At 33.0% G+C, this 72,089-nt stretch overlaps 2 protein-coding genes across 3 annotated transcripts; one reads left to right on the top strand and one right to left on the bottom strand.

The window, feature by feature from the left end:
* Window positions 1–21,754: 21,754 nt before the first annotated feature.
* LOC139529721 (mucin-19-like) lies at window positions 21,755–31,993 on the top strand. Of its 2 annotated transcripts, XM_071325578.1 has the most exons (5): window positions 21,755–21,859; window positions 23,768–24,114; window positions 24,561–24,686; window positions 29,195–29,234; window positions 30,030–31,993. In XM_071325578.1, exons 2-5 carry the CDS (start codon window positions 23,769–23,771, stop codon window positions 30,253–30,255), a joined length of 738 nt encoding a protein of 245 aa, XP_071181679.1. In that variant the 5' UTR covers window positions 21,755–21,859; window position 23,768; the 3' UTR covers window positions 30,256–31,993. The 2 variants fall into 2 exon arrangements, with proteins under 2 accessions (XP_071181679.1, XP_071181680.1); XM_071325579.1 differs by lacking the exon at window positions 24,561–24,686 and having other exon boundaries at window positions 30,030–30,367.
* Window positions 31,994–32,184: 191 nt separating this feature from the next.
* Window positions 32,185–55,343, bottom strand: LOC139529720 (uncharacterized). Its single transcript, XM_071325577.1, has 7 exons — window positions 55,020–55,343; window positions 51,850–52,128; window positions 51,152–51,445; window positions 49,766–50,074; window positions 48,765–48,875; window positions 35,441–35,471; window positions 32,185–32,531 (listed from the first exon to the last, which is right to left on the bottom strand). Exons 2-7 carry the CDS (start codon window positions 52,103–52,105, stop codon window positions 32,264–32,266), a joined length of 1,269 nt encoding a protein of 422 aa, XP_071181678.1. The 5' UTR covers window positions 52,106–52,128; window positions 55,020–55,343; the 3' UTR covers window positions 32,185–32,263.
* Window positions 55,344–72,089: the final 16,746 nt, after the last annotated feature.

The raw sequence follows: 72,089 nt of genomic DNA, 5'->3' as shown, positions 1-72,089 counted from the left end.
ATAAGAAGGAATACCCCGCTACGTCTCAAGTTAAAAAAATAGATATAAGCATTAGTCATTACGTGCTAATGTTTTCATTTTACATAATTTCTGGGAATATTTGTATTTTTTATAACGGGAGTGATTAAAGGGACCTACTACAGGAATGATGATTTGTGCTATTTTGCCAATTAATACGTTAAATTACAGTATAATTATACATCCTCGTCTATTACTACATTGTATAACGCACTCGGTGACTATCTGATAGCATTATGTACTATCAAGGTCAAGGTTTATTTGTTTGATTCTCGCCCACTCCCGATATATTTCGATATTTAAGTAGCTCTATAATTAATTCGAGAACATGGAATTTGACATAATAAATTGGTACAAATCCCATAGGAACCTAGTTATTCGGCCGTCGATATATAAAGGACCCTTTCTAACATGTACATTGTATATCTGGTGAAAGGGTGGTAACTGAAATACATTAATGCACGAAAACTGTAAGCAATAACAATACACGATCCTTTTGTGAATGACTTTAATAACAACTTGCATTAAAATTATATTTATAAATGAATAGTACTTTTATTTTTGTTTTATGACGTATAAATCCAAGGATTTTAAGGTACATGTACACATCAAGACTTCAATGTTATGTTGTAACATTTATTTCTAAGAATAATCATATAGAATATATAAAATGTTATTTGATTTTATTTTCCAAGGACTAGGTCGTAAATAAATTTTGTTATGAAATCGATGTTAAAACCACAATTTTTCATAGAAAAATAAATTTCAATCGGAAGGGCATGATGCCTTTTGTAAATTAACAGTTCGTACGAATGTACTAATCTGTCCAGTAAGCAGTGTCCGGCAGATTTTGAACTAAGTTGTCAAATGTAAATCTAGTTTAGATTTATAAAATAATGTAATTCAATTTTAAGTTAGATTTATAAATAGTGCAATTTGATTTTAAAGTAAGATTTATAAATTATTATAGTGCAATTTCGTTTCAAGTTAGATTTATAAATAGTGACAGTAACTCAAAAAAGTTTTTTTACAGCAGAAATATAAAATACAAGGAAAGCTTAAAAAAAAAAAGTTTTACAAAACAAGCATAGAGCCGAATTTGTTTATTAAAGGTAGATTCTGGACACATTTTCTCTATAAAACTAGACACATTTATCAACCACATGGCTTATAAACCCTTCATACTAGCAGAAAACTGAAGCGCCACAATGCCTTTCAACATAAAAATGGTAGCATACGCTATACATTTATTACTTTGGGATTTCATAAGGCATATTTCGTTAATAGTGACAAACAAAAAGGTAAAACCTGCTACACAAAAGAACAAGTGGTCAGTATGCTGGAGTTTCTTATCGACAACATATTTGTTGAGTTTGGAGGTAGACTTTTTCAACAAACTGTCGGCATTCCTATGGGAACGAACTACGCGCCTCTCCTTGCTGACCTCTTCTTGTTTTCATATGAATCGGAGTTCCTTCAGACACTTGTCAAAAACAAGAAGATCAAAGAAGCCAGGTTATTTAATTTCACTTTCAGATATATTGATTGGGTTCCATTAATATATCCACCAGAACTAGAAATTAAAGAGACAACCGACACGGCTTCATCCGCCTCATTTTTAGACTTATACCTCGAATTTGACATACACAGTCATCTTAGTACCAGAATCTATGACAAACGAGACGATTTTGATTTTGAAATTATCAATTTCCCCCACCTTAGTAGCAACATACCAACTTCACCTGCATATGGAATATACATTTCCCAACTTATTCGGTATTCAAGAGCTTGCAGCTCCTACTCAGACTTTGTAAAACGTCACCAGTGTCTGAGCAGAAAGTTGATGAACCAGGGGTATGTCAAAGAACGTCTCGTCCTTTTTCTAAAAAAGTTCATCGGAAGGTACCCAGAACTTGTTGATAAATATTCCGTATCAACTTCACAAATAATACACGATGGTCTTGAAGTATAGATTTTGCGTACTGACGTTGTTTATCATCTTAATTACGTGTTATATTATTCCTTTTTTTTGTCTTTATTAATATTACTTTTACTGTTGTCTGTTTTTTTTTAGATATCCTTTTGACGTAACTCTGTGCTTATGTATCCCATCATACTTTGAACGACAAAATTATTTTATGATGTGACTCTGTACCTATGTATCTTGTCATACTTTGAATGACAAAATTATTTTATTCATTAATATTACTATTACTGTTAACCAACTTTTTTTGTGATATACATTTTACGTGACTCTGTACTTATGTATCACGTCATACTTTGAACCACACTATTATTTTATATTTATTATTATTACTTTAACTGCTAAGTCAATGTTTGTTATATCTATTTTGCGTGACTGTATTTATGCATCCCGCCATACTTTGAACGACAAAATTATTTCATGTCTACCTGTGCGAATTTCAAACGCGCAATTTTACACCAGTACCCATACCCTCCTTCCTTGATGGGTGCATTTTACATAGACAAATATAATCGTATAATATAATCAAAATGAGCATGTTAATTTGATGTATGCCTTTTTATTGCTTCTTCGTTACATTTGTTGTTTTTATAGTGATTAAGATGATAACACAATGTTGACTGCTGTACCCCTATTTTTGACATTTTTACCTATTATGTCTGTTTGTTTTGTTCACGCATCGGTGACAATATAATGGAATTTGCGACTGTCATACAAGTGAGAGGTTTAGTTAGCTATAAAACCAGGTTCAATCCACCATTTTCTACATTTGAAAATGCCTGTACCAAGTCAGGAATATGACAGTTTTTGTCCATTCGTTTTTGATGCGTTTTGTTATTTGATTTTGCCATGTGATTATGGACTTTCCCAATTGATCTTCCTCTAAGTTCAGTATTTTTGTGATTTTACTTTTTACAACAGAATAGAATTAGTGGTTTTGACAATAACTTAAAGCCAAAAATTGAATGAACAGAAGAAAAAAAAAAACCAGCATTTTGAATAAAAGTTGAATATTACAATAAGAAATTGACAATTCTATGTTCGCCATTTTGGATATTACCGGAAGTAAGGGTTTGAAAGACATATGTCTTATACATTGTATTAATGTGAGAAGCTCCAACGAAAGGTTCCTGCACAATGTAATGATAGTAGCAGTACGTAAAAACACATGTATTAATCTCCCTAAAAAATAAGCTTATTTAGGACAATGTCCGCCATGTTGGATTTTATCAGAAGTATGGTTATAAAAGACATCTTATCTATTTAATTTATTTAAAAGTAGTAAAAAACAAAGTTTGTACCAAATATAATGATAGTAGCATGATAATAACACCTTTTTACACACTAGCCTTCGATATTGGGCTGATTTAAGTATGATGTCCGCCATTTTGGATTTTACGGGAAGTGAGACATTTTTTTTCAAATGCCCCCCTATCTGAAATAAAAGAGTAATAGTTGAGGAAGGTCTATGCCAAATTTCATGCTTGTAGCAGGATGTGCACAATTTTTCACAAAGCCGCCGTACTATTTAGCAAAGGGACACATGTGACCATCTCACTTCAACGAAGGGACACGTGTGACCATCTCACTTCAGCGAAGGGACACGTGTGACCATCTCACTTTAGCGTCAATTCGCATTCCCGAGTCCTACACATATACATCGGTGCGGGAATTTCTCGCTACATTGAAGACCTGTTGGTGACCTTCTGCTGTTGGTTTTTCTATGGTCGGGTTGTTGTCTTTTTGACACATTCCTCATTTCCATTCTCAATTTTATGTATTATAACTGCGTTATTAAAACTTCAAATATAAACACACACAGACTGATTCGTGATTTCCCACCAGACAGAGTTTACGTTAGTACATGTATACACAAAATAATCTTAATTGTTTTACATTAGATTATTGAGTCATGAAAGAACGAAAAAAGATGAAGACAAAAAAGGACAAAATATTTGAATAATTGTGTATGTTTTCCAATCAACACAAATTGAACGATATACATGTACGATATGACAAGATATATAGCTTCCCTTTCTTCAGCTTATAGGAAATAAATATATATACAACAAACAAACAACGAAAACATGCACTCGCTTCCATAAAAAGTAAGAAATGTGATGGTACTGGACAACAAAAATCACAGGTCGAGGAAAGAAAGACAAAATCAGGGCCAAAAATAAAAATAAAACAAAACAAACCGAGGTGAACAGGAACTCTTCGTCCATATATATATATATATATATATATATATATATATATATATGGATATTCTATAGACCATTGACTTATCACATGAACATTTATCATTTCATGAAATAAAACTGGTCTATTAATACAAGTAGAACAAATATATCCGTTTATAGTAACATCATATAACACTATATAACACTATTATTATGCCGTTATCTTGTGGAGATAATGTCTTTATAAATTATTTTAAATCAGAAATTGATCTCTTTAATTTTGAACTCAATCTATCGCCAAACTGTAATAAATAAAGTCGACAAGTTCAGAGATTATAGGAGGAAAATACCCAACTGAATTGAAAGTGTCACAGTAAAGACGTCGAACTATTTGCATATTGAATCACATTGGTACAAAACATTCGATAGTCTGATTCAATTTGTTCAAAAGTGTATTTGTGTTTAAAACAAAAAGCTACAAAAGTATTTTCATTTCAACAAAAAGGAATAACAGATTAAATGTTTCAGATCTGCTCTGCAATGAGATACATCTTTAAACATTTCTGAAACTTTTCAGCACAGAACATTACTTTAAAAACTTAAAAGAACCTTTAAACAACAGTAATGCAATCAAAGAAAACTAGATGCATAGTTTTTTCATTAGTTGTTAGAGTGGGGGTCCATGTTTGCCACATTAAACAGCTGTTTTATAAGCCCAGTTAATATTCAGTAGTAAAACACTTGCAAACATGTGAGAAAAACCGGTGCTTTGCTTTTGCGCCAATTGGCATTTCATTTGCGCCAAAAAAAATCCTTCATTTGCTCCACAAACGATATTTCATTTGCGCCAAAATAAAACCTTTCAATTTCGCCAATATTACAGGTAAATACAGGTAAATAGTATAAAACATATATTTAAAAAAAGACTTTTGATACTAAAAGTTTGTGCTTGAAAAATTAAATATATTCCTCAGAAATCAGTCGACATTAAACCACACAAGTAAAACCTTAATGAAACACAGTTCTGTTATAAATAAGCGTGATCATAACACATGGCGCAAATATTTTTCTTATTTTTTGGTGCAAATGAAATATAACCGTGTGGCGCAAATGAAAGATTGTAATTTTCAAAAATTGGCGCAAACGCAATGCGCCCGAGGAAAATAGTGGGTTTATTTGGCGAGGGTTACCCATTTTCGCCACTTTGCCATAGAGCTAAATAGTGTGTATAAAAGTTTTTTCTGGGCCATGTATATATTTTTCGTCCCTGATAATATACAGTCATTTCGTGGCGTTCATGAAATGACTTGCAAGGCCAAAGTAGCCTTAGTTTTTGGTATTTTTTCGTGATTATATTTGTATCGTAATTGTCAATGGTGTCTTATCTTATGATTCTTATCATACTTTTATTATACAATTGCAAAATTAACTTTAAACAATTTGTCAGTAACTGCGAGTATTCTCAGATCTGGACTTGGTGTTTTTGTTGTTGGGATGTACAAGTACCCGGCCACGTCCACGTGTGTTTGTAATATGTATATTTATATGTATCCATCTGATGAGTGAAGTTTTTTTTCAAACTTTTTTTTAAAATTACGTTGCTTTTTTGTCTTTCAGGAAAAAGTTGTAAAACAGAAATATAAAATATAGGGAAAGATTAGAAACAAAAGGGATCTACTAAACAAGCGTGAGGTCAAATTTGTTTATTGAAAGTAGACAATATTACACTACAAAATCCGAAACATCGATCATCCACGGAATTTGAAATATGCATAAGATTAATCGCGCCAATTCCAACCCAAAGGCATTTAAATGAATTTCTGATACATCTTGTTTTAATCGTAATCCATGCCGTATTACGAACACCAGTACCAATTCGTATAGTTTTACGATCACACTCCACTGTATAAAATATTGAAGAAGGTAAATATGCTAAATGATGCGTTTGTTACATGTACTTGTGTGTCGTTAAGTTATTGTTCATTAACGTTAACCCCATGCCCCCTCTTCTTTTATTCATTAACAAATTAGAAATACAAGCAAAACAAACAAAAATGCCAAACACATCATTCAAATAAACGACATTTAATCAGTAGAAGAACGACAACTCTAAAAATGTTGGTTTAATTTAAATATACATATATCTATAATACTAAAATTACGAGGTCCAATTTGTCAGCCGTCATCGGGTAAAAACGACAAATCAAAGAATTCAACTCTATATATAACTAATATAGGACAATGGTGTAGATTAAAAATTACACCACTCCAGACCCTTTTGTTTTCCACATAATTAATATTGCCAATAATTAACAAGTTCCGGGTCTAATCCGAAACCGATACAAATGGTATATTCACCTGTTAGCTATAATTACCTTATCTGTACGTTCCGCATTTGACAGGCGCACCACCAAACGGTGTATTTAGGATTTTGCTATACACGGGTCATAATCAAAGGGCTGACACTACTAAATTCAATCATTGTCAAATTGTTCCCTATTGTAGCTTTATTCAGCAATCAGCAAGACTTTCTAAGATAACTAATATATAGGACAATGCTGTTGATTAAAAAATACCCCATTCCTGGGTAGCCTGGACCTTTTGTTTTCCAAATAATTAATATTTCCAATAATTAATAAGTTCCAGGTCGACGGGTTCAAACAGAAAGATTTGAAAGCAGAGAAAACTGAGTATCTTATAATCGACATGACTTTATCAGATGACAATACCAATTACTAAAATAAGGCTTAGGCATAGTTATATATACTTTAATTCAGTCACTGACCCGCGATATCACGGGTGTGTACTTGTACTATATAACTGTAAGAAGACGCGGTATGATTGCCAATGAGACAACTCTACACCAGAAACCAAATGACGTAGTGGTTAACAACTATATGGCACGATACGGCATTTTAAAATAATTGACACAACTGTAAAAGGGGGACGAAAGATACCAGAGGGGCAGTCAAACTCATAAATCGAAAATAACTGACAACGCCTGGCTAAAAATGAAAAAGACAAACAGACAAACAATAGAACACATGACACAACATAGAAAACTAAAAAATAAGCAACACGAACCCCACCAAAAACTAGGGGTGATCTAAAGTGCTCCGGAAAGGTAAGCAGATCCTGATCCACATGTGGCACTCGTCGTGTAAACTTTCCATGTTCTAATATTAACCAAGTAGCCTTCTATAACCTCTGGATGTTACTCATATTTAAAGGTCAATAGGTGATCTTTAGTTTTTATTTGTATTTGTTTTGCTGGATTGCTGTCCCATTTGTAAATTTACAACAACTTTATCTTCATACAAAACTTATTGACGTCAGATAAGAGCCTTGTTTCAAACATAATAAATTATACTGTTTAGCTATTTTATAATTACAAATACCTCTATTTAGTAAGTTTGAAAAACACATTTGTATTCTAATGTCAAGACATCGATTTGGATCAAGATATTCCACAACAAAATATATTTACAAGTGAAAAGAGTATTCAAAAAAGAATGTTATATTTATTCATATTTCCTGTTGTTCCACTATTCAATTGACAAAACGTTTAGTTAATTAAGTCGGTAAATGACATGGGTTTGTTTCCGATAAGTAATTTTTACGTTTCTTGTTTATTATATTGATAAAATATATACATATAAACATTTCGTAGTGAAGAAATATCGTTAAATGTAAGTTTTATTTATCATACCAACTTTCAATGCAACACAAAAAAAAAACTCTATGTCAACACGAAATATCTCTTTGGCAAAACAACACATTTTTATGGAAAAACTTAACATCTTAATCGCAAAAGAGACCACTCTATGGCAAAAGAAAACACTCTATGGCATAACAAAACACTCTAGAGCAAAACGAAAACACTCTAGGGCATAAGAAAACACTCTAGGGCAAAACAAATATCTCTATGGCAAAACAACACATCTTTATGGAAAGACAAAACATCTTAAGGATGTACTTAGGTGAGGTTAGGTGAAAATTAATAAATCAAGAATTTAAAATTGATACTGTAAGCTTGTAGAGCATTCTTTAAGGATAAAAATAAGCCAAAAATATTGATAGGTCATGGACCTCCTTTTCGAGATATTTGAGATTTAAAATATGGCGGGAAAAGGCTGACTCGGACTTTCACCTTATGTTTGCATTGGTATCATTTGGGTCCCAAAACAAAAGAAAGAAAATTAAGAATCTTCTAAAATTTTGGTAAATGACCTTTTATGAGCTATTTAGTCTTATATGAAAAAATAAATGGGTGTTATGGGGCGAAATATTTTACCTTGTTTTGTATGGAAAAACACCAAGGAGTCCGAAAATTTGACACAAATTCCAAAACCTCACCTAAGTACATCCTTAATGGAATAGGAAATCACTCTAGGGCAAAACAAAATACTCTAGGGCAATAGAAAATACTCTAGGGCAAAAGAAAATACTCTAAGGCATAAGAAAACACCCTAGGGCAAAAGAAAACACTCTAGGCCAAAATGAAATACTCTAGAGCAAAACAAAATATCTCTATGGAAAAACAAAGTATCTTTATGGAAAAACAAAACATTTTAATGACAAAAGAGAACACTCTAGGGCATAAGAAATCACTCTAAGGCATAAGAAAACACCCTAGAGCAAACGAAAACACTCTAAGGCATAAGAAATCACTCTAGGGCAAACGAAAACACTCTAAGGCATAAGAAAACACCCTAGAGCAAACGAAAACACTCTAAGGCATAAGAAAACACCCTAGAGCAAACGAAAACACTCTAAGGCATAAGAAATCACTCTAGGGCAAACGAAAACACTCTAAGGCATAAGAAAACACCCTAGAGCAAACGAAAACACTCTAAGGCATAAGAAAACACTCTAGGGCAAACGAAAACACTCTAAGGCATAAGAAATCACCCTAGAGCAAACGAAAACACTCTAAGGCATAAGAAAACACTCTAGGGCAAACGAAAACACTCTAAGGCATAAGAAAACACCCTAGAGCAAACGAAAACACTCTAAGGCATAAGAAAACACTCTAGGGCAAACGAAAACACTCTAAGGCATAAGAAATCACCCTAGAGCAAACGAAAACACTCTAAGGCATAAGAAAACACTCTAGGGCAAACGAAAACACTCTAAGGCATAAGAAAACACCCTAGAGCAAACGAAAACACTCTAAGGCATAAGAAAACACTCTAGGGCAAACGAAAACACTCTAAGGCATAAGAAATCACCCTAGAGCAAACGAAAACACTCTAAGGCATAAGAAAACACTCTAGGGCAAACGAAAACACTCTAAGGCATAAGAAATCACCCTAGAGCAAACGAAAACACTCTAAGGCATAAGAAAACACTCTAGGGCAAACGAAAACACTCTAAGGCATAAGAAATCACCCTAGAGCAAACGAAAACACTCTAAGGCATAAGAAAACACTCTAGGGCAAACGAAAACACTCTAAGGCATAAGAAAACACCCTAGGGCAAACGAAAACACTCTAAGGCATAAGAAAACACTCTAGGGCAAACGAAAACACTCTAAGGCATAAGAAATCACCCTAGAGCAAACGAAAACACTCTAAGGCATAAGAAAACACTCTAGGGCAAACGAAAACACTCTAAGGCATAAGAAATCACCCTAGAGCAAACGAAAACACTCTAAGGCATAAGAAAACACTCTAGGGCAAACGAAAACACTCTAAGGCATAAGAAATCACCCTAGAGCAAACGAAAACACTCTAAGGCATAAGAAAACACTCTAGGGCAAACGAAAACACTCTAAGGCATAAGAAATCACCCTAGAGCAAACGAAAACACTCTAAGGCATAAGAAAACACTCTAGGGCAAACGAAAACACTCTAAGGCATAAGAAATCACCCTAGAGCAAACGAAAACACTCTAGGACATAAGAAAACACTCTAGGGCAAAACAAAATATCTCTATGGCAAAACAATATATCTCTATGGCAAAACAACACATCTATATTGAAAAACAAAAAATCTTAATGGCATAGGAAATCACTCTAGGGCAAAACAAAATACTCTAGGGCAAAAGAAAACACTCTAGGGCAAAACAAAACACTCTAGGGCAAAACAAAACACTCTAGGGCAAAATAAAACACTCTAGGACAAAACAAAATACTCTAGGGCAAACGAAAACACTTCAGGGCAAAACAAAACACTCTAGGGCAAAACAAAACACTCTAGGGCAAAATAAAACACTCTAGGACAAAACAAAATACTCTAGGGCAAACGAAAACACTCAAGGGCAAAAGAAAAAACTTTAGGGCAAACTCGGTGACTGATAACATTCTGTACTAGCTAGGTCAAGGTTTACTTGTCCGATTCTCGCCCACTCCTGGGAATAAGTACAATTATACTATTTCGATAGTACAGTAGCCCTATAATTAATCCGAGAACATGGAATTTGAATTTGACATAATTAATAGGTGCAAAACCTATAGAGATCTAGCTATTCGGCCGTCAATATATAGATATAGGATATTTTCTAACAATCATATCTGGTGAAAGGGGGTAACTGAAAAACATTTACGAAACACAAATATACAGAGAAAATATAAGTCATCTGTTTTTAGGCGTGATCAGTTTGGCGCGTATTTCTTATTGTTCGCTGGTTGATACACCTTATTGTTCGCTAGCATGAGTCTGGTAAGAAAAAATAACTGTGTTTAATGTAAGCAATAAAAATACACGACCTCTTCGTTAACAACTTAAAAAAAAAAAAAACTTGTATTTGGTTCAAACTAATAACATGAGTACTATTGAATAATATGCATATGATTCGTTTTATTAATTGTTTTATAATGGTCATTTTTTGTTTGATGACTTCATAAATCCGAGGATTTTAAGGTACAAGTAAACATTTAAATGTTATTTTGTAACATATATTTCTAAGAATAATCTAATAGAATTATATAATACATTACTTTTCAAACATTTTTCCTGGATGAGGTCGTAAATAAATTTTGTGATGTAATATGTTAATATTCTGTGATAAAATTAAATCATATGTTAAATCCGAGGATTTTAAGGTACAAGTAAACATTTCAATGTTTTTATTTTGTAACATATATTTCTTAGAATAATCTAATAGAATTATATAATACATTACTTTTCAAACATTTTTCCTAGATAAGGTCGTAAATAAATTTTGTGATGTAATATGTTGATATTCTGTGATAAAATTAAATCCTATGTTAAAAACAAAATTTTTCATAGAATAATAAATTTCCATCAGAAGGATACACCTGCTTGTGAATTATCAGTCCGCAAGAACCGGCCCAGTAAGTCGTGTTCGGTACCGGCATGATTTAAACTAGAATTTTTAAAGTAACTTTAATTTAGATTTATTAATAGTGTAATATTATAAAACCAATATTTAAAAATTCTGCCGCCCATAAACTCATCACAGATACCAGAATTAAAATTGTGTAGGCAAGACGTGCGTCTCGTGTACAAAATACTCAGTGATACTCGAATAAAAAAAGTTGAAAAGGTCAAATAATAAAGTATACTATAACCCTCCACAGGTTGGGTAGAATTGAGCGCTCACAAACATGTTAAGCCCCGCCACATTCTTTATGTGCCTGTCCCAAGTCAGGAGCCTGTAGTTCAGCGGTTGTCGTTGATTCATGTCTGGCATATTTGTTTTTCGTAAATTATTTTGTTAGTTTTCTCAATTGAATTGTTTCAATTTTTCATGTCGTGGTCTTTTATAGTCGACTATACGGTATGGGGAACTTTGGTGGATAGTTGTCTCATTGGCAATCATACCACACCTCCTCGTTTTTATACAAAGTTGAAGATCATTGAGGACATAAAATTCCTAGAGGTTTTGCCAAATACAGCCAAGGTAATCTATTCCTGGGCAGAATTGCCTTAGGGGAGGGACTACCATTTGATATTCTGGTGGGGGAGGAGGATTTTGAAAATAAATAGCTCAGCCTTGGTAAACACAAAAATCACAAAAATAAATGGTTTGTTCTGTGGTAGTTTGAAAATAAATTACCTGACTTGCAATGTATTGAAAATAAATAACTCAGCAGGTCTAATCGAAAGTATTGAGATGGCACGAGATTCTTCATAAATTCATCTTTTTTCCAAAAAAAAATAAAAAATAGGGAATCACTTCCCAAATCTTTTAATAATAAAAGTATAACTATTATTTAAATATACTTGAAATGTCTGCAAATTGGTTTCATTTAACTTTTCATCCAATTGCATTTGCCTCATGTAGGACATTTAAAAACCAAACGCTTGTCTCCATATCAAACTGTGTTCACGGCGAGTGCCTTGCAAGAAGCAAATTCGATTCTCCATCAGACGTAGCCCCTGATTTTTCGGGATCAATGTTTCTTATTTATTTGTCTTTTGTTCATTGATTGCCCTTCTGTATTCTGTGAGTGTTGCTTTTGTAATTTAGTAATTTTGTTATTAACTTGATTATGAGTTTAAAAAAAAAACAGAAGCCACAGACTTAACTATGTGAATTAAATTTTTGCTTTATCATGCATATTGGTCTTTTGATGTTGTTCCTAGAAACTTAAGTCTTAATATGAATCTAATTTGTAACACTGATATACTTTTATATTTCGATTTTATTAAATAAATTTGGACTTTACCAATTTGTATATGTTTATTGTATTGAACTGCCGACTTGTGTGTGAATAAAGAGCTAGTACCCCACAAATTGTGAATCGTTCCCAAAGACGGAATCCCACTGGAAAGATACAAAAATTTTCTTCACATATAATGGGAATATAGAAGATTCATTTCTGCAAAGGATGATGATTAATTCTGATTAAATGGTACATAATGACTTGACTATACATGTATTATTTATAATAAACAAATAATTTAAAAATTGTATGTTTTCTAATATTATAAATATAGTTGTGAAAATAAATAATCAGTCCCTTGCATGAATAAAAATGAAAAATCTTGCTTCAATAGTGCAGAGAATAGATAACCTGTCCTCCTAGTTTACAAAAATAATAACCGATCTACAACAAATCCTCCTAGCCCCCCCCCCCCCCCCCCCCCCCCCGGGAATATGAAATGGTCATCCCCTTAGTATTTCGTAAAAATTCTAAGTTATCAAGTTGACTTTAGACGTGTTTGTCTGCTCTGTTTAGATTCTTTTGATGTTTTTGCTCTTAAAGATGCCTCTCGGGAAAAAAAATGTTGTAAGGTTTTTATTTTTACAGATAGAGATTCTGGCATGCTCTACCACATGTAATTTATTCAATATCCTTTATCAGAGCGGATGTGACTTCGATTGTCATTTATACATACCACACAGTCAACGCCCGTTCCCGTTGGTTTTGATTGAAGTAGGTTTTAGGACTTAATACTACTAGATATGAGCTATATCTGACGCAATTTTCGGGGATTTATTGTTTATCAGAATGTGAAGTACATGTATCTGAGTTACCATGCACCCCTAAAAGTAATAACCTAGGTTTTCTATGTACATTAAACAAACAACGAATATTTCCTCTCTTTTCCAAGAAAAGTAGGAAGATACCTTCTGGTGGAAATGAAAAAAAAAAACAAGTTGAGGAAAGATAGCCAAAGTCATGGCCAAAATACAGGAGAACAAAACAAACCGAGAGTGAACTCGTATGTAACATTGAAAGTATTTATAAACCTAGTCCACATACATGTATAACATAGACCATCAACTTATCATATGATCATTTATCATTTTGTAAAATAAAACTTCTATTGATCTATAAATAAAACTTATGTATCCGTTTATAGTAACATCATCAAAACACTATACTGATGTCGATATCTTGGGAAGATAATTTCTTAATAAATTATTTTCATTCGGAGATTAATCAGTTTAATTTTGGACTCAATATATCACTAAATTGTATTGAAATAAGTCGGAGAAATTCAGAGATTATAATAAAAATACCCTACTGAGTTGAAGGTTTCGTAGCACAAGACGTCGAACTATTTAAACATTGAACCACAGGGAAAGAAGACGCTGTTCGGAACATCACGCAGTTTTCATATCACCCCTAGTTTTTGGTGGGGTTCGTGTTGTTTATTCTTTAGTTTTCTATGTTGTGTCGTGTGTACTATTGTTTTTCTGTTTGTCTTTTTTATTTTTAGCCATGGCGTTGTCAGTTTGTTTTAGATTTATGAGTTTGACCGTCCCTTTGGTATCTTTCGTCCCTCTTTCATAGCATTCGGTAGGCTGGTTCAATTTGTAAAAAAAAAAGTAAAAAAGACGCTGTTAGGAACATCACGCAATTTTCACAGCATTCAACAGGCTGGTTCAATATGTACAAAAGGGAAATCATTTGCACATGTAGTGTTGATACAATAATGCTATATAATTAGCTATCACTTCCACAGAGAAAAACTAAATAAAATATTTCTGATCATTTCTGCAAGCGAGATAGTAGCAAAACATTAAATATGCCACGTTTGAAGCTGTCGATATGTATTTTGTCAAACAAAGCTTCAATGTCTCGCAAACTTTTCAGATCCAGAAACTAATTTTAATAACTTGAAAGAACCTAAAACGACAAAATATTAAATCGGTTATGCAATCAGTGAAGACTAGACCCAATTCTTGATATTCTGTTAACGTTAAACATAAACATTGAAACAACTTTCAGTAAAGAAAATCTATTTCAATTTCTAGTTCCAATGTCACATTCATTCCTAATTGATGTATTTACATTGTATGCAAATTTTACTGCCGTTACTTTGGGGGAACTTGTCTGCACAATATTGTATCACAAAACACACCAATTGACGTCAGAATTATAAAATTGACTGACCCCAGAAGGTTTTTCGTAGCTTGATCATTGGTCATTCGGAGTACATTCAGCTAAATACCAAAAAGTGTAATAAAGTCTATGTGGAAAACATTTTTCAAACTACTGTTAGAGTGTCTATTTGTTACATTTTCCAGAAATTGTACACAATCAACTTTTCAATAAGATAACGGAGACAATTTAATAGAAAAGTGATGCTTGATGTACACATAGATACTTGATGTACACATAGATACTTGATGTACACATAGATACTTGATGTACACATAGATACTTGATGTACACATAGATACCTTTTTCTTATAACATTAAAACTACCAATGTTAATGCACCTGATGCGACAAATAATGTCTCTCCGGAAATTCACGAAGCCGTAATTTATTTTTACCTTACTTGGGTATAATAAACAAAACTACGTATGGCAATTTTTATTTGAGCTTGGTACCCCCAAACAAATACCCCCCCCAATAACATACATATCCCCATCATATAACAAGCAAGTACATGTAACAAAAAAGTCCAAATACTAGTAATACATGTGTAACAAAAGTCTATAATATGGCTAAAAATAGCAAACACAACACCCTTAGTAATGCTACTGGGAGGGTGGGTGGAAAAGCTAGTATATACCGAGAAAAACAGTCACTTGACCAGTATCCTAATAACTTGATGTCATTATCCGAGAGTCCTACTTTACTACAGCAATGTAGCTGCCCCTCGACGAAAAGATAGCCGCCATAACTTGACACATTTTCATATGTTGCATTAATTTTGATTTTCCATAAATATGTGATAACGATTTGATTGCGATTCTGTAACAACCTGGGGGGGGGGGGGGCACTTCCTATATACAAGGTGATAGGACGTGCCGCTGTAATAGGTCACCTTTTCAAGCTTGAAAATATGTGAATAAGTCGGGAAAACTATCAGAAATATATGATAAGGCCAATAAAGTTCCAATAACTGCATCGTCTGTCATCTTTCTTGATGTTTCCGGCTGTTTTTATCAACCAATTTTTGTCTTTTGACACTTTGGTATTCTACTCTTACATTACACAACACATGAAATCCAAACAATATGGGAAAAGGTTACATATTTACCTACGCAATATATGAAAAGGTATACATTTTTAAAATCTAAATTATATGAAAAGGGTGGGGCAACAGAACCCCAGCGGCACACCCTCAAAGCTCAAGAGAAGCTACAACAGAACAGACTAAAGACGTCTAAGAATGTGTATTGTATATACGTGTGTTTAATACTTTCAAAATCTAGAAACCGAAAGTAAGATGGAGTGCATATGTAATTTTATCCTACTATCACAATTCTTGTTGTTGTTATGAAAATGAACAGAAGACAGCATGTTGATATCTTCCTTTGGTTGTTTTTATGTTGTTTTGGTGTTGTTTGGGTGCTGTTTTAGTATCGCATTTTAACATCCCTTAAAACATATCTTACATCAATTTGAAAGTGAGCAGAAGACAGCAATGTTATCTTTGAATCTGCTTAGTTTTTATCTTGTTTGGTTGCTTTTTTATAACGGGAGTGATTAAAGGGACCTACCACATGAGTAATTATTTCTGCTATTTTGCCAATTAATTAGTTTATTATACGTTAAAGTACAGTATAATACATCCTCGTCTGTTACTATAACGCACTCGGTGACTGATAACATTATGTACTAGCTAAGTCAAGGTTTATTTGTCTGATTCTCGCCCACTCACGAGATATTTCGATAGTTTAGTAGCTCTATAATTAATTCGAGAACATGGAATTTGACATAATAAATAGGTACAAATCCTATAGACACATAGTTATTCGGCCGTCGATATATAAAGGACCCTTTCTAACATTCACATCTGGTGAAAGGGGGGTAACTGAAAAACATAAATGCACGAAAAATTGTAAGCAATAACAATACACGACCCTTTTGTAAATGACTTCAAAAACAACTGGTATTAAATTTATATTAATAAATGAATAGTATTTTTGTTTTTGTTTTATGACATCAAAATACAAGGATTTTAAGGTACACATCAACATTTCAATGTTATTTTGTAACATATATTTCTAAGAATAATCAAATAGAATTATATAAAATGTTATTTGATCTTATTTTTCATATTTCCAGGATTAGGTCTTAAATAAATTTTGTGATAAAATCGATGTTAAAAACTCAATTTTTCATAGAAAAAAAATTTCCATCGGAAAGGTTAGCCTTTTGTAAATTATCAGTTCGTGAGAATGTACTAACCTGTCCAGTAAGCAATGTCCGGCATGATGTGAACTAAGTTGTCAAATGTAAATTATAAGTTAGATTTATAAAATAATGTAATTCAGTTTTAAGTTAGATTTATATATAGTGCAATTTGATTTTAAGTAAGATTTATAAATTATTATAGTGCAATTTAGTTTTAAGTTAGATTTATAAATAGTGACACTAACTCAAAAGAGTTTTTAACAGCAGAAATATAAAATATTAGGGAAGCTTAAAAACATAAAAAAGGTTTACAAAATATAGGCTCGCTTCTATAAAAAGTAAGAAATGTGATGGTACTGGACAAAAAAAAATCACAGGTCGAAGAAAGAAAGACAAAATCAAGGCCAACAAGAATGTGTCCAAAGTACACGGATGCCCCACTCGCATTATCATTTTCCATGTTCAATGGACCGTGAAATTGGGTAAAAAATCTAATTTGGCCTTAAAAGTAAAAAGATCAACCAAAAGGGAACATGTGTACTAAGTTTCAAGTTGATTGGACTTCAGCTTCATCAAAAACTACCTTGACCAAAAACTTTAACCTGAAACTCGCACTTTTAATTTCTATGTTCAGTGGACCATGAAAATGGGGTCAAAAGTTTAATTTTGTTTTAAAATAAGAAAGATCATATCATAAGGAACATGTGTACTAAGTTTCAAGTTGATTGGACTTCAGCTTCATCAAAAACTACCTTGACCAAAAACTTTAACCTGAAGTGGGACGAACGGACGGACGGACGCACAGACGGACGCACAGACGAAAGGAGGCACAGACCAGAAAACATAATGCCCCTCTACTATCGTAGGTGGGACATAAAAATAAAAATAAAACAAAACAAACCGAGGTGAACAGTTACTCTTCGTCCACATATATATAACATAGACCATTGACTTATCACATGAACATTTATCATTTCTTTAAATAAAATTCTATTGATCTACAAATAGAACAAATTTATCCGTTTATAGTAACATCATATAACAGTATTATGATGTCGTTATCTTGTGAAGATAATGTCTTTGTAAATTATTTTAATTCAGAAATTAATCAGTTTAATTTTGAACTCAATCTATCCCCAAACTGTAATAAATTAAGTCGACAAGTTCAGAGATTATAGGGGAAAAATACCCAACTGAATTGAAAGTGTCACAGTAAAGACATCGAAATATTTGCATATTGCACCACATTTTGGTACAAAGCATTCGATAGTCTGATTCAATTTGTTCAAAAGTGTATTTGTGTTTAAAACAAAAAGCTACAAAAGTAGTTTCATTTCAACCAGGAATAACAGATTAAATGTTTCAGATCTGCTCTGCAATGAGATACATCTTTAAACATTTCTGAAACTTTTCAGCACAGAACATTACTTTAAAAACTTAAAAGAACCTTTAAACAACAGTTATGCAATCAAAGATAACTAGATGCATGGTTTATTTCATTAGTTTTTAGAGTGGGGGCCCATGTTTGCCACATTAAACAGCTGTTTTATAAGCCCAGTTAATATTCAGTAGTAAAACACTTGCAAACATGTGAGGAAAACCGGTGCTTTGTTTTTGCGCCAATTGGCATTTCATTTGCGCCACAAACAAAATTTCATTTGCGCCAAAATAAAACCTTTCAATTGCGCCAATATTACAGGTAAATACAGGTAAATAGTATAAAACATATATTTAAAAAAAAACTTTTGATACTAAAAGTTTGTGTTTGAAAAATTAAATATATTCCTCAGAAATCAGTCGACATTAAACCACACAAGTAATGTTAAAACCTTAATGAAACACAGTTCTGTTATAAATAAGCGTGATCATAACACATGGCGCAAATATTTTTTTTATTTTTTGGCGCAAATGAAATATAACCGTGTGGCGCAAATGAAAGATTGTAATTTTCAAAAATTGGCGCAAATGCAATGCGCCCGAGGAAAATAGTGGGTTTATTTGGCGAGGGTTACTCATTTTCGCCACTTTGCCATAGATCTAAATAGTGTATATAAAAGTTTTTTCTGGGCCATGTATATATTTTTCGTCCCTGGTAATATACAGTCATTTCGTGGCGTTCATGAAATGACTTGCAAGGCCAAAGTAGCCTTAGTTTTTGGTATTTTTTCGTGATTATATTTGTATCGTAATTTGTCAATGGTGTCTTATCTTATGATTCTTATCATACTTTTATTATACAATTGCAAAATTAACTTTAAACAATTTGTCAGTAACTGCGAGTATTCTCAGATCTGGACTTGGTGTTTTTGTTGTTGGGATGTCCAAGTACCCGGCCACGTCCACGTGTGTTTGTAATAGGTATATTTATATGTATCCATCTGATGAGTGAAGTTTTTTTTCAAACATTTTTTTAAAATTACGTTGCTTTTTTGTCTTTCAGGTCCCTGTTTTAATTCAATGAGTGAAGAAAACAAATTTGATTTTATATTTTCCTGCGAAGAATGTGATATTTTACTTATCATTGTTAACTACATAAGTGAAATGTATAATGAAAGAAACAATTATAATGTCAATATATGAACTGTGTAATTGATGGCTTAACTTATAATGTTATATATATTATAACATATTTTTTATAACATAAGCATAATATTTTTATTGATAATTTTAAAGAGGAGGCATGCTGTCAAAAATAGTATTATAATTAATAATAATAATCTATGTTTTTGTTTTTCTTTCAATGCTACATGTTTGTAGTGTTTAATGACTATCGTTTTGTATTTAATATGCCACTGTCTGTTTGTTTGTTTTTGTTGTATATTTTAGTAACAATCCTATTGTTTGGATTTTATACTAATAAAATTCTTATTCTTATTCTTATTCAGGAAAACAGAAATATAAAATATAGGGAAAGATTAGAAACAAAAGGGATCTACTAAATAAGCGTGAGGTCAAATTTGTTTATTGAAAGTAGACAATATTACACTACAAAATCCGAAACATTGATCATCCACGGAATGTGACATATGCATAAGATTAAATAATTTTAAACTTTTTCATTTACTTCAAGCAAAATCAAAATCAATCACAATTAAACTTTGTAACTATCTAAAATATGCTTGGAAAATTAGATCATGTATTGTGAATTAATTGTACCTTTATTATATTATGTATTGTTCTCTGCTATCTGTTGTTTTGTCACATTGTATATACTTGTTTATGTATTGCCATAGCATATTATTCATGCTTTCGCAAATAAATTATTCATTCATTCATTCAATCGCGCCAATTCCAACCCAAAGGCATTTAAATGAATTTCTGATACATCTTGTTTTAATCGTAATCCATGCCGTATTACGAACACCAGTACCAATTCGTATAGTTTTACGATCACACTCCACTGTATAAAATATTGAAGCAGGTAAACAAGCTAAATGATGCGTTTGTTACATGTACTTGTGTGTCGTTAGCTTATTGTTTCATTAACGTTAACCTCATGCACTCTCTTCTTTTATTCATTAACAAATTAGAAATACAAGCAAAACAAACAAAAATACCCAACAAATCATTCAGATGAAAGACATTAACAAGTGGAAGAACGACAACTCTAAAAATGTTGGTTTTAATATGACTATAATATATACTATATAACTGTAAGAAGATGCGATATGATTGCCAATGAGACAACTCTACACCAGAAACCAAATGACGTAGGAGTTAACAACTATATGTCACAATACGGCATTTTAAAATAATTGACACAAGTGTAAAAGAGGGACGAAAGATACCAGAGGGACAGTCAAACTCATAAATCGCAAATAAACTGACAACGCCTGGCTAAAAATGAAAACAGGCAAACAATACAACACATGAAACAATATGGAAAACTAAAGAGTAAGCAGTACGAAACCCACCAAAAACTAGGAGTGTTCTCAAGTGCTCCGGAAGAGTAAGCAGATACTGCTCCGCATGTGGCATCCGACGTGTAAACTTTCCACGTTCTAACATTAACCAAGTAGCATTCTATAACATATGAATAAGCTCATATTCAAAGGCCAATAGATTCTTTAGTTTTTATTTGTATTTGTTTAGCTGGATTGCTGTCTCATTTGTAATTATACAACTACCTTCATACAAAACTTATTGACGTCAGACGAGAGCCTTGTTTTTTTAACACAGTGGCGGATCCAAGGGGGGGGGGGTTCCGGGGGTGCGCACCCCCCTTTATTTTTGCCGATCAATGCATTTGTATCGGGACATATGTTTTGCACCCCCCCCCTTTGCCCTGGGTGCCCTGGGTTAGCACCCCCCCCCCCTTCGAAAATTCCTGCATCCGCCCCTGTAACATAATAGCTATTTTATAATTACAAATACATCTTATTAGTAAGTTTTAAAAACTAATTTTTATTTCATATGTGAAAACATCTATTTGGTTCAAGATATTTCACCATAAAATATATTTACAAGTGAAGGAAGAATGTTACATTTATTTTTATTTCCTGTTATTCAACGATTCAATTGACAAAACATTTAGTTAACTAAGTCGGTAAATGACATTGCTTTGTTTCCGATAAGTCAATTTTAAGTATCTTGTTTACTTTAGTGAATACATACATTGTTGTACATGAAGACATTTTGTAGTGAAGAAACATCATTAAACGTAAGTATTTATTTATTATATTCTAACTTTCTATGAAACACAAATAAAACCTCAATGTCAACACACGATATCGCTATCGCTCTGGCAAAACAAAACATCTCTATAGCAAATATCATTAAACGTAAGTATTTATTTATTATATTCTGACTTTCTATGAAACACAACTAAAACCTCCATGTCAATACACGATATCGCTATCGCTCTGGCAAAACAAAACCTCTCTATAGCAAAACAGTACATCTCTGTGGCAAAAACAAAACATATTTAGGGTAAAACAAAACATCCCAATGGCAAAACAAAACACTGTAGGGCAAACAAAACATCTATATGGCAATTCAAAACACTAGATCAAAATCATATGGCACAATATGGGGTACTTTGCTAATTTGCATTGAAGCCATTTTGCCTTATCATGACGGCAGCCATTACAAAAGGCTTAAATAAGCCAATATACATATTCCTATTTTGAATCAACAATTAATCAGAATATAGGTGAATTGTACATACTTTTACGATTTCTTTCCTTGTTCAAAAATCCATCTGCCTTTTTCAACTGATTTTAATAGTTCATTCTTATGTTGTACTGTTACACCACTATCCCAAGTTAGGGAAACGGTTTGGCTCGCGCCAACATGTTATATCTCGCCACATTTTGTATGATAGTGCCTGTCCCAGACGTGGCTCTGTACTTAAACATCTCGCTTTTGTGTCATTGTTCTTTATAGTTTTGGTATTCTGGTCTTTCATATGTTCTAATACTTTATGTCCTGTTGTGTTTCTTTTATGAATAATGACGTGGCTCTTTTGTTTTAGAGGAAATAAACAATTATACTATAGACAAGCGGCAGAGGATTTGCCTTAAGAACTGAAGACTATATTATTTTCATGATTTGAAGGACATGAATTTAGAATTCTACCTGTGTGACGTTTATATTCATGGCGTCATACGCGCGATACAACGTTAGAGCCATGTTGTCCCCGTGCCTGCGATACTTGTACATTCTGTCATTATCGTTTATAATATTCTCGTATATTCGTGTCGTTCGCTTTGCTATTGTGCTTTGTTTATATGCCTTTTGGTGTTACTTCAACAATGTGTTTGTTGATCGTCTTTCATTTTTGTTATGTACTTTTCTATGTTACCTTTTTATATTTCATCGTTACATATATGACGTGGCTCTGTACTTATACATCCCGTTATTGTGATATTGTATTATGGTAAATTTGTGTTGTACTAACATGTCATTTTGTGCTTCTTGTTTTTTATAGTGATAAGGATTTTAACCAAATGTTTGCTGCTGTATTATTGTTATTTTTGTCTACAATGTCTGTTTGTTTTGAGCGCGCATCGTTGTCAATAAAATGGAATTTGATGCGACTGTCGTACAAGTGAGAGGTTTAGCTAGCTATAAAACCAGGTTTAATCCACCATTTTCTACTTACGAAAATTCATGTTCCAAGTCAGGAATATGACAGTCATCCATTCGTTCGATGTGTAAGGGCTTTTGATTTTTAAAATTGACCAGGGAGTTTCCGTTTTAAATTTTCCTTGGAGTTCAGTTATTTTGTGATTTTACTTTTTTTCCACAAGTCAGGAGCGTGTATTTCATTAGTTGTCGTTTGTTGGTGTGGTACATATTTAAAATTACATATAAAAAAAGATGTGGTTTCAATGCCAATGAGACAACTCTCCATAATAGACCACATGACACTGAAATTAACAGCTATAGATCACCGTACGGCCTTCAACAACGATGAACACCCTTACTGCATAGTCATCCATAAAAGGCCCCAAAATGACAATGTAAAACAATTCAAACTAGTTAACTAACTACCTAATTTATGTACGAAAAATGAACGAAAAACAAATATCATTTTACATTCGATAAAGATCAGCATCCATTTCAGAATGGGATTCAATCAAGTTTCATCAACGGAAAAATCGTATTTGGGACAGGATGAATTAACCAGAAGTATTCTTCCAACTGGTACAATAGAATCTTCTAATGTAACAGACTTGATGTCTACAACGGAGAAACCGTACTGGGGATCAGATAATTCTACAAGAAGTAATCTGACGAATACAAGTGTAGGATCTCTCAATGCAACAGATATAATGACAACAACGGATAAATCATATTTAAGATGGGGTAGTTCTGCAACTATGATAACTGGAAAAGAAGGGTCGCAAAATGTGACAAACTTGATTTCGTCCACGAAGAAACCGTACTTGGGATTGGGTAATTCTCCAGGAGGTATTTACACAATAAGTCTTCATTAACTGTTAAATTTAAGCAAGCGCAAAGAGTTTGCTTAAATACGTATAATTACCATTTTTTTAAATGATTTAAATAACTTTGCATAGGTTTAGAATTACATTCTGCGTCGCTTGTTTACATTGGATTGAAATGCGACCATGTATATTCAATGGATGCAAAAGTTTACAACAATATTAAGGTTCGTGCTTGCTAAAGATAAATTTAAAAGGCATATAATATTGCATTTAAAAGGCTGTTTTACTCATGCTTTGGAATTTGTAACTATAATTTTTTGAATATAATGTGTCAAAATTCTTGAAACGCAATAAGTCTACTATAAGATTTTGAAAATGTTTTGAAGACTTTAATTTGATAGACACTATTTATTAAAGTGAAACTTATTATTATTATCATAATTTTGTTTTTCATTTTTTTGAATATAGAGAATTCAAATGAAAACAGTTCATCATGCTCCTCTTCAGCTACTATGGTCGGACCTATATTAGGCGTTCTTTTGGTACTTGTATCTATCATATTCATCGTTATCATTATAAGGCTGAAGAAAAAAGGTACATATGTTCATTTGCATTGACACCAACATACTTGTACAGCAACTGGAACTCGTGATATTCCACTTCTCCAGGAACGCATTCTTAACAGGAAATAAACAAGTAGTAACGTATTTTTGAACTAAACAAACTATTATTATTACGCAGCTTATAATGATAAATAAACTACAAGCAACACAACATGGCTGATCAATCGGTGAACTACGGAAGCCGTAAGGGGACGCACAAAAAAATAGAAAATATGTTTTTTTTTAATTCGAGATCACGATAAAACATTATCGTTTTACCGAGATCTCGAAAAAACATATATCGTTATCTCGATAAAACGAAATTGTTATATCGAGATGTCAGATAATTATATCGTTATCCCAATTTATGATATCGAGATCACGGATTATTATATCGAGATCTCGTATTATTAAATCGTTATCTCGGTTAAATATATCGAGATCTCGATAAAAATATATCTTTATCTTGATAAAACGAAACTGTATTTCTGAATTCGTCATTTTGATGTTATCTAACTTAGTAAACCTTTATTCAGCATGATTCAAACTGAAATTTATTCGGTATGCGATTGTTTAGTATAGAGGATACTGCACACACAATATTATACACATGTGCAAATGTGTTGATGTAAGATGATTATAAACTTTTATATTTGATTGTAAAAACGGTTTAACAAAAACAAAATGGAAATTAAAAAAAACAAGAGGCTCTCAAGAGCCTGAATCGCTCACCTGAATTTTTTTGGTTTAATCTCATACAATGTATCAATGATTATTTTGGCTTTTCAATTTATTTAAATGTTCTTTGAATCGTCCTATTTTCTTCAAAAGCAAAAAAAAAAAATCATTTTCTCCTATGTTCTATTTTAGCCATAGGAGCTATGTTTCTTGACATACAAGGAAATGAAATATAAAATTTATACTAGATACTCTGAAACTCTAAAACTCATTTAGCCTAAGTTTGGCTGAAATTGATACAGCAGTTTCAAAGGAGAAGATTTTTTAAAGTAAGTCAACATGATGAACAAATTGTGAAAAAAGTCTTTAAAGGGCAATAACTCATTAAGAGGTCAATTGACAATTTTGATCAAATTGACTTATTTGTAGACTTTGCTTAACATTTTTGTTATTAACAGTTTATCTGTATCTATAATAATAGTTAAGATAATGACCAAAAACTGCAAAATTTCCTTAAAATTACCAATTAAGTGGCAGCAACCCAACAATGATTTGTTTGATTCATCTGAAAATTTCAGGGCTGATAGATCTTGACCTAATGAACATTTTACCCCATGTCAGATTTGCTCTAAATGCTTTCGTTTTTTAGATATAGGCCAAAAACTGCATTTGACCCCTATGTTCTATTTTAAGTAACGGCGGCCATGTTTTTTGACGGATCAAAAATCGAAGCACACACTTTGTGCAGGATAATCTAAGGAACAATCATGCTAAGTTTCATCCAAATCCATTCAGCAGTTTCAGAGGAGAAGATTTTTTAAAGTTAGCAAATATGATGAACAAATTGTGAAAAATTGTCATTAAAGGACAATAACCCCTTAAGGGGTCAATGGACAATTTTGGTCATATTAACTTATTTGTAGATCTTATTTTGCTGATCATTTTTGCTTTTTACAGTTTATCTTTATCTATAATAATATTCAAGATAATGACCAAAAACTGCAAAATTTCCTTAAAATTACCAATTAAGTGGCAGCAACCCAACAATGGTTTGTTTGATTCATCTGAAAATTTCAGGGCTGATAGATCTTGACCTAATGAACATTTTTACGTTTTTTAAACGGCGGCCATGTTTTTTGACGGATCAAAAATCGAAGCACACACTTTGTGCAGGATACTCTAAGGAACAATCATGCTAAGTTTCATTCAAATCCATTTTGTAGTTTCAGAGGAGAAGATGTTTGAAAAATTGTTAACGACGATAGACGACGACGACGACGACGGACGCCAAGTGATGAGAAAAGCTCACATGGCCTTTTTAGGCCAGGTGAGCTAATGACAGGCTGATCTACCAATAGAACGAATTGGAAACAACTGTATTGCTCCTGACCAAGGGAAATTGTGTGATAAGCATGGTTAATATGTAGTTTAATCTGACACTTGTATGACATTTGTTTTTATAAATATATATATTAGTGTTGTCAAATCGTACACTTTTGCCTAACCGGTTACTCGGATAATCGTTCGACCGATTAACCGGTTAACCGGTACTTTAAGTGATGTTTGAAAGTCTTTTCAATAGTACCCTACACATAGATATAAGTCATACTTTTACGTTTTTATAATACCATGAATAGAAGTTTGTCCTTTGGTATTATAAGGCTTAGCTTGTCTGTAAAGATTCCTGTCGAAGTTTTAATTTTTTAATCAAATACACGGTATCAACTATGGCGTTTGTACTAACTTCAGAATAAAAATTTAAAAAAAATCTTGATCTCGTAGATTTGAATATGTCTGATACCGATGATTCTTTCATTTTCACTTGTTGTTTCCGAAAATAATGTGAAGTATGTTAATTTTAATTGATTTATCCGTGCATCAAGTATATACTGTTTACATTCACGTTGGTTTTTTTTTTTTTTTTTTTTATAGTTTTTGAGTTAGTTTTTCGTTTAAAATATGACAAAGATTTGCACGACGGAGATTGCACATTCAGATGTAGGTCTACACAATATTAGATCAAAAATATAATAATGAAGTAAATCGTAGGATTTAATCGGATTACTGTTTTAAAGTTACTGTTAATAAAACATGTAACTAATTATGTTTCCTTAATATCTTGCCCCGAGCTGATAAACAAGTACTAATTAATTTTATATTTTTGGATTAACAATAGCAATCAATAAACTGGACAATTGATCTGTCAAATTAATTACCACGACGACAATTTTTTAAGACAACATAAATATTTAATGATTTCAATACAAATTTATATCAAATCTATTGAAATTGAAAAAAAAGACCGGTTAACCGGTTAGCGTTTTTGATATTCGGTATTCGGTCGTTCGAACGGTTAACCGGTTAACCGGTTAATCGTTGACAACACTAATATATATATATATATACCTCCAATAAATTGAGAAACAAAATAATAGGGAGCAATACCCAAAAAAAACCCATCAGATCTTGTTATTGTTACATATAAAAGTACCGATAATTAGGATTCACAGATACACAACACAACAGACTAAAAATTTCAAACATACAAATGACTCAAAAACTGACGCCATCACAAACAGAATTTGTAAATAAAAAACAAAGTCCTCTTCCCTTGCATATGAATTAATATTAAAAAACATTTCAACATAATTTCCCATCAGTTTATTAGTAATAAAAGTTATAACTTTGTATTTATTTGGCTTTTTAACTATTTTGATCTGAGCGTCACTGATGAGTCTTATGTAGACGAAACGCGCGTCTGGCGTATAAAATTATAATCCTGGTACTTTTGATAACTATATAACAAAGATGAAAGATAAAACAATACAATTTGACATGAATATCATTAATGTGGTCATTTTATAAATTTCCTGTTTACAAAACTTTGAATTTACCGAAAATAAGGATTTTCTTATCCCAGGCATAGATTACCTTAGCCGTATTTGGCACAACTTTTTGGACTTTTGGATCCTCAATGCTCTTCAACTTTTTACTTGTTTGGCTTTATAAATATTTTGATATGAGCGTCACTGATGAGTCTTATGTAGACGAAACGCGCGTCTGGCGTAATAAATTATAATCCTGGTACCTTTGATAACTATTTACACCACTGGGTCGATGCCACTGCTGGTGGACGTTTCGTCCCCGAGGGTATCACCAGCCCAGTAGTCGACACTTCGGTGTTGACATGAATATCATAAATGTGGTCATTTTATAAATTTCCTGTTTACAAAACTTTGAATTTACCGAAAATAAGGATTTTCTTATCCCAGGCATAGATTACCTTAGCCGTATTTGGCACAACTTTTTGGACTTTTGGATCCTCAATGCTCTTCAACTTTTTACTTGTTTGGCTTTATAAATATTTTGATATGAGCGTCACTGATGAGTCTTATGTAGACGAAACGCGCGTCTGGCGTACTAAATTATAATCCTGGTACCTTTGATAACTATTTACACCACTGGGTCGATGCCACTGCTGGTGGACGTTTCGTCCCCGAGGGTATCACCAGCCCAGTAGTCGACACTTCGGTGTTGACATGAATATCATTAATGTGGTCATTTTATAAATTTCCTGTTTACAAAACTTTGAATTTACCGAAAATAAGGATTTTCTTATCCCAGGCATAGATTACCTTAGCCGTATTTGGCACAACTTTTTGGACTTTTGGATCCTCAATGCTCTTCAACTTTTTACTTGTTTGGCTTTATAAATATTTTGATATGAGCGTCACTGATGAGTCTTATGTAGACGAAACGCGCGTCTGGCGTACTAAATTATAATCCTGGTACCTTTGATAACTATTTGTTGTTCCGTTTAAGGTTTAAGGAAGCATCACAGACATACCAAGGACACAATCAGGTACGTTTGTAAACAATTAAACATATTGAACAATTTATTGCAGCACATACGTCTTGACAGTCGGGGATTTATCTAGTTAAATAATCAGGTCTAAACCATAATTTACTTGAACATGCCTAATCTAAGTCGGCAAAATGATAGTACAGTTGTTTCCCAGTTGTTCCGTTTTATAAATTCTCCCGTTTGAATTTATCTTTGAGTTCAGTATTTTAATAAATACGATGTATATTTGTTAATATCAGAATTCCCAATTGATATATCTTTTTTGCACTGTCAGTTTACAGAAAGGCCTTCCATTACAACCACTATTAATTCAAAGGGGGCAATCCAGTAAAATTTGACAACAGTACATTGTTTAGTATTTTGACGAACAATATTGCTATGAGCTTCAACCAAACTAACGTTTTAATACATGTTTATCAGTGAAGTTGAACATTTAAGAATGCAAATTTAATCAGAATTTCTTGAAATGCCCTGAAGACAAATATACACAAAGAAATTGCCTTTATAGATTTATAGGGATTTTAGTTATAAAGTTATAAAGAAATATAGGAGAACGTGAAGTCCATAGAAATACTAAAAAACATAAATTCTTAATCTTGGTCTGTTTGATACATTCCCTATTTCGAGTCTCTATTATGCAGGGAATATTTTCATCCTGATTATCGCTCTTTTACCATAAAATCCGAAATTCAAATACAACAGCTCAAATCATCAAATCCATTCCCTTTATAAACTCAATATAGATACATCTTTTAGGTCTTATGTTAAATCTATGAACTATTTCAACTCCAGAACATATGACGACATTGGTTCTATACCAGCAGATCACATCTATACAGCAATGCAACAAAGCTCAGGACGAGACTCATACATCCAACCAAGGTCACCGTATATTAACCATCATACTAATACACTTATAGGCAAGATTGAGGAACATGAGTTCACTGAAGGAGAATCTGAAGACAATCAATACAGTCAAATGAAGGATCAACATCACTATGTCGATATCATTGCATGAGACGTGCATTAAATTAAAGAATACAATAAATCTCATATATTAATTTTCTTTCCTCTAAAACAAGTGTATTGGACTATAAGCAGTTATAAAATCTAACTTCTTTTAAATTTGATAACGCATGTCTGTAAAACTATGTTAATTTGCTGAACACACAAGACAAATTTTCAGAATTTTAGTTATACATGTACAATCTTTAATTACTGCACAATTTATTTTCATGTTGATCAATTATTACATACTATTTATTCCAGGTTGACGTTTTAAATAAAAAGTCTTATGACTGACTTTTGACAGAACGAAACCAATGCTCTTTACTGGACCCAATCAGGATAATTTTACATTACTGAAATTAGATTACGCAAAAGAAAGCTGGTCCTACAGTTCTGCCTCTTTTAAATCAATGCAAATATGTTCCCGGTTTATAGAATCGACTAACATTTCATGATTTAATTTGTGACCAACTATAATTCCACTTCACACTATGGACAAGTAGAAAACGTCTTTGAGATATCTTTAAATACTCTTCCTTCAAATCATTGACAAAGTCGTCTCAGACACCAGGATACTGGGCTAGTTGAACCTGCGGGGAACTCCAACAGCAGTGATATCAACCCCTTGGTTGTAAATAAACTTATCATAGATACCAGGATTGAAATTTTGTATTTGCACAAGACGTAAGTTTCGTCTATAAAAAGACCCATCAGTGACCTTCGAATATAAAACAATTTAAAAGGCCAAATATAGTACGAAGTTCAAGATCATTGAAATCCAAAAAGTCCTAAATGTACAGCTAAGTTTATCTATTCCTGAGGTGAAAAAAGTCTTAGTAATTTAAAATATGAATTTTGTAAACAGTCGATTTATAATTATGACCATATCAATGATAATTCATGTCAACACAGGAGTGCGGACTACTGGACTGATATAACCCTCAGGAAATAAAAACTCCACCAACAGTGGCATCGACCAAGTGATTGTAAATAAACTCAAAGATATTGGCATCCTATTTATATTCTCCAATGTCAATAAGCCAAACTTCGGCTCAAATTTTTAGAAAGAGGATGTATTCTGAGATTTCCCCAAGATGTTTGATACTTGTCCAAAATGTGACTTGGAATTTTTAAAAACAGATAAACAGGTTGGAATATATGTAAACAGTTAAAAATTCTTGCTAATGATTTCTAATTCTTTTCATTCGGTAAAAACATAATGATTGGAGGTAATTTTTTCTTCGTGATTTAAAAATTCAACACACACGCGCTTTTTCTTTACCATACAAGGAAATGTATTCTAAATCCAAACATTATCAAGCAAAATGAATCATTAGGGGTCCTTTTTTAAATATCTTTGGTATGGGAGACTAGGACACTCGATAATATTTGTTGTGCATTGTGTGATTACTATTTGCTGTTGTTTTTTTATATCATGATGATGTTTTTTGTTATTGTATTGTCAAGTAGAATTATATTGACTTTATCAACGGTGCAAGTTGATGAGAAAAAAAATATCATTAATATATTGTACTTCTGAATTAGTAAATACATTTTTTATACATTGCTTCAAAAACATTTAAACTTTATTGAAAGAATTTCAATTCATTTGTATGTTTATAGTTTGAATATTTTGTAGCTATAATATTACAAACTTTAAAGTCGTAACTTAAATGATCGGTTAAAAATGTCATGTACAAAGTCAGGAAAATTGCCATTGTTATATTATACTTCATTTTCAGGGTGTGTTACATTTTACTCTTATTTTTGATGTGTTCCCCACAATTTTAGTTAGTAACCCGGATTTGTTTTTTTCTCAATCCATTTATGAATTTCGAACAGCGGTATACTACTATTGCTTTTATTTAAGGAGAGACAACTCAATTGAACTAATCATTAAACGTCGTGTATATTCGGAAAGTAAAAATAAAATGCTAAATTGAACCTTTGTTTTATTTCGAAACATAAACAAAAACATATTCGAAATACCCAGACATTGGTCTCTTTAATGACTGTAATTATTCGAGCTCAATATAATGGGGACTATCTGTGTTTTCTGCTCCTACCAGAACAGATTCCTGCTGTTCTGCGAGCTGATGTAATGTTAGATCACTAATTTCTTCGTAACTATGAGTAGGATCATCTCTTTCGCTATCCTTTGTGCTGGTATCTGATCCTCTCTCTGTTGTCCGATGTATTGTTGGATAATCAATTACTTCCAAATATTGGTTTCGTAAACCATCATATACGTTTGGAACGTTGCTGATCTGTGGCGCTGCGTGGTATCTTTATGATAATAAAAATAAAATAGTAGATTGATCTGATAAAGTTTTAATATTGATGAGAAAAAATCTGGTAAAATGCAATACAATTTCAACCATAAGTACATGCATTTAAAGAGAGTATACCATTTCTTTTTAAACTGCTCGGAATAGATAGCTGTCTAATACACGAACCATCGACATCATTTGTTTCTTAGCATAAAAGACCCAGTTAAATATCCGTTTCAGGCGGGAATATTTGAATATTCAACGTTTTAAAATATTATTATACCACCATCAACAATGACCATAAGCAATACCCATATCTTTTATTGTGGTTTAAATTATGGAAATTTGATTTGTTGAAATATACAAAGACAATAGATTTTGTATTCGGTATAGTCGTACGGTGACCTAGAATTGGTTACATGCATTTCGTTCCGTCTCTTGTTGACATTTTTCTAATTGCCATAAATACCATATATTGTATCTTTTTATGTTTATAGAATGAAATTCAAAACAGTGTGGCTGTGGCCATTGATTGACACATTAAATTCATCTATTGACTGGGACAATTTAGGTGAACGTTTGTATGTAACGACCACTGATCACTATGTTCTTTTTAAAGACACTTAAACTATGGGGTTACCAAAGGTTCTCAACACCTCAATAAAGTAATTCGAAAAAAATGATCAGAAATAACACGATGTTTTGATTTATACCAATTATATAAATCAAAACATAAAGGTTATTCCTGATTATTTTTTCGAATTACTTTATAATTAATGGCATTAAGAAACCTTTGGTGATCCCACAGTTTTAAAAATGTCTATCGTAGGTACGTCGTGAACAGTGGTCGTTACAGACAAACGTTCACGTAAATTGTCCCAGTCAATGGATGAATTTAATGTGTCAATCAATGGCCGCAGCCACACTGTTTTGAATTTCATACTATTTGCTGCGCTTTCATTTGAAGAAATCAGAATAATAACGCTCAACCCTTTAGTTCAACGATCATCATTTAAAGAGGTCATATTAAATATCTTAAATGTACAAGTGTTATTGATATATCGATATGATGGAGTTAAGTTACTGTATTTTCTTTTATATATCCTCTTTTCCCAACAAAAATGTTTCTACATATAACATTTTGATATCATACTCCAAAAGAACTACATGTATTCAAATATGACATTATCTTTTAGCGTTTGAGTATGGCCTCATTTCATAAAATATAAAGAAAAGAAAGAATATGTAGTATGATTACCAATGAGACAACTCTCCACAAGAGAACAAATGACACCGTTATTAACAACTGCAGGTCACCGTATGACCTTTAACAATGTGCAACGCCCATACCGCATATTCAGCTATACATGGCCCCTGAGGCCGTGTCTGTTTTTTTCTTTGTTTTGGGTCAACTGATTCTGAGAAAACCTACCAGACAGCAAGGAAAAAAAAACACACACAAAGAAAATAACACAAGAGTCTGCTTAAGTTCTGGACTGATTAACAGTGACTTTAGATCAATACTGTCATATCTAAGTGAAAGAGCAAACATGACAAACAGGAAATTTAGCAATGTACAAACTTGATATGACTATATTCTGAGAAATGGCCTTGGTATTTCAAACATTTCCCATTTATACTGAAGCCTTTGAGAAGAGACATGTTTTGATCTGAGATGTGTCATGTTGTATTAAAACCTATGTATAATCAATAATTCCCATTATCAAATCAATAATGCTTTAAGCATGAATTATCTCCCATTTGCAGAGTTATCTTCCTATAATTGGAATACTTTATGTAAACTTTTTGGCAATATATTAATATTTTGTTCTGCATACTTTTTTTTCAGAAAATAAACTAATGAAATTATGTTTTATATCTTAATATCTTGTGGAATTAAAAATGTACATACTAATTTATCCTATCTTATCAGACAGTAGATATCATTTAAAGAAATTTATTAGAAATATTTGCAAAAACTACTATTTTTCATTGATTTGAATTAGTTTTTTCACAAAATTTGTCAGTCAGCTCAAAGCTTACATATGCACCAAACATTTTAACAGCATCTATAGCCTTGAGAGATGTATTCATTTCAATTTTTTCCCCGTTAGAGCTAGATGAAACATAACATTTTATCAGAGTTTTATCCCCTATGGTGATAGGTTCATTGCATCTTGTATTTAACGTGTCTCTTATGCTGGCTACGTAAAGGCTCTCTAGGATCTGAGAAAAAGTTTCTGTGCCGGCGAGCGGAACGGCATATGGAGCCAGAACGATCCTTTTATCTTTGAAAAGTGAAACACAAACGATCTCGCTCGCCGGCACATTTATACTGGCCATTTCTGCTGTCACATGTATCAAAGTCAAGATCGCTTAAACGCTTAAGATAAGGAGCGTACTTGTTATTTAAAGCGCAAAATAGATTTGAGTATAAGAATACACAAAAACACGGCTGGAAAAACCCGGAAAATACGGATTTTCTACTGACGAACAAAAAAAAGTTTGTGTTTGTTTTTGAAACAAATTGGCCGAAAACCTACCCGCACGCGGACGCAAAATAAATAAAAAAACAACTATGGCCTTAATAACAAATTTAAAACAATTCAAACGAGAAGGCCAACGGCCTGATTAATGTCAAAAATAATGAAAGAAAAAACAAATATGTTACACAGAAACAAACAGCAATCACTGAGTAACAGGCTCCTGACTTGGGTAAGGCGCATACAGAATGTGACGAGCTTGAACTCGTTGTTTGAAAGTGCCATCCCTTCCCTTAACTGGCACAGTGGATTTAGAAAGAGTAGAGACCAATACATCATGTTATGTATGAGTGAAAAAAGATTTGATGTTCACATATAGATCTATTTTTCACTTAATAATTGCTACTTGATACTAATTAAATTATATAAAAAATCTACGTACATTTCCCTTGGGTAGAATCGTCTTTGAACATCTACAAACCAGTATACTTTCTTAGAATTTAAGTAAACAATTTACATTATATTGATATGTAAAAATGAGAAGGGAAACATGTGCATGTTATTTTTATTTATAATGTATAAAAACAGATCTATTTAGCTCATGCAACAATATTTTCTGCATTCTACAAACAGGAATGGGCGTCAAGTTGGTTACCTATTCCCTATTCCCTATTCGTTACCTATTCCCTATTCCCTATTCGTTGCCTATTCGTTACCTATTCCCTATTCCCTATTCGTTGCCTATTCGTTACCTATTCCCTATTCCCTATTCGTTACCTATTCCCTATTCCCTATTCGTTACATATTCATTACCTATTCCCTATTCCCTATTCGTTGCCTATTCGTTACCTATTCCCTATTCCCTATTCGTTGCCTATTCGTTACCTATTCCCTATTCCCTATTCGTTACCTATTCGTTACCTATTCCCTATTCCCTATTCGTTACCTATTCGTTACTTATTTGATTTTTAATATCCTTCCCCCTTTTTAATTATGGCATGGAATAGTTTAATATGGCTGCCGTTACCATGGAAACGGCACAATTGTGAAAAAAATGAGTTTTTGGTTTTTGGTGAACTGTTTGGATATGCTTCAACTCAGAATCATCATATTTTAAAACAATGTAGGTGCCCACTATATACAGGTGTTGGATGATTTTGGCAATCATTGGAACTACTATGTTGCCATGGAAACTACACTAAAATTTTCAAAATCATCTAAAAATGCTCAAAACTTCATGAAACTTCACAGTAATGATGAGCAACATTGGAGTTGGAATTTCCAAAATAGGTCTTGTTACCATGGAAACAATGCAAAAAGGTCAAAAATTTCAAAAATAAGAATTTTCCGCAAACTGGATGAAACTTTACAGGAATGGTAACTGGCATAGGCAGAGTTGGATTTTGAAGTTAGAATTTTCAAAATGGCCGCCGTAACCATGGAAACAGCAAAAATATCAAAAATTCAAAATGTTCAAACTTAATGAAACTTTGCAAAAATGTTACTAGACATCTGTAGATGCTCTCTTTGACTTTGGAATTGTCAAAATGGCTGCCGCTCACCTGGTAATAGGGGGAAGGGGTGCCTTCCGTTATTGCTAGCAATTACAAATCTAGTTGTTAATAGTCTTACATATGGTAATAGTTCTGAATTGGTTGAGGTAAAATGATCTTTTTATGACCTATTTATATGTGTTTGTGCTCAACCGATCCTTTTACTTCATGTTCGATACGCATTTGTTCCTTACTTGTTTTTTATACGTTCTACCTTTTAACTGCTTTATGTCCGTATGTTTGAAGATGGATCTTGGTTCGACGGGATGAAATCACCGTGTTAGCGCTTGCGTAAAAACGAAGATGTGGTATGATTGCCAATGAGACAACACTCCACATTAGACCAAAATGACACAGAAATTATCAACTATAGTTCACTGTACGGCCTTCAACAATGAGCATAGCCCAAACCGTGTAGTCACCTATAAAAGGCCCAGACATGACAACCTCATACAATTCAAACAACAAAACTGACGGCCGTATTTCATATACAAAAAAATAAACGGAAATATGTAACACAAAAACAAACGATAACTACTTAATTTCAGGCTCTTGTCTAGGGACAGGCACATACTTACATAATGTGGTAGAGTTAAACATGTAAGCAGGGTGTACATCGTTTCGGAGCATGCTATTACCTTGTTTAATTCGTTCCATCACTCGCTTATAATTCGCTTATAATACGTGTATCTTACGTTGCACCTTTTAAAACATGATTTTCAATTGTTTTGTTGTCTCTGGTGGAAGATTTGGGCTCTTAGAGGTGATATAACTCTATAAGTGCATTTGTATCCGTTCCAGCGGTCGGATAATACCCTGTTAAATATTCGTTACTAATTCGCTTTTAAAAAGTTTGTTGTACGTTGCACCTTTTAGAAAAGGATTTCCAATTGTGTTCATATCTCTGGTGGTAATAATGTGTTCTTATAGATGAAATACCCCTATAAGCGCATATGTACTGGTTCCAGCGATCGGTTAATACCCTGTTACCTATTCGTTACCTATTCGTTACCTATTCACTTATAGTACGTTTGTTGTACGTTGCACCTTTTAGAAAAGGATTTTCAATTAAATTCATATCTCTGGTGGTAACAATGTGTTCTTAGAGATGAAATGACCCCATTAGAGCGCATGTACCCGTTCCAGCGCTCGGTAAATAACCTGTTACCTATTCGTTACTTATTCGCTTTTAATGCACGGGGTATACGGTGCACCTTGAAATAAATCGTTTTTTAATTGTGTTCAGGTCTCTGGTGGTAAGAATGTGTTCTTAGAGATGAAATTACCCTATTAGCGCGCATGTACCCGTTCCAGCGCTCGGTTAATACCCTGTTACCTATTCGTTACCTATTCGTTACCTATTCGCTTATAATACATTTTTTTATACGTTGCACCTGTTAGAAAAGGATTTTCAATTATGTCCAGGTCTCAGGTGGTAACAATGTGTTCTTAGAGATGAAATGACCCCATTAGAGCGCATGTACCCGTTCCAGCGCTCGGTAAATAACCTGTTACCTATTCGTTACCTATTCGCTTTTAATGCGCGGGGTATACGGTGCACCTTGAAATAAATCGTTTTTTAATTGTGTTCAGGTCTCTGGTGGTAAGAATGTGTTCTGAGAGATGGAATGACCCTTATAGCGCGCATGTACCCGTTCCAGCGCTCGGTAAATACCCTGTTAACTATTCGTTACCTATTCGCTTATAATACATTTTTTTATACGTTTCACCTGTTAGAAAAGGATTTTCAATTATGTCCAGGTCTCAGGTGGTAACAATGTGTTCTTAGAGATGAAATTACCCTATTAGCGCTCATGTACCCGTTCCAGTGCTCGGTAAATAATCTTGTTACCTATTCGTTATCTATTCGCTTTTAATGCGCGGGGTATACGCTGCAACTTGAAATAAATCGTGTTTTAATTGTGTTCATGTCTGGTGGTAACAATGTGTTCTTAGAGATGAAATGACCCCATTAGAGCGCATGTACCCGTTCCAGCGCTCGGTAAATAACCTGTTACCTATTCGTTACTTATTCGCTTTTAATGCGCGGGGTATACGGTGCACCTTGAAATAAATCGTTTTTTAATTGTGTTCAGGTCTCTGGTGGTAAGAATGTGTTCTTAGAGATGAAATTACCCTATTAGCGCGCATGTACCCGTTCCAGCGCTCGGTTAATACCCTGTTAACTATTCGTTACCTATTCGTTACCTATTCGCTTATAATACATTTTTTCATACGTTTCACCTGTTAGAAAAGGATTTTCAATTATGTCCATGTCTCAGGTGGTAACAATGTGTTCTTAGAGATGAAATTACCCTATTAGCGCTCATGTACCCGTTCCAGTGCTCGGTAAATAATCTTGTTACCTATTCGTTACCTATTCGCTTTTAATGCGCGGGGTATACGCTGCAACTTGAAATAAATCGTGTTTTAATTATGTTCATGTGTGGTGGTAACAATGTGTTCTTAGAGATGAAATGACCCCATTAGAGCGCATGTACCCGTTCCAGCGCTCGGTAAATAACCTGTTACCTATTCGTTACTTATTCGCTTTTAATGCACGGGGTATACGGTGCACCTTGAAATAAATCGTTTTTTAATTGTGTTCAGGTCTCTGGTGGTAAGAATGTGTTCTTAGAGATGAAATTACCCTATTAGCGCGCATGTACCCGTTCCAGCGCTCGGTTAATACCCTGTTACCTATTCGTTACCTATTCGCTTATAATACATTTTTTTATACGTTGCACCTGTTAGAAAAGGATTTTCAATTATGTCCAGGTCTCAGGTGGTAACAATGTGTTATTAGAGATGAAATGACCCCATGAAAGCGCATGTACCCGTTCCAGCGCTCGGTAAATAACCTGTTACCTATTCGTTACCTATTCGCTTTTAATGCGCGGGGTATACGGTGCACCTTGAAATAAATCGTTTTTTAATTGTATTCAAGTCTCTGGTGGTAAGAATGTGTTCTTAGAGATGAAATGACCCTATTAGCGCGCATGTACCCGTTCCATCGCTCGGTTAATACCCTGTTACCTATTCGTTACCTATTCGTTACCTATTCGCTTATAATACATTTTTTTATACGTTGCACCTGTTAGAAAAGGATTTTCAATTATGTCCAGGTCTCAGGTGGTAACAATGTGTTCTTAGAGATGAAATGACCCCATTAGAGCGCATGTACCCGTTCCAGCGCTCGGTAAATAACTTTACCTATTCGTTACCTATTCGCTTTTAATACGCGGGGTATACGGTGCACCTTGAAATAAATCGTTTTTTAATTGTGTTCAGGTCTCTGGTGGTAAGAATGTGTTCTTAGAGATGAAATGACCCTATTAGCGCGCATGTACCCGTTCCATCGCTCGGTTAATACCCTGTTACCTATTCGTTACCTATTCGCTTATAATACATTTTTTTATACGTTGCACCTGTTAGAAAAGGATTTTCAATTATGTCCAGGTCTCAGGTGGTAACAATGTGTTCTTAGAGATGAAATGACCCCATTAGAGCGCATGTACCCGTTCCAGTGCTCGGTAAATAACTTTACCTATTCGTTACCTATTCGCTTTTAATACGCGGGGTATACGGTGCACCTTGAAATAAATCGTTTTTTAATTGTGTTTAGGTCTCTGGTGGTAAGAATGTGTTCTTAGAGATGGAATGACCCTATTAGCGCGCATGTACCCGTTCCAGCGCTTTGTTAATACCCTGTTAACTATTCGTTACCTATTCGCTTATAATACATTTTTTTATACGTTTCACCTGTTAGAAAAGGATTTTCAATTATGTCCATGTCTCAGGTGGTAACAATGTGTTCTTAGAGATGAAATTACCCTATTAGCGCTCATGTACCCGTTCCAGTGCTCGGTAAATAATCTTGTTACCTTTTCGTTACCTATTTGCTTTTAATGCGCGGGATATACGCTGCAACTTGAAATAAATCGTGTTTTAATTGTGTTCATTTCTGGTGGTAACAATGTGTTCTTAGAGATGAAATGACCCCATTAGAGCGCATGTACCCGTTCCAGCGCTCGGTAAATAACCTGTTACCTATTCGTTACTTATTCGCTTTTAATGCGCGGGGTATACGGTTCACCTTGAAATAAATCGTTTTTTAATTGTGTTCAGGTCTCTGGTGGTAAGAATGTGTTCTTAGAGATGAAATTACCCTATTAGCGCGCATGTACCCGTTCCAGCGCTCGGTTAATACCCTGTTACCTATTCGTTACCTATTCGCTTAAAATACATTTTTTTATACGTTGCACCTTTCAGAAAAGGATTTTCAATGGTGTCCGTGTCTCTGGTGGTAACAATGTGTTCTTAGAGATGAAATGACCCTATTAGCGCGCATGTACCCGTTCCAGCACTCGATAAATACCCTGTTACCTATTCGTTACCTTTTCACTTATAATACGTTTGTTGTACGTTGCACCTTTTAGAAAAGGATTTTTAATTCAGTTCATATCTCTGGTGGTAATAATGTGTTCTTTTAGATGAAATACCCCTATTAGCGCGTATGTACTCGTTCCAGCGCTCAGTTAATACCCTGCTACTTATTCGTTCCTTATTTGCTTTTAATGCACGAGGTATACGTTGCACCTTGAAATAAATCGTTTTTTTAATTGTGTTCATGTCTCTAGTGGTAACAATGTGTTCTTAGAGATGAAATGACCCTATTAGAGCGCATGAACCCGTTCCAGCGCTCGTTTAATACCCTGTTACCTATTCGTTACCTATTCACTTATAATACGTTTGTTGTATGTTGCACCTTTGAGAAAAGGATTTTTAATTGTCTCCATGTCTCTTGTGGTAACAATGTGTTCTTAGAGATGAAATGACCCTATTAGCGTGCATGTACCCGTTCCAGCGCTCGATAAATACCCTGTTACCTATTCGTTACCTATTCACTTATATTACGTTTGTTGTACGTTGCATCTTTTAGAAAAGGATTTTTAATTCAGTTCATATCTCTGGTGGTAATAATGTGTTCTTTTAGATGGAATACCCCTATTAGCGCGTATGTACTCGTTCCAGCGCTCATTTAATACCCTGCTTCATATTCGTTCCTTATTTGCTTTTAATGCACGAGGTATACGTTGCACCTTGAAATAAATTGTTTTTTAATTGTGTTCATGTCTCTGGTGGTAACAATGTGTTCTTAGAGATGAAATGACCCTATTAGAGCGCATGAACCCGTTCCAGCGCTCGTTTAATACCCTGTTACCTATTCGTTACCTATTCACTTATAATACGTTTGTTGTATGTTGCACCTTTGAGAAAAGGATTTTTAATTGTCTCCATGTCTCTTGTGGTAACAATGTGTTCTTAGAGATGAAATGACCCTATTAGCGCGCATGTACCCGTTCCAGCGCTCGGTAAATACCCTGTTACCTATTCGTTACCTATTCACTTATAATACGTTTGTTGTACGTTGCACCTTTCAGAAAAGGATTTTCAATTGTGTCCGTGTCTCTGGTGGTAACAATGTGTTCTTAGAGATGAAATGACCCTATTAGCGCGCATGTACCCGTTCGAGCGCTCGATAAATACCCTGTTACCTATTCGTTTCCTATTCTTTACCTATTCACTTATAAGACGTTTGTTAATGAGTAAAATTTCACTGTTGTCATGTTTTTTTTATGTGTTTGACTGATACCCTGTTTCCTTTTGGTTTTATTTACTGATTTGTCATTTGTCAGAGTCAAAATGATTGGACATAATGAAGTTTAAATAAAGAAAGATAATCTGGTTTTGTAAGCAATTAATAAAATTACTTTAGGTTTGTTTAAGCTTTTGATTTTGTCATTTGATTATAGGGACATACCTTTTCAAATTTTCCTAGGAGTTCAGTCTTTATTGATTTTACCTCCTTGTATAAACTACTTATATTGCTTTAAAGTAGCTGTTCTTTTATGAGTTTTAGATACTGTAGAAAGGAAGATAGAACAGGTTGCCTATCACTGTCTCTCGGCTTTAAAATAAGTGGCATATGTTATAACATGATGTATCAAACAAAAAACAGAGATGTGTAATGTTCCTGGTGCATTATCCATTTCAGAAATCAGTGTAGGAATATATCTAAACAACTAACAACTGTACATGCATTTATTTACATAACAGCATATGAGTATAAGCAATCATATTAAATATATTTATAATGGTTTACTTAAGGCTACTGTCCTTATCTTGCTATTTATCAAATTCAATACAGCTTTAGTAAAATTTCTAAGAGTGTAGATTTAAAACTGAGCACAACATTTACATCAAAGAAAACACAGTATCCTTTCATAATAGAACGCTCTAATAGGGTCATTTCATCTCTAAGAACACATTGTTACCACCAGAGACATGAACACAATTAAAAAAACGATGTATTTCAAGGTGCAACGTATACCTCGTGCATTAAAAGCAAATAAGGAACGAATAAGTAGCAGGGTATTAACTGAGCGCTGGAACGAGTACATACGCGCTAATAGGGGTATTTCATCTAAAAGAACACATTATTACCACCAGAGATATGAACTGAATTAAAAATCCTTTTCTAAAAGGTGCAACGTACAACAAACGTATTATAAGTGAATAGGTAACGAATAGGTAACAGGGTATTTATCGAGCGCTGGAACGGGTACATACGTGCTAATGGGGTCATTTCATCTCTAAGAACACATTGTTACCACCAAAGACACGGACACCATTGAAAATCCTTTTCTGAAAGGTGCAACGTACAACAAACGTATTATAAGTGACTAGGTAACGAATAGGTATCAGGGTATTTACCGAGCGCTGGAACGGGTACATGCGCGCTAATAGGGTCATTTCATCTCTAAGAACACATTCTTACCACCAGAGACCTGAACACAATTAAAAAACGATTTATTTCAAGGTGCACCGTATACCCCGCGCATTAAAAGCGAATAGGTAACGAATAGGTAACAGGTTATTTACCGAGCGCTGGAACGGGTACATGCGCTCTAATGGGGTCATTTCATCTCTAAGAACACATTGTTACCACCTGAGACATGGACATAATTGAAAATCCTTTTCTAACAGGTGCAACGTATAAAAAAATGTATTATAAGCGAATAGGTAACGAATAGGTAACGAATAGGTAACAGGGTATTAACCGAGCGCTGGAATGGGTACATGCGCGCCCTTATAGGGTAATTTCATCTCTAAGAACACATTCTTACCACCAGAGACCTGAACACAATTAAAAAACGATTTATTTCAAGGTGCACCGTATACCCCGCGCATTAAAAGCGAATAGGTAACGAATAGGTAACAGGTTATTTACCGAGCGCTGGAACGGGTACATGCGCTCTAATGGGGTCATTTCATCTGTAAGAACACATTGTTACCACCTGAGACCTGGACATAATTGAAAATCCTTTTCTAACAGGTGCAACGTATAAAAAAATGTATTATAAGCGAATAGGTAACGAATAGGTAACGAATAGGTAACAGGGTATTAACCGAGCGCTGGAACGGGTACATGCGCGCTAATAGGGTAATTTCATCTCTAAGAACACATTCTTACCACCAGAGACCTGAACACAATTAAAAAACGATTTATTTCAAGGTGCACCGTATACCCCGCGCATTAAAAGCGAATAGGTAACGAATAGGTAACAGGTTATTTACCGAGCGCTGGAACGGGTACATGCGCGCTAATAGGGTAATTTCATCTCTAAGAACACATTCTTACCACCAGAGACCTGAACACAATTAAAAAACGATTTATTTCAAGGTGCACCGTATACCCCGCGCATTAAAAGCGAATAGGTAACGAATAGGTAACAGGTTATTTACCGAGCGCTGGAACGGGTACATGCGCTCTAACGGGGTCATTTCATCTGTAAGAACACATTGTTACCACCTGAGACCTGGACATAATTGAAAATCCTTTTCTAACAGGTGCAACGTATAAAAAAATGTATTATAAGCGAATAGGTAACGAATAGGTAACGAATAGGTAACAGGGTATTAACCGAGCGCTGGAACGGGTACATGCGCGCTAATAGGGTAATTTCATCTCTAAGAACACATTCTTACCACCAGAGACCTGAACACAATTAAAAAACGATTTATTTCAAGGTGCACCGTATACCCCGCGCATTAAAAGCGAATAGGTAACGAATAGGTAACAGGTTATTTACCGAGCGCTGGAACGGGTACATGCGCTCTAACGGGGTCATTTCATCTGTAAGAACACATTGTTACCACCTGAGACCTGGACATTATTGAAAATCCTTTTCTAACAGGTGCAACGTATAAAAAAATGTATTATAAGCGAATAGGTAACGAATAGGTAACGAATAGGTAACAGGGTATTAACCGAGCGCTGGAACGGGTACATGCGCGCCCTTATAGGGTAATTTCATCTCTAAGAACACATTCTTACCACCAGAGACCTGAACACAATTAAAAAACGATTTATTTCAAGGTGCACCGTATACCCCGCGCATTAAAAGCGAATAGGTAACGAATAGGTAACAGGTTATTTACCGAGCGCTGGAACGGGTACATGCGCTCTAATGGGGTCATTTCATCTGTAAGAACACATTGTTACCACCTGAGACCTGGACATAATTGAAAATCCTTTTCTAACAGGTGCAACGTATAAAAAAATGTATTATAAGCGAATAGGTAACGAATAGGTAAAGAATAGGTAACAGGGTATTAACCGAGCGCTGGAACGGGTACATGCGCGCTAATAGGGTTATTTCATCTCTAAGAACACATTCTTACCACCAGAGACCTGAACACAATTAAAAAACGATTTATTTCAAGGTGCACCGTATACCCCGCGCATTAAAAGCGAATAGGTAACGAATAGGTAACAGGTTATTTACCGAGCGCTGGAACGGGTACATGCGCTCTAACGGGGTCATTTCATCTGTAAGAACACATTGTTACCACCTGAGACCTGGACATTATTGAAAATCCTTTTCTAACAGGTGCAACGTATAAAAAAATGTATTATAAGCGAATAGGTAACGAATAGGTAACGAATAGGTAACAGGGTATTAACCGAGCGCTGGAACGGGTACATGCGCGCTAATAGGGTAATTTCATCTCTAAGAACACATTCTTACCACCAGAGACCTGAACACAATTAAAAAACGATTTATTTCAAGGTGCACCGTATACCCCGCGCATTAAAAGCGAACAAGTAACGAATAGGTAACAGGTTATTTACCGAGCGCTGGAACGGGTACATGCGCTCTAATGGGGTCATTTCATCTCTAAGAACACATTGTTACCACCAGAGATATGAATTTAATTGAAAATCCTTTTCTAAAAGGTGCAACGTACAACAAACGTACTATAAGTGAATAGGTAACGAATAGGTAACGAATAGGTAACAGGGTGTTAACCGATCGCTGGAACCAGTACATATGCGCTTATAGGGGTATTTCATCTATAAGAACACATTATTACCACCAGAGATATGAACACAATTGGAAATCCTTTTCTAAAAGGTGCAACGTACAACAAACTTTTTAAAAGCGAATTAGTAACGAATATTTAACAGGGTATTATCCGACCGTTGGAACGGATACAAATGCACTTATAGAGTTATATGACCTCTAAGAGCCCAAATCTTCCACCAGAGACAACAAAACAATTGAAAATCATGTTTTAAAAGGTGCAACGTAAGATACACGTATTATAAGCGAATTATAAGCGAGTGATGGAACGAATTAAACAAGGTAATAGCATGCTCCGAAACGATGTACACCCTGCTTACATGTTTAACTCTACCACATTATGTAAGTATGTGCCTGTCCCTAGACAAGAGCCTGAAATTAAGTAGTTATCGTTTGTTTTTGTGTTACATATTTCCGTTTATTTTTTTGTATATGAAATACGGCCGTCAGTTTTGTTGTTTGAATTGTATGAGGTTGTCATGTCTGGGCCTTTTATAGGTGACTACACGGTTTGGGCTATGCTCATTGTTGAAGGCCGTACAGTGAACTATAGTTGATAATTTCTGTGTCATTTTGGTCTAATGTGGAGTGTTGTCTCATTGGCAATCATACCACATCTTCGTTTTTACGCAAACGCTAACACGGTGATTTCATCCCGTCGAACCAAGATCCATCTTCAAACATACGGACATAAAGCAGTTAAAAGGTAGAACGTATAAAAAACAAGTAAGGAACAAATGCGTATCGAACATGAAGTAAAAGGATCGGTTGAGCACAAACACATATAAATAGGTCATAAAAAGATCATTTTACCTCAACCAATTCAGAACTATTACCATATGTAAGACTATTAACAACTAGATTTGTAATTGCTAGCAATATCGGAAGGCACCCCTTCCCCCTATTACCAGGTGAGCGGCAGCCATTTTGACAATTCCAAAGTCAAAGAGAGCATCTACAGATGTCTAGTAACATTTTTGCAAAGTTTCATTAAGTTTGAACATTTTGAATTTTTGATATTTTTGCTGTTTCCATGGTTACGGCGGCCATTTTGAAAATTCTAACTTCAAAATCCAACTCTGCCTATGCCAGTTACCATTCCTGTAAAGTTTCATCCAGTTTGCGGAAAATTCTTATTTTTGAAATTTTTGACCTTTTTGCATTGTTTCCATGGTAACATGACCTATTTTGGAAATTCCAACTCTAATGTTGCTCATCATTACTGTGAAGTTTCATGAAGTTTTGAGCATTTTTAGAATTTTGAAAATTTTGGTGTAGTTTCCATGGTAACATAGTAGTTCCAATGATCGCCAAAATCATCCAACACCTGTATATAGTGGGCACCTACATTGTTTTAAAATATGATGATTCTGAGTTGAAGCATATCCAAACAGTTCACCAAAAACCAAAAACTCATTTTTTTCACAATTGTGCCGTTTCCATGGTAACGGCAGCCATATTAAACTATTCCATGCCATAATTAAAAAGGGGGAAGGATATTAAAATCAAATAAGTAACGAATAGGTAACGAATAGGGAATAGGGAATAGGTAACGAATAGGTAACGAATAGGGAATAGGGAATAGGTAACGAATAGGCAACGAATAGGGAATAGGGAATAGGTAACGAATAGGCAACGAATAGGGAATAGGGAATAGGTAATGAATAGGTAACGAATAGGGAATAGGGAATAGGTAACGAATAGGTAACGAATAGGGAATAGGGAATAGGTAACGAATAGGCAACGAATAGGGAATAGGGAATAGGTAACGAATAGGCAACGAATAGGGAATAGGGAATAGGTAATGAATAGGTAACGAATAGGGAATAGGGAATAGGTAACGAATAGGTAACGAATAGGGAATAGGGAATAGGTAACGAATAGGCAACGAATAGGGAATAGGGAATAGGTAACGAATAGGGAATAGGGAATAGGTAACCAACTTGACGCCTATCAAACAGGAGACCACACCAAACAAACAACTAAAGCATAATTTCAAATATACTAAAATGTACCTACATTTACAGATTGTTAATGTACTTTATTTGGCCTTTTAAACTTGTTTGGATTCGAGCGTCACTGATGAGTCTTTTGTAGACGAAACGCGCGTCTGTCGTATACACTAAATTTAGTCCTGGTATCTATGATGAGTTTATTTTTTATAATAATTTTCAATAAAATTGTATTACTCTGATGATGAATATGAAAATCGTTCCATCATTCTAAAATTCGTTAATTGTATGTATGCTTATAATTGTCTTTGTACATACTATAGAGTATTTATCTATTCATTTGTTTGTTTTTATTATTTCGTTTTTTTATGAAAATGTGATATTCCCAAAACAAGATTGGTTGTTTGCCAGTTGATTGGTTGTTTAAGATCAGTGATACATTTTTTATTTATATTCCGAATAAGACAAAAAGACAAATCGAAACCCTTTCATTGTCTGCGTACAAGAAAATCTTGAATATGGAACTTAATTTAGAAAATATCATTGTGATACAAATATTGATTCGTTTTCTCTTTATTTTCTGATTTAGTGGAATTCTGTCCGCGTATTAACCTTAACAAAAGTACTGGTTTTTTTGATTAGCTTAAATCAAATATAATTACTTCTCAATATGCTGTTAAACAACTCAAGTCTGGTTTGTCTTTGAATTTATTATGATTGATATTCACCTCACATATCTTGATTTAAAAAAGAAATTTTCTTGACACTGTGAGATTTATAAATAGTTAGAATAATTGATTGCATATTATTAATCAAGGTTCCGTTCTTACTTTTGGTTTGTCCTGTTTTAATAATTAGAGTTGTCACTACAGTCGTAACGATGAAAATTGAAGAACCAGTAAGAATCAACATGATAGTCAGAAAACTAAAACCACTTGCATCTAAAAAAAATAATATGCTATTTCATTTGCAGTTCATATGTTTCAAAGAAGTAACATTTGAATTAAGATAATTGTAATATTTCAACCAGGAGAAAAAGATCAACATCAATGAAAAGGGGCATTTGTAATGCCAAGGCATATTTTGTTGTTAATGTGATTTAATTATATATCAGCATTTGCTAAACTTATGGTGAGGTGTATATATTTTTTGTATTAATACCGTTGTAAAATGTTTAAGAGGTACATTATATTCCCTGTTAGTGTAGCGATCATTTCTAATCCGATACCAGTTAAGTCGAGCGATTTGTTCAATATTAATATTTACTTGCCAAACATCTTGATGCAGGAACTCTCTTTTTATTTTATTAGCAAGAGGTGCTTACCATGTATACGAACAGTGGATTGTACAATTTATCCAATGTTCTTTACCTGTTTATGATCCACATAAGGATTGCGTATCTATGTGATAGTCATCAGCCATCAAGATTATAATCTTTATGAGATAAAATGAACAGGAACGAAAACATCAACAAAACAAGAATGTGTCCTCAGTACACGAATGCCCCACTCGCACTATCATTTTTCTATGTCCAGTGGACCGTGAAATTGGGGAAAAATCTCTAATTTGGCATTAAAATTAGAAAGATCATATCATAGGGAACATGTGTACCAAGTTTGAAGTCGGTTGGACTTCAACTTCATCAAAAACTACCTCGACCAAAAACTTTAACCTGAAGCGGGACAGACGGACGAACGGACGAACGAACGGACGAACGAACGGACGGACGAACGGACGCACAGACCAGAAAACATAATGCCCCTCTACTATCGTAGGTGGGGCATAATTATCAGCCCAGTATTATTAGAGCAAAATAAAGTATATCATTTACCTTTCTTTACAATAAACTGAAATGAGTTATTTCCAAATTGGTTTTCAATGAAGACAGAGTAACTGTTATGAACAGACTCGCCACTCTGGATTAACTGTGCCATATATCCGTTAACCGTCACTTGTTTCCAATACATTGGACGTTTGAGGTCGATCTGTGTTAAATACTGCTTATATTGTGATACATTCGGCAGTAAGTCTTTTGCAGAGGACCATTTCACAATTATAGGTTCTGGTACAGAATAGAACTGAACTGTAAGTACTGTGTCCAGTGTAGTGTTTATGTCTGTTTTTGTAATTAGAGGTCTGCCTTCAATAATACAATAAAATATAATAAATATTGTCTTCTGTTTAAATATAAAAAGTAAAATCACAAAAATACTGAACTTCGATGAAATTTCAAAGTTGCAAATCCCAAGTCAAATGGCAAAATTAAAAGCACAAACACAATATATCAATGTACAACAACTGGCATATTCCTGACTTGGTACATTTTCACTTTTATGACAATCGCATCAAATTCTAAGGAAAAATTGGTACAAAAACCTTGATGTCTTCTATTTAGTAGCAGTGCAAACTATTTAGACCCTAGTGGAAATGTTTGTTGATATAAAACAAATGTCTCCTTTTCATCTGTAGAAAAAGGTAAAATAACAAAAATACTGAATTTCGAGGAAAATTCAAATTATAAAGTCACTAATCAAATAGCAAAAAAGAAAGGAGTCCAAACACATCAATCGAATGGAAAACAACTTCAGGATTTCCCTTATGTAGAAAGTTGTGGATTAAACCTGGTTATACGGCTAGCGTAATCTCTCAGTGGTAGACTATTGAACATTTTGTTTTACCTATATGTTAAGTTATATAATATTGATGAGTCATAATGAAGGAGCAAAAACAACGGTTCACTGTAAAGGTGTAATCATAAAATTAATACTATAATATATTTTTTAGAGTTGAGGTTATGTCTTTAATATATTAAACGTTTAAAGATATGCAATGGCCGTAATCAAAACTAACTTTTAAAGAAAGAATATTTCTTCGTTACAGGCGCAAACATATTTGTTTTTATAATCAAAGTTGAACTCTATGTTTGCAGTTCGATCAATAAAGGCAACAGAAGTATACCGCCGTTCAAAATTCATCAATCGATAGGGGAAAAAAACAAATCCGGGTTACAAACTAAAACTGAGGGAAACGTATCAAACGAGTCTTCAAAACTAAAAACAACATTTATTGCGTCTACATTGTATCATATATCTGTATCTATAATTAAATCTGCGTTTGTCGAAGTAAAACAACTCACACAATATATCTCTAGTTGTCGAAATGTTTGTAAATACGTAAAAACAATAGTGAATTGTGTTTAGTTAACTGTCATACTTACCTTTAATTAAAAGTTCACTACTATTTGTCCACGTCAGTTCCCTTTTATCCAAAGTGATAACGTTACACGTGTATGTCCCCATATCGTCCAGTTTACAAGGATCAATAAATAATGTGGATGTGTTCTTTTCTTTGCTGATTAAACCTGATATATGTCTGATGACCTTTCCGTGAGATGAATGTGTCCATGGGCTAAACCCATACCATGGTAAGAAACTATCAACGTGGCAATCTATTGTCACTGGGTTGGATATATTACATTCTACATCACGTTTTAGTTGGAGTATTGGAGCTTCTTTTTGTAAAAAAAAAGAACTATCAAACAATACTTGTTATTCTGTTTAAATTTGCACACTAATACTTTTTTGGTTAGTTAAGGTAGCACAATACAAAGATGTTTTACTTCCAATCTCCAACCTTCAAAATGGTTTTACTCTCTTAAGACTGCATATAAATTAATTCAATCCTTCAATTTTAAACCTCACTCTTGTCATTTACAATGATACTACCATGAAACTAAATAAGACACAAAGTAACTATATGAGTGCTCATTTTAAAAATAAGTTATGCTACATATATTGTTGTTATAATAATGAAATAATGTGTATCAGGCCGTTATATTGTTGTCACGTTATTGTAAAAAATCTCTATTCATGAGGTAATGTGAAAATGATAAAATGTAAGAGTCAAAACACTTACTTTGTACTTCAAATGTCATTTCTGTCGTTGATACAAATTTATTTATCCTTGCCGAACAGATGCATGATTTGCCATTATCAGTAAATGATGCTTTATATTCAAGCTTTGACACGTACGTGTTGCAATTAAGAACAGATGTTGGTGCAGGTTTTAAATCCAAACAATCCCAAGTCAGTTCAGTATAGACATGGTTTGATGTTGCACTACACCTTATTTCAGTTATCAGGCCATTTATTAATGGAAACACAGTTAACATTGTAATCGAAGGACCTTTGATATCTGGAAGGTTAACATTTTTATCTATATATCCTTTTCACATAACATATTAACATAAAATGCATTATTCTCATGGATACATTTTCTACATTGAATATCATTATTCAGGTCTCACTATTCGACAGGAACACATATACTTAATAAATATATAAATTGTTGAAATTCAATAATGCTTTTTTGCTATTCGGAGAATTAAGTTTTAATGTTTTCTCCGAAGAATTGTATCTTCAATTGGTATACACTAGGAACGGTTTATGTATTGACATATTGTATGGACTTCTTTGCACTGTTGTTGTATGTGTGCCCTCTAGATGTCTTTTTCTTTGGTTTATTTATTATACCGAAATTCGTCTCTAATTCATCATACATAAAAAGGGTTACATGGTAATCTGTACAATTTTTAATGAAATAAATAAGTTGTCATACTCAGTCAATTTTCAGACTCATTTAAGGCGTTGAATTCAGTAGTTTTTAGAAAACTCGTTTGCAGTCAACTAACATCTACGCACAGTACTTAAGGTGGTCTCTAACACTACAGGGAGATAACTCTGTAACATCAACTAAACGTTTTGATTATGTTTTGTTGTTAAGGGAATATTAAGCTTCTCAATGATCAAAATAAGTGGTTGTCAAACTGCTATATAATCAGTGTTATTTTTCTGATAAAACGGTTGGTTCAAATTTTTTGAAACTTTTGTATTTTTGTTAAAGGGTCAAAGTAAATACTTTGGCAAAATTTTCAGAAAATTAAACGAGCTAAATTAATTTAAATTAAAGTGTTGGGTACCACCTTAATTGACTGTAAATGCATTATCTGAACAATGATTAAATTTAACGCAGTTGATACGATATTGTTAGGACACTGTCACAATTCCTGTGGTGTTTAGATCAGAATGACCGTTTAAGACTAAATTTCAATAGATATACATCAATTGATGCAAAACGACACTGGGTTACAAACTAAAACCGAGGGAATTCCATCAACTATTAGACGAACAACGGAACAACAGAAATGCAAACTCAAGTAGTCTATCGCATGTATATATTATATATATGTCCTTTCAAAAACGTCAATGTGGTTATTCTTGATTAAAGAAAACCCAGAATATATTTGGAAATCTCCATATTTATAAAACGGCGTTTTTGCATTTACGATTGTATAACTGAGCAGCCCTTGATAATTTATTTTAGACACAGATAGACGTCCGGTCTCTAATCGACGTCCGTTCCTCAAATCGACGTCCAAATCTGACGTCCCAATGAAATAACATTCCAAATCGACGTCCATTTTTTGGCTTCACTTATCGACGTCCAATTTATAGCTACTCGAATCGACGTTCGTTTTGAACACAGAAAACCAAATTGAACTGAACCGATAGCAGCTGAAAATTTAGTCCTTCAAACATTTTATGTGTGACAAATAAGATCTATTCAAAAGAATGAAAAAAAAAATATTACATACTAGACTACGTATGTAAACAGATTGTGATATTAATTTTTAAATTTTAGAGATTATATAAAAATAAGGAGGTGTGGTTTGATTTCCACCAGAGTTCAAATGAAGTGGATGTGAGCAATTTAAGGCAACCGTACGGCTTTCAACAATGATAAAAAAAAATCAAAATTGGAAAATAAACAATTTATAAAAATGTTATATAAAAAAAAAAACAATTCCCCAAAACAAATATGACAAACATACGTATACTTTCACTACAGGTGTAAAACACAGAAATTTGTTAAAAAATATCTTATTTGGACCGAAATTTACCTTCGAAACAATTGCCTCAGTGTACTTCTTTATTTTGTCTATTGTTGAAGACTGAATAATGTTTCTATAAGTCGTTTGGCTTTCTTGGTCGTTGGGTTGCCTTCTCGTTATTAATATGAATAGGAATGACACGAATGAATACATTTTTCATCAAACATTTTACCTATTTCGGTTTGAAAAAATCTATATAGAAAGTATGTATAAATGTTTGAAAATTTAGTTGTCATAAGACCCTACAATACATGTACTTGTATACATAAGTGTAAATCAAGTCTAGTAAATTATTATTTATTGATATTGGACATCGATTAAAGACGACTACAATCAATCGGACGTCGTTTTAGCAAAACATTACGTCACATTAGACGTCGATTAGAGTATCAAAATATTGGACGTCGATTTGAAAATGTAACGTCAGATTTGGTCGTCGATTTGAGGAACGGACGTCGATTAGAGGCCGGACGTGGATTTGAGTCTAACATATATATTATATATATGTCCTTTCAAAAACGTCAATGTGGTTATTCTTGATTAAAGAAAACCCAGAATGTATTTGGAAATCTCCATCTTTATAAAACGTCGTTTTTGCATTTAAGATTGTATAACTGAGCAGCCCTTGATAATTTATTTTAGACAATAAGGGAAGGTATTTAAAGGATGTACATGTATCTGTATTTAACATATAACGTACAAAGTAATGCATATCAAACTTAAAATAACGGGCTTATCATTTATTAATATGTCTTGTACCAAGTCAGGAAAATGGCCATAGTTATATTATAGTTTGTTTCTGTGTGTGTAACATTTTAATATTGTTTCTGTTGTGTCTAATATTTGATGTGTTTCCCTCAATTTTAGTTTGTGATACGAATTTGTTTATTTTCGCAATCGATTTATGAATTTCGAACAGCTGTATACTACAACTGCTTTTATTTAGTATCCCAAAAGTACGTTACGTCAATATAAGACGCAAAAGAGATGCAAACACAGATTAAATAGATTTGTAGAGCATAAATGGCCAAACATCCTGAACAAACAGAAACAAATACGAGTAAAGCGATATATACCTGTTTTATAATTTCAGTTTTTCTTTGCACACTATTGTGCATAAACATATAATACCTACCTCTAAATTCAATTCTTGTAATATTTACTACAGCATACTCATAGTTTGTACCATGTCGACAAGTCCATTTACCCTGGATATGTTCATTTGATATGTCATGTACCACCAATACAGTTTCGTTAGTAACTAAATTTAAACTTATACTATCATTTTCTGAATGGGAATGGCACAAGGGTTTTGGATATGAAAGCAGACAAAATCCTTTTTCTTCGTCTATATTATCATGAAATATGATCTTTAGTTGTAAATCATCCGTCTTGCATGTGAGATATAAATCTTGTCGATTAATATTCCATGTTAGGCACAACTGGCAACGACAGAATATAAGGCCTAAATCAAAATAAATAATAAGAGTTGTCATATCATTACAGTTCTGAAAAAGTGAAACAATATCGAACTCCTAGAGAAATTCTATAACAGAAATTCCATAATCAAATGGCAAAATCAAAAGCTCGTTGGGGCTAAGGGAAATGATTTGTTTGATCTATGATATAATGCAGAGTCGTTAATGATCAAAAGATAACGGGCGCACGTATCAACCAATTAAGATTAGCCATACTCATAAATCTGAATACCATGTTATCATAAAATGGATGCGCCCATACAATCTAATGGTGTATTGTAACCCAAAGCTTACTTCTTTTTTCATTGCTTTGAAGTTGTTTATTCTTGACAGAAATTAATACTGAAAAATAGTTAACACATTAACTTCCTTTTCTTTTCTGTTTTATAAGTAGTATGCTTTATTTATACTAAATAATACTATTGTTATACAAAAAATAATTCCATAATACTTTTCATCAGTTATTTTACATCTAAGTATAATGGGATATCAAATTAAGAGTTTATTAAGAATAATTTAATACTTTCTCACTTTTTTTTTTTTAAATATTTGCAAGTTTTAAATTTTCTAATACTTGTTTGCAGGGCAGTATCCAATATTACAATTTCCACCTCAAAATGTTCAATATATCATCTTTTAAGTATTTAAATACACACTGTAAATTGTTTTTTCTTATTTTCAAAATAAAATCCTAAATTTCAACAAGATATTTTCTACTTTACAAAACCTATTGTGTTTTTATTTTAGAATATATGAACATAATATCTATATATATATATTTGGCTGTTACTTTTTGTAACTCATCACCTTTTTTATGAATTGTACATACTATTTCTATTTTTTTGAAAAAAATAAGCTTTTGTTCGCTTTGATTTTGCATCCTGAAGTAACTTAAACCATTGTTTTGGTATTACCTTTTTTTAACTTTGTATATTTTGAGAACCAAATGCAATATAGGATGATAGTTCTTTTTTTTTAACAACAAATTGCTTGTTACAACTTTACTTCATTGTCCAAGCTTCAATAAAGTATCCCTGTGAATTACTTTCTGAGTATCCAGGAAAATACACAAAATATAATAAAATATAAACATTATTTTTTGCCATTAATTAAATCAACCTTTTTAACTTTATAAAAAATACATTTTGAGATACTGTTTTGTTCTCATTCATAAACCGTCGTAGTTTCTTTATAAACATAGCATACACATCTAAAAATTTCAGTTTTTGCTCGGATACATAGTACGACTTGTAAATACAAAAACCTAGTATTGTCAAGAAATAATTAAAACCGTTATACCCTTGATCTGATATTTTGTATCCAAATACTATATGTTTTGCTAAAATCTTGTTTTGAAAATTAATTTTTGCTAGAAGATAATGTACTTTCTTCCAAAAATCTTTCAAAAATGAACATGTAATAAAGAAATGCAAATAATCTTCTTCTTTTGTTTTACAAAAATTGCATTCATCGTTATCAGATATTTTCCACTTAAATAGTAGCTGCTTTGTAGGAATAATATACTGAAGCAGTTTTCATCTGAAAATTTTTAACTTATTTTCCTTTAAAATTTTAAATATAGAATCGTATACAAATGACATATGTGGTACGTTTTCTAATTTTAAATATCTTGTCCAAATGTTGATACCGATTGGCTTTATATATTGTTTATCTACTAAAGTTTTATAGAATATTTTATTGTTGATATCTTTTGTTTCAATTTGCTTATTTTGCCATCTTAATTTAACCTTACATAATATTGATTATACTCTTAACGGAGTTTTCTTTTTTTTTTAAACTTGCATCCATTCTTTTTGGATGTAGGATTTTAACATCTTAAACTCTGCAGTCCAATTTGTTTTATTAATTAACTATTTTAAAATAAAACTTTCGGATAAATTTCCTTCACGATCCAATATGTTGTTAATATACACCAATCCACTTTTAACCCAGTTCGGGAAAAACAAGCATTTGTTGCGATATTTAATATATTTTTCCCCCAAATAATCTGTTTTCTAATATTAGAAAAGTGATTAGAAAATGTTGATAAACCTCCCCCTGTTTTAATCCAACTTGAAATTACTTCCAGTTCGGCAGATTGGTTGTTGTTAATTTAGAGACCCCATGAGGCTTTCAGTGCAGTAAAATAACTGTCAAAATCAATCATTCTTAACCCCCCTTTTTGGTATTCGCCAATAAGTGTGTTTCTTTTTACTTTGTCATTTTTTCCTTCCCAAATATATTTGAAACAGCAGCTTTCAATTTCTTTCAAGTAAAGATCTGGAACTTTGCAAGAAGTAGCCAAAAATGTAAATTTTGATAATATTAAAGATTTTATGATCAATATTTTCCCAACCATTGTTAATTTTGTTTCCCATGTTTTAATTAATGATTTCATGTTATCAATTTTAGGTTCCCAATTTAACTTTTCACATTGAAGTCTATCGTGACCAAAATAAATGCCTAAAGCTTTGACGGGTTTGTCTGTCCAGCGTATGCCCTCAATCTTATCTACGCTGTTTTAAGCGCCCCAATCCAAATTCCTGCTGTTTTATTACGGTTTAGCTTTAACCCTGAGAAAGAACCAAATGTTTCAATTATATTCATAGCTTTAGATATATCTGATTTTGAACTACAAAACAGTGTTGTATCATCAGCTAATTGCGATATTTTGATGCTATGTGTTTTATTATCTATAGTAATACGAAAACCTTTAATGTCTGAGGTTTGCCTCAATCGCTCGGCCATAATTTCGACCGATAAAACAAAAAGTAAAGCCGATAAAGGACACCCTTGACGGATTCCTCTAGAGTTTTCAAAAATCTCGGATACCCATCCATTATTTATTACACACGTCTGTATTTCCTTATATAATGTTTCCACCCATGATATGAATGATTCATTAAAACCAAAATGTTTTAGAACACTTAACATAAATTCCCATTCCAAAGAATCAGAAGCTTTTGTAAAATCAACAAATATTATAGCCCCATCTATTCCGTTTGATTCTGCATAGTCCATTATATCTTGGATTTGCCGTAAATTAAAATCAATAAAACGATTTTTTACATATCCGGTTTGATCTTCATTAATTAATTTAGGAAGAAGTTTTTTTAAGTCTCTGTGCTACAACATGAGATAGTATTTTCAAATCTACATTTAATAATGATATTGGACGATAATTGTCTAAAGATAATGGATCATTTTTTTTTAAATAATAAAGTAAGAACACCTGTTCGTTGTGTATATGAAAGAAGTTTTTCCTCATCTCCCTTAATTAGAACTTTTACTAACATTGTTTTTAACTTTTCCCAGAACGTCTTATAAAATTCTAATGTTAAACCATCTAGACCCGGTGATTTATTTAGTTTCATCGTGTTAATAGCTTTAGTACATTCATCTATAGTAACCTCCCAATCACAAATTTTAAAGTCATCTACATTTATCTCCCTTTCCATAACAGTATCACCTACATATTTATGCAGTAGATCTTTATCTGGAGCCGTGGTTTTATATAATATTTTATAATAATTTTTAATCATTTCTAAAATTTGTTCTTGGTTTGTTGTTACCTCGTTATTTTCATTTCTGAGTTTGTTAATAGATTTTTTTACTTGTCGCTGTTTTTCTAATCCCAGAAAATAAGAATTATTCTTTTCCCCTAGTTCTATCCATTTCTCCCTTGATCTAATTTGAGCCCCCTTTGCTTTATATTCATAAATTGTATCTAATTGTAATTCCAATTGTTTTATATTATTTGTTAGTGTTTCATCTTCGTTTAATTGTTCATCTCTAATTTTCGTTAAATGTTCTCATTCGCTTTCTAATTTTATTGTTGTCTCACTTGATAATTTCGATTTTCTTTTACAGTATAGAATAGATTCGTCTCTAATTTCAATTTTTAGATTATCCCATAATAGACGGATATCGCTACTGTCACTATTGAGTATATGATTTTCGAACTGATTTATTACTCTGTCGAATGTTTTTTTCTATTTTCAATATCCTTTAAAATAGAATTATTTAGTTTCCAGTATCCATTCCCTCTTTCTGAAGCCCCTATCTTAAAGTTTAAAACTATCCTTTGATGGTCAGTCACTTTAATCAGTGACGGTTTAATTTTACAATTCTTTTTCAATTAAAATTATATCTATCCTACTAGCTTGTGTCTTATCCTTTCTTCTCCGTGTAAACTGTGTTTTTATGTAAAATACGCCAAATATCTATAAAATTATGATTTTTCATAAGAACTTTTAAACTATTAACAGGTTCATAAAATTTCGTATTTTTATTTAAGCTTTTCCTATCTAAAGTCTTCAACGCTTCATTCAAATCGCCGGCAACCAGAGTAATGCCTATAGAATTTTCTTTTATAAAATTGTTTACTTTTTTAAAGAAAGAATTTCTATCTGTTCTATAATTTGGCGCGTAAAGACAAACTAAATACAATATTACATTGTCCGTTTTCACATTTAATAAAATAAGTCTTCCGTCATTATCTCAGAATTTATTAATAATCTCAATGTCTGCATATTTGTTGATATCTATTGCTACCCCCTACTTGCCGTAGTTCCATGACTGCAGTGAAAAATAAAACCAGTTTCCGTTTCTAGACTAGCCCTAGTTTCTTTATTGAGATGTGTTTTTTGTAAAAGGGCAATGGAACACTTATTACGTTTAACCCAAACTATAACTCTTGATCCTTTTTCTTTATTTTGTATACCATTAACATTATCAGGATGATAGTTCTTTTAATATCACAATTTGTGAAATATCTTCATTATCATTTAGAATGTCATTCATATATATTATATTTTTAAGACTAGAAATTTACTGTTAATTTTTATGTATTTGTTTCCCAATAATATTTTTTGTCTTATTTCAATAAAATTACTTGAAATGTTTGTCTATTCTATTTTTTCCATTTGACCAAAGTTTTAATATTTTTAAGTTAATAGAGTTACATTTTTTTTTCAAATTCTCTATATCTTGTGTTTGATCTATGTTCATGTAGAATTTGTTTTTCTTCCAGTTTATCAAAGTAAAAATGAGGAATAACTGTCCAGTTTGGTAACATGTCATAATTCATACCAAGAAAAAGACCAACAAACAAACCACAAAAACACAACATAGAAAACTTTAAACACAATATAAGATGTTTGTGCATATTGTATACAAAAGCAAAATTTGAAATATCTTGTCTGTTTTCTGTATGCGCTTAAATCTTTACTTACCATAAAGAAAAATGATAAAAATAAGTTTAGTCTTGTATTTATAAAATTCCATGGATAATGATTGGTTTCCTTGTGTGGAATTGTGACTTTACTGAACTTTTATGTGTTTTTAATACAAGTTATAAAATGCATACTTGGCTTCACAATGGATACTAATTGATACAGGAAGCACGAACACAGGAAACAGGAAAAAATATATATGTGTGAACGGCTAATAAATAAACGCAAAAGTAGTATACCGATGTTCAATAGTATAAAACTATTTAACTGAAACAAATCCGGGTCACAAGCCACAAATGAGTGAAATGCATTACCAATGAAAGGAAACAACACGTAATAGCAGAAATGCTGTACTGATACATTAAAACGTCAAAATTACACAAAGACGCTCAAACTGCATAAAAGTAACACATATTTTAATCAACTAATCTAATTATTAAACATGAAAACAAAAACAAAAATAAGTTAAAATAAATTGAGGAATCAGTGAAACAAAACAGATTCAGTGCTGTATATCTCCATTTACTACAAGACTATATCATTGTCGTAAATGACAATTCCGATTGCTTTAGACATTTCATAGGCACATAACAAATGACAGTATACGAAACACAAATGTTAATAATTGTTTCAATCAATAGTTTAACAGATGGAAGCTGATTTTCACCACATGATTTGCTTTGAATATTTCGTACACTTTAGATCGGAAACTGCACACCAGAATGTGCTATTTCACAATTTATTGCAGCTTTAAACATTCTGTTGTATTATTTTGATTTATGAATAGAAGAACCTATCTAATTGCCTTGTATCTAATGTAAATGAAACACTGGAATCCGTCGCAGCGCACAACCTTGGTATAATAATGAGCAGGCAAATACAACAAAGAAAGCGAAGTAAACTAAAGTACCGAATCAATCCTGTTTATATAAAAAAAAGAAGATGTGGTATGATTGCCAATGAGACAACTATCCACAAAAGACCAAAATGACACAGATATTAACACAACTATAGGTCAACGTACGGCCTTCAACAGCTGACATAACTATTGAAACCACTTTACAAGATTCCGGTAGTAATGGATGCATTAAAAACCTTCCTGATTTTAAGACTTTTAAGCACTACATTTGGGTTATTTTGTGGCGGCCAGTCTTTATTGGTGGAGGAAATCGGGGTGCACGGAAAAAACCTTCGATAGGCAAACTGACAATCCTAGTCAATCAAGATTTGAACTCACAACCTCAGCGTTGATTTCCTTATCTTAAGATTAATAATGCATAAATAGTACATGAGTTATATTCAATACTAACTGTAACAACTCTAGTAATGTAGGTTTGATATGTTCAATAATCGAAACGTGCGTAGACAAGTTATTTTGGCAAATTGATCGGCATTATGAATTAAAATACTTTTATGTAAGTCATTCTTCACTTTATACCTCTAAATTCAAGCACTCTTCAAATAAATTACCCTTGCCTTTCTAAGTTTTTTAATTGCAACACTTTGTGATATATAATCATTACGACTGTCATGATGTTTGTTTGAGGTGCAACATACTGCTTCTTATATTTTTTTTGTAATTGCTGCAAGTTGCTATAGATCTTTATCTAAATGCTCAAATCACCGATTTAGTGACAGGTGAGGTGACCAGTTGGTTAAACCCATACTGAACCATCCTACCTGCATGAACATCATGGATACAGAGGCATGTTTGAGTTAAGGTAGTTTTAGCACAAATCAGGGCTGTGGATGGAACGTTTGAATTGTTTAAAATTCTATCATGTCGAAGCCTTGCATACTTTCATTTGATAAAATCGTGTCATCAGTCAAGAATATTACATGAATTAAGCACGACCTTTGAATTTAAACATATCACCAAAGAGATCTTGAGTTGTTATATAATCTGGTTAACGATGACCGGTTGAACGTTACCGTCTCTAATTTACAGTTACCTCATAAAAGAGTAAATTTTCCCCTGCAGATCTTGAAAACCTAAAACAACCATCACTATCACAAATGGAAAATTATTAACAAGTATGATAAAACAGTCCTCTTGTATGAATCTAAATGTTGCCTTATCATACAAATTCATGTCAAAGTTGAACAAACCTAATCCACTGTTTCTGGAAATTTAAATATGTTGTTGACCATATACATTATTAAATAAATATAATAGCCGGAGGTTATAGTAAAATCATCATAAAAGAGACAAAACTCTTACTTTTTAGACAGAAAGGTCACGTAAAGAGAAAGTTAAATTGAAAAAAAACACAATAAAATTGAGAATGATAATGAAGAATGTGTCAAGAAACAACAACCCGACCATAGAACACACAACAACAGAAGGTCACCAACAGGTCTTCAATACAGCAAAAATTCCCTCACTCAGAGGCGTCCTTCAGCTGGCCCCTAAACAAATATATATACTAGTTCAGTGATAAAAAAAACAATAGCATGTTTCAACTAGCTACCAATAGGACGACCTTGTACTACCTTAAGTATAACAGTTACGATTTCAAGACAATAGAAACAACAAGGGTAGCCATATAATATTTTCAAGAACAGCAATAACAAAAGATGCCTGTGACAGCGTGATGCAATTCAGGATAAGGAGGATTAGTAGGTTAATCCATAGACGAAGATTAAAACGATAAAATTCCTAAAAGTTTTGCCAAATACAGCTAAAGTAATCTATGCCTGAGGTAGAAAATCGTTAGTATTTCAAAAATTCAAAATTATGTAAACAGTCAATTTATAAATATAACCATATCAATGATAATTCATGTCAGCACAAAAGTGTTGACTACTGGGCTGGTGATACTTTCGGGGAAATAAATCTCCACCAGCAGTGGCATCGACCCAGTGGTAGTAAATAAACTCATCATAGATACCAGGACTAAATTTAGTATATACGCCAGACGAGCGTTTCGTCTACAAAAGACTCGTCAGATATTGAGCACATATTTTGGACATGCCATATAATTTCAGATTTATGGATTGAACTTAGTGATTGGATTTATAACCAAACACAAATATTAATTCCATTTAATACAGATATTATTTCATTTGGAAATTTAGGTAACAACGGAAATAATATGATAACAAACTTAATAACACTCCTGACAAAATTCTATATTTACAGAACAAAACTCTGTGAAAATAAGGTAAAATTTACAGGACTTAAAAACTACCTCAAAGAATCTCTGGCACTAGAAAACAATTTATTTAAAAAAAAACCCTTTAATATGGCCAATATCTGATGGGACCCCTGGCTTCCAATTTTGACTAGGTTGATTATCAACAAATTGGTACATTATGTACCGGAATTATTTTTTTGTACATTTCTTTCCTTGTTCACATCACCACCTATGTTATGATTTGATACTGTTATATCTTGGTTTATGTATTATATGCTTGATGTTTTGTCTATGTTTATAACTACATGTATGTTCCTCTAAGTTATTGCCTGTATGCAAATATTCGAATAAATAAATCCTGCATGCTATATTATGAATGCTGTAAGTAAAATATATTTTGTTTTTTTTTGTTTTCCAAAATTCCAAATTTCTGTGATTTTTATTTTTTTCTTTATTATTTTTTATCTATTCAGATTTATTGATCATTCTATATTGATAATGTTTTAGTTGAATATACTATAATTAACAATGATTTATAAATGTATATATTACAGTTAAATAAACTAACCAATACTAACCAAATTGATTATATGCTACTAACGATTAACGAGGCCGGGATAATGTACCAGTATTTGATGTATCCACTCACAAATGTCAAGCTATCAATAAAGTATGATAGTTTCTAAAAAAAAAAAAAAAAAATATTCCTTTAAGACCATTGATTTAAAGTATTTTTAATCTGTACAATTCTCTCAAAAGAATTTATCTTAACAATTTTTACAAGATCTACATCGAAATTGATTCCAAGTAATTTTTAAGTAGTTTCATTCAATACATATTTCTGTTAGGGCAGAAAGTATCTGTATCATATTGTTTGCTCCCGAACCAAATAACCAAATAATATGTGTTTTTTTTTTAGGCTTATATTCAGTCAAACTCATTTTGCAAACCAGTTTAATTCTAATAATGATTCATGCAAAAATTTGTCACTCCCGTCCAAAATCAAAGAGATGTCATCAGCAAATTGTGACAATTTTGCTCAACCCGTGTGACCTTTAAACCACTGATGTCACTATTTCCCCTTATTCTCAATGCCAGAATCTCAACATATAAAATAAAAAGATATGGAGACAGGGTATGCCCTTGTCTACAACCTCTTCCCATGGCAAGAAAATTTGAAAGGTTTCCCCTGGATGACAGCAGAGTTGGAATTATTGTAAAAAGACTTTAACCCAATTAATGATAGATTGGCCAAAATTTCAAAACATTTATCAAAAAGTCCAATGATATGGAATCGAAAGCTTTTTCAAAATCAATCAACAGTAATAAACTTGGTATTTCATGTTCATCTGTATACTGTAATATCATAAATGAGTTATATTTTCCACAAATATACCTACAACTAATAAAACCAGTCTGAGAAAAATTTACATTTTATGAGGGCGCTCTTAAATCTGTGTGCAATAGCTGATGATCCAATTTTATACACAGTATTCAGTAAATATATATGGTGCCATTTTTTTTTTAAAAGTGGCGGGATTTATTCCCTTTCTGTAAACAATAATCCCTTGTTTTTGTGTAACATATAGTTCCCGTCCTTTGCAACATAAACATAATTTAAAGAATTTACATTAAAAATTTGAAGATCTTTCCAAAACAAATTATAGACAAAACATCCGTTCCAGGAGTTTTGTTGGTTTTTTCAGTTTATTCAATGCTTCTCCAGCTTCTGTAACAGTAATTATACCTTTCATACGCGTCTGGCGTATATACAAAATTTAGTCCTGGTATCTATGACGAGTTTATTTACAACCATTGGGTCGATGTCACTGCTGGTGAATATTTATTTCCCCGAGGGTATCAGCCCAGTAGTGCTATGAATTATCATTGATATGGTTATATTTATAAATGACAGTGACTTGACTGTTAGTGTTGCTCTCCACCAATTGCAATTCATTCAAAATTTTGACCAAATTGCAATTTGTTTTATTAAATGAAATTGTTCAACTGGTCAGAAATTTTAACCAACTGCTCTAGAAAACAACAGCCAAGTCATGAAAGTGCAAGGTGATCAAATAAAACATACTTACAATCCTATAAGACTTTAATTCCACTTTAATGATGTTGTGACAAACTATATGAAAGCTTAGTTTGGACAATTTTATAGCAATTCAAAATAAACAGTTCCTCTTCAGCATGGAAATGACTATAATATAACTATACAAACTGATAAACTAATTTTGTCACAACATCATTAAAGTGGAGTTAAAGTCTTATAGGATTGTAAGTATATTTTATTTTGTCACCTTGCACTTTCACATTTTGACTGAACAATGTGTTCAATATTCTGACCAGTTGAACAATTTGGTTTAATAAAACAAATTGCAATTTGGTCAAAATTTAGAATGAGTTGCAATTGGTGGAGAGCAACACTAACAGTCAAGTCACTGTAACTGTTTTCAAAATTTAGAATTTTTTGAAATACTAAGGCTTTTCTACTTCAGGCGTAGTTTACCTCAGCTGTATTTGGCAAAACTTTTAGAAATGTTTGTCCTCAATGCTCTTCAACTTCGTACTTCATTTGGCCTTTTTACCTTTTTTTGGATTCGAGTTTCACTGATGAGTCTTTTGTAAACGAAACGCGCGTCTGGCTTATATACAAAATTTAGTCCTGGTATCTATGATGAATTTATTAACAACCACTGGGTCGATGACATTGCTGATGGAGATTTATTTCCCCGAGGGAATCACAAGCCCAGTAGTCAGCAGTTTTTGTGCTGACATGAATTATCATTGATATGGTTATATTTATAAATGAACTGTTTACAAAGTTTTGAATTTTTTGAAATACTAAGGCTTTTCTACCTCAGGCATAGATTACCTTAGCTGCATTTGGCAAACCTTTTAGAAATTTTGGTCCTCAATGCTCTTCAACTTCGTATCTTATTTTGGTCTTTTTAACTTTTTTGGATTCGAGAGTCACTGATGAGTCTTTTGTCGACGAAACACGCGTCTGGCGTATATCCAAAATTAAGTCCTTGTATCTATGAAGAGTTATTTACAACCACTGGGTCGATTCCACTGCTGGTGAAGATCATTTCCCCGAGGGTATCACACACGCCCAGTAGTTAGCATTTTTTGTGCTGACATGAATTATCATTGATATGGGTATATTTATAAATCAACTGTTCACAAAATTTTGATTTTTTTGAAATAATAAGGTTTTTCCACCTCAGGCATAGATTACCTTAGCTGCATTTGGCAAACCTTTTAGGAATTTTGGTCCTCAATTCTTTTCAACTTCGTACTTTATTTGGCCTCTTTAACTGTTTTGGATTCGAGCGTCACCGATGGGTCTTTTGAAGACAAAACGCGCGTCTGGCGTATATACAAAATTTAGTCCTGGTATCTATGATGAGTTTATTTACAACCACTGGGTCGATGCCACTGCTGATGAAGATTTATTTCCCAGAGGGTATCACAAACCCAGTAGTCAGCACTTTTTGTGCTAACATAAATTATCATTGATATTGTTATATTTATAAATAAACTCTTTACAAAATTTTGAATGTTTTAAAATACTAAGGCTTTTCTACCTCAGGCATAGATTACCTAAGCTGTATTTGGCAAAACCTTTAGGAATTTGGTCCTCAATGCTCTTCAACTTCGTTCTTTATTTGGCCTTTTTAACTTTTTTGGATTCGAGCGTCACTGATGAGTCTTTTGTAGACGAAACTCGCGTCTGGCGTATATAGAAAATTTAGTCCTGGTATCTATGATGAGTTTATTTACAACCACTACATGTAGGTCAATGCCATTGCTGATGGAGATGTATTTCCCTGAAGGTATCTCACACGCCGAATAGTCAGCACTTGTTGTGCTGATATGAATTATCATTCATATTGTTATATTTATAAATAAACTGTTTACAAAATTTTGAATTTTTTGAAATACTAAGGCTTTTCTACCCCAGGCATAGAATACCTTAGCTGTATTTGGCAAAACCTTTAGGAATTTTGGTCCTCAATGCTCTTCAACTTCGTACTTCATTTGGCCTTTTTAACTGTTTTAGATTCGAGCGTCACTGATGAGTCTTTTGTAGACGAAACGCGCGTCTGACGTATATACAAAACTTAGTCCTGGTATCTATGATGAGTTTATTTACAAACACTGGGTCGATGCTACTGCTGGTGGAGATTGTTTCCCCGAGAGTATCACAAGCCCAGTAAAAAAGTGCTGACTTGAATTATCATTGATATGGTTATATTCATAAATTAACTGTTTACAAAATTTTGAATTTTGTGAAATACTAAGGCTTTTCTACCTCAGGCATAGATTACCTTAGCTGTATTTGGCAATTTTTTTTAGGAATTTTGGTCCTCAATGCTCTTCAACTTCGTACTTTTTAACTTTTTTAGATTCGAGCGTCACTGATGAGTCTTTTGTAGACGAAACACGCGTCTGGCGTATATACAAAATTTAGTCCTGGTATCTATGATGAGTTTATTTTCAAGCTTTCTTTTTCCTGAGATAAAGTTATAAAGAGCACATTTCTTTTTCCATGTAACACAAACGATGCAAACGGATAAGCGCGCACATGTTTTAATCATTTCTTTCTAACATACGTTTGCAAAGTTTACGTATTCTTTTACAAACTATGCAAACGCTAAAAATGCGTCTGCAGTTTGTCTTTTGTCGTTTGTTAGTACAAACGACACATTTGTTTGTAACTTCAACCTGATTAAAAGAAGTATTTGTTTCTACGTTTGTAAAAAGTCTGTTTACCAACAACATGTGCATGCATTATTGAAAGTTCAAACAGGGTCAGTAAAGACTAATTAAACGATGTATTTGTTTCTACTCATGTAGCGCTTATAAAACAACAACAAATGCGACACAACGTATACAAAATTTTGGTTAGAAAGAAATGCGGCCAAAGTGCTGTGACTGAAGGCAGATGTCTTTGAATTTAATAACAACACCGAATACACACCTATATAATATATAATTGGAAAGAGGAAACATAGTTTTATAACACTATGCTTGTCGTCAGGACTTGATATGGTCACATTTTATTGTTTAAATTGAGGTCAAAAGTCATGTGTACAAATCTGAAAAAATTGTAAAAGGTTTCAATTTTGAAATTTTTTTCTATTTCTAAACTCGACATTAATTCAAACGATACTGTTTTGGCTTTTTTTTTAACATTCATGTTTGGTGAGGTATCAAACCAAAGCAATAGAACACTACGGTCAAATGTGACCTCAAATTGAATCTGCGGATACATTGTACTTCTGATTGTTTTTATTGACAACTCGTTGCTTTTGTTTTTTACAATTATTGCTGTTTTAAAATATTATCCGTTATTGTTTATTTTACTTTGATAAGTGTCTATTACATAATCGGTTTCGTACTTATGCCCCCCCCCCCCTGTTCTCCCTGTAACGTACCACAAACTTAAAAAGTATTACATAAAAAAAAAGAAGATGTGATATGATTGCCTATGAGACTACTCTCAAACAGAGATCAAGTGACACATATATTAACAATTATAGGTCCCGTACGGTCATCAACAATGAGAGTGCATATCATACTGCATATATATAGTCGTCAATTCCCGAAATGAAAAATGTAAAAAAAAAGATAAAACTACCGGCCTGATTAATGTACAAAATAAAAATGAAAAAAAACAAGAAACAAAGGCAAATATAGTATATAGAAACAAACAACAACTACTGCATTACAGTTTCTTGATGAGACAGACACATACAGAATGTGACCGGGTTTAACTTTTAAAAGGGACGCCAACCCTCCAATAACCTGAGGCAGTGTGTACCAGTGCAACAGGCTATATATACAATCAAGCGTTATCACATCTTCATTAGTCATCAACCGTTTCAAGACATGTTTTGATATTTCTACACATTTCACTCATGGACACAGGTCTGTACATGAAAGCTTCTGCTTAAAGCAATTACGTTCTTTTAGGCGGACAGATTTTCCGTTGCATGTACAAACAAGGTATCTAAGGAAGTCTGAAGACATTTGTCCTTGAAAACACCGCTTAAAACTATCCCTTTAAATGCAGCCAAGATTTGACGGAGATCTAATAATAGTAGGTGGTTCAGGAAGGTGTGAGGACATTCATATGTTTGTCTTCAAAGATGCAGGGAAAACCTTATACGTGACGTACACAACATCTTAAATTCGCTCAATGTCATAGTTGGCAACACTTATTAGATAGCGTCGGACCCCTATTTACGAGACACAAAACGAATTGCCATTCAATTTTTCAACAAGATGTTTTGAACCAAACTCATGGTACATTTGTAAAGCAAATCATAAACATAACTGATTGACTCTACAATTGCCAAGCATTTACACAATTTCTCTTTTGCCATTTCCTGAGAACAGTCTTACTCTTGGCTGTATGCAGTATCATCGATTAACCATCAAATGCATTGCAATGAAAACGTAGGCATTGACTGAATTGAAGAAGGAAAAGACAATTAATCTGAAGTTGGTTAGTTGGTTGGTTTTTATGTCTTTTCTGATACTACAAACTGCTCAGAGTCTGAATTGACCAGTTTGTGTGCTCGATCATTAAAATCGAGCACACATTTTACTCAACTAGTCTCGACATTGTCTCGACTGCACTTAACTGTACTTAAGTGTACTCGACTAGTTGTCGACTTTACTTAATTATTTTGATTCAGTACTTGATGATTTTGGTGTAGTCTGAAATGGTCTTGACCAAAGTTCGACCTGTCTCGACCTGTCTCGACTAGTCATGACTCAGTCTGAACCAGTCTGAACCAGTCTCAACCAGTCTCAACCAGTCTCGACCTGTCTCGACTAGTCTTGACCTTTTAATTTAGTTTTGACTTGTGTAAATCAGCCCATTAAACTAAATTAAATATTGATCTTACAAAATTCAAGCTTATTTGGTAGTTTGATGTATTGCTGTAAAATGAAAGAATTTAATTTTACAATAGGTAAACATATTTTTTTTAATCTAAAATCAGATAGGCATCTTTAATTTTTTTTATAACTATTTCATATCAACTTGGGTTTTCATCAAACTATGCATTTATCATAGATATATATTAAGCTTACTGAATCATTTTGGTTTTTGTTGTATTTCTGTAAAATTTTAGAATTAAATCAATCTTTGTAAAAAATGCAATTCGGACAAAATAGAGAAATAGTACACTTAATTTTTTTTAATAACTTTTTCAAATCAACTTGGATTTTCATTAAACTATACAGCTACCTTGGTGATGTATTAATCTAATTGAATCCCAGGTTGTTAGCAAGTTTGGTGTATTGCTGTCACATTTAAGAATTAATTTAATCTAGGTACAAAAAGCTAGTATTTGCAGTTTGGACAACATAGAGATAGTACACTTTAATTTTTTTCATAACTTTTTCAAATCAACTTAGATTTTCATCAAACTCTACAGCTATCTTTGCAATATATTGATCTTACTGAATCCTAGGTTGTTATTTAGTGTGGTGTATTGCTGTCAAATGCAAAAAAATAATTAATCTAGGAAAAAAAGCTACGATATTAGAAATATATCTTTCCTTATTATTTGGGAAACAGTACATATAAAATAGTTATATATTTCCTTCAATGTTTCATTTCTGTTTTGATATATCATACAGCTGTAATGTCTGCTCTCTGTTCGGGTTGTTGTCGCTTTGACACATTCCCCATTTCCTTTCTCAATTTTATAAATATATCAAAAAGGGATGAAACATCAAAGAAATTATTAAAATAGTTCTTCTGATTTGTTGTGATTTATAAAGCAATACCTCCTTTTTGGGGCAAACTAATTAAAAAAGATCACATCTACCTGAGAGTTTTAAATTCTAAATAACATTCATTTCAAGTTGCAACATTCTTTTAAATCTAAATTGCAAGGCCTTTTGAATTTACTAGATCAGTAATACACGAGTTTAAGAAAAGTAGGGCTTTCCTTTGACTTGACTTGTACTGATGTAATTAAACCATGTATAGTGCCATGTCATTAAATTTGACAAACATATATTTTTAGAATTGATTAAAATAAATTTTTACTGTTACTTTGGAAAACATTTCCCTTTTTCAAAAGGTTATCAAGGATTGTTATGAAAGTTCATGATATTAAATTCTTGTCTTAACAAACAAAGTGTCTTTATTAAGATTTCATAACTTTTTTTAAATCAGCTTGGATCGTAATGAAACTTTTCAGCTATCTTTATTTTATATTGCTCATACAAAAACCAAGGTTGTTTTGTATGTTGGTGCTTTGCTGTCAAATTTAATGACCTAGTTAAGGTGGTACCTAACATTACATGGAGATAACTCTGT

This window comes from Mytilus edulis, chromosome 7 (assembly GCF_963676685.1).
Source record: "Mytilus edulis chromosome 7, xbMytEdul2.2, whole genome shotgun sequence".
Lineage (NCBI taxonomy): Eukaryota > Metazoa > Mollusca > Bivalvia > Mytilida > Mytilidae > Mytilus > Mytilus edulis.
The sequence above is the reverse complement of the archived record's forward strand: the minus strand, read 5'-3'. Positions and strand labels throughout refer to the sequence as shown.

Coding starts and splice junctions, on each gene's coding strand:
- LOC139529721 (XM_071325578.1), top strand. CDS start 23,769: ATGGGATTCAATCAAGTTTCATCAACGGAAAAATCGTATTTGGGACAG. Junction 24,687..29,194: donor TATAAGGCTGAAGAAAAAAG/GTACATATGTTC, acceptor GTTCCGTTTAAG/GTTTAAGGAAGCATCACAGA. Junction 29,235..30,029: donor CATACCAAGGACACAATCAG/GTACGTTTGTAA, acceptor TTTCAACTCCAG/AACATATGACGACATTGGTT.
- LOC139529720 (XM_071325577.1), bottom strand. CDS start 52,105: ATGTTAACTGTGTTTCCATTAATAAATGGCCTGATAACTGAAATAAGG. Junction 51,446..51,849: donor AATGACATTTGAAGTACAAA/GTAAGTGTTTTG, acceptor TTTTACAAAAAG/AAGCTCCAATACTCCAACTA. Junction 35,472..48,764: donor TAAAACAGGACAAACCAAAA/GTAAGAACGGAA, acceptor ACTGGTTTGTAG/ATGTTCAAAGACGATTCTAC.